At 35.9% G+C, this 66,212-nt stretch overlaps 2 protein-coding genes, 1 long non-coding RNA gene and 1 pseudogene across 3 annotated transcripts; all 4 read right to left on the bottom strand.

The window, feature by feature from the left end:
* Positions 1 to 2,142: 2,142 nt before the first annotated feature.
* On the bottom strand, positions 2,143 to 3,275 carry LOC147537672 (protein EXORDIUM-like 2). Its single transcript, XM_086643604.1, has one exon. The coding sequence runs from the start codon at positions 3,208 to 3,210 to the stop codon at positions 2,293 to 2,295; it is 918 nt and encodes a 305-aa protein (XP_086499730.1). The 5' UTR covers positions 3,211 to 3,275; the 3' UTR covers positions 2,143 to 2,292.
* A 22,977-nt stretch (positions 3,276 to 26,252) lies between these two features.
* On the bottom strand, positions 26,253 to 28,197 carry LOC147537673 (uncharacterized protein At3g28850-like; annotated as a pseudogene).
* A 1,131-nt stretch (positions 28,198 to 29,328) lies between these two features.
* On the bottom strand, positions 29,329 to 37,219 carry LOC147537674 (uncharacterized). The gene is made up of 4 exons (XR_015225465.1): positions 36,991 to 37,219; positions 34,535 to 34,830; positions 32,032 to 32,092; positions 29,329 to 31,070 (listed from the first exon to the last, which is right to left on the bottom strand). It is a non-coding gene; the product is annotated as an uncharacterized LOC147537674 (long non-coding RNA).
* Positions 37,220 to 40,300: 3,081 nt separating this feature from the next.
* LOC147537675 (7-deoxyloganetin glucosyltransferase-like) lies at positions 40,301 to 42,213 on the bottom strand. The gene is made up of 2 exons (XM_086641342.1): positions 41,525 to 42,213; positions 40,301 to 41,431 (listed from the first exon to the last, which is right to left on the bottom strand). The coding sequence occupies exons 1-2, from the start codon at positions 42,036 to 42,038 to the stop codon at positions 40,494 to 40,496; spliced, it is 1,452 nt and encodes a 483-aa protein (XP_086497468.1). The 5' UTR covers positions 42,039 to 42,213; the 3' UTR covers positions 40,301 to 40,493.
* Positions 42,214 to 66,212: the final 23,999 nt, after the last annotated feature.

Genomic DNA, 66,212 nt, shown 5'->3' on the forward strand with positions numbered 1-66,212 from the left:
TACACTCGTTTTATATATATAAAAAGGAGTGATGGGAGTGATTAGCCCGTGGGCGAACTTGCGGCAAAAAAAAAAAAACAAGGAGCTAGTCCTTGTCCCTAAATCCGGCGAGAGGAACCCTCCCCTTCGCCTGGACATTGAAGAGTCAGGATTCCCTTCGTACCCCTCGCACCCCCTAGAATTGTCCATGCATGTATCTTAGGGCAGTGACACAAGGAATGCTAAAGTGATCTTCTTGGCATACCTTGCAATAGGATCTCGCGATCCGACGGTATGGCCGTATAGATCATGGGCGCCACTCACATGACTGCTGGAGATCCTACGTTCCAGATTCGGGGCCTAGCCACAAATAATTGTTGGCTTCGCCAACAATCAAAAGTTTATTTGTTAAACATACAATAGGGTGGCTTGTGTCTGATCTCAACCTATATATATACCAAACGAATTCCGTAAACAAAAAAACAACAACATTATTAGCATTTCCCAACAATTCATAACAGAAGCATTAGAGTTCTAAGCTAGAAATTATTTTGTTAAAAGTTTGTATTACGTACTTACAGGTCATTAAAGTTTCCAAAGCTAAATTTAGCATCTAATCTCTAAAATGTAACGTCATTTATCCTAGGAAACAAACACAAGATTTGTTTGTACAATTAATAGGGTGTAAAGTATCTTTAAGGGCTGAGATTACTTGACTTGGAGATTCTTTGGTCATTATTCTTTTAGGTGTCGTTTGGCAAAAATTTTGCTTATAAATCAAACCGTTAGTTTGGTAATGTAATTTACTTTCTATTTTGTTTTTCTTTTTCTGATACTTGATTAATTGAATTAATTTTGAACTTTCAAGATTATTCTTTTGGAAGAGGTGGTGGTGTATTGGTGGTAGTGGCGGTGGTGGAGACTTGGAGGTATGGTGATGGAAGCGGGGTGGTGGTGGTAGAGATATGGTGGTGGCGGTGGTGGTGGTAGAGATATGGTGGTGGCGGTGGTTGTATTGGTGGAGGTATGATGGTGGTTGCGGTGGGGGGTCGTGGTGGAGGTATGTGGATGGTGGTAGTGGTGGTGGATGTACGAAGATGGTGTTGGTTGCGGTATGGTGTCGGTGGTGGTGGATGTACGATGGAGGTATGTGATAGCAGTGGTGGATGTATAACAGTGGTCAGTGGTGGTTAGATGTATACTGGTGGTGTATGAAATATCTCCACAGGTTATTTTTAAGTATGTTTATCAAAAAAAAAAAGTTATTTCGAAGTAATGATGCACAAGAATTAGTAAATCATGAACTCAAGAGGAAGCCAACAATATACTTCATTTTTTAAACAAAATTGTTAAATCAGGATAAGATTTCAATTTTTTTTCTCATAAGCACATCTTGTAGAAGCATATTCCAATAATGAGTGTGCAGCACTAGCCCAATAAATAATTACATGAGAAAGTATAAACTCGGAATAAAGTAGAGGACGTCTAAGGGCACACCAATCATAGAAATGATACAAAATACTAAAGGAAGGCTTTTTCCCCTTAAAAATGTGTTTCTCATGTGAACTTTGAAATATAAATTCCCTCTTACTTACTCCTCTTAAACCTTATGGGCCCATGATAGCTTTTCAGTTGTTTCCTATCAATAAGCATTAGTACACCTAACACTGTTTTCAAACCCACATCCTATGTATTTAAAACAAGAGATAAATTTTCTTGCAACAAAAAAAGCAAGAGATAAATTTGTAGTCAATTTTTTCTTCTCCGGTAAACATCAAATATAACGGATGAAAACTTTTTAATAAATTCAGGTAAAATGATGAGACGAATAAATGAAAATGGTTCAAAAAAAAACAACACATTTCCAACAATTACCACCAAACATTTAATTTTGATCATTCAATTTAATTTAAATCTCTCCCTCTACTCCATCTTCTTTCTCCTAAAAAACTAGAATACCAAATCCACCATTTTGGGAAGAGAGAGATTGGGACGGGGCGGGGGCGGAAACCTAATCTTTCATAAAGAAATAAAAGCAATATAAATAAGATTAAAATTAGCAAAGCAAGGACGTAATCGGTCAACATCTATAACTAAATTAGAATTCAAGTCTCCTTGAATTCCATAAGGTGTATTTACCAAATCTTTAGTTAATTCCAAAACTTTTGAGAGAGAAAACTTTCATACATATATTTATTGAACTTTTTTTAACTTCCATTCATACACATTTACAAGAAAATAAAAACAAATTTACAAAAAAAAAAACAAAAACGAAAAATAACTTCATGATTAAACATCTTCTATACACCTTCATCATACAAGTGTTGAACACGTGGAAGTTTTTGGGTCCCACATAGCAGGAAGCAGATATTTACGACCACTTGATCCAAAGGCATTAAAGCTAGCACCCGTTGTTTTATCTACCAATACTTTCCCAGCATAACCTGGATAAGCTCCTTTCCCATAAATACCAGTACAAGCCGAAACCGCTTCTAAAGGCGCCTCTGCTGGCCCTTGGTAATAACCATTTTTAAACGGATTCGTAACGGTTCCGGCTAAAAGCGTGGCTAGATTAATAATCATTCCGTCAACTCCGACGTCATTGTTAGGAGCAACCAAGGGTGGCCCTTGTGGTCCATAAATCGGTTGATGAAACGGCCAAGCGCATTGACCCGGACACTGAGTCTCCGAGTTACCAACCCAAATATAGGGAATTTTACCACCGTTAGATGATGAACCATGGGACCCACAACTACTCCTACAAAACCCATCAACGGCTACATCCTTTGAAGTAAAAACAACATTAATTGATCTCCCTTTATTAATTTTTGAAGCTAAATCAACGATTTGAGAAGTTTTGAGTGATTTTCCTAAAGAGTATTTTGAATCAAAGATTTGGGTACCTAGGATAAGTTTTGAAGGCCCTGTTTTATACTTTTCTGTTGTTTTCCACCAAGATGAAACAGAAGGGTTTAATGGATGAGTTTGGGTTTTAGAAGAAAAACTCAAGGAGTTGATGAAATCAATGAGTATTGACCGTTGGATTGGTGAGAAATTACCATACCATATTAGATTGACGGTATAGCTTCCTTTTAGAAGAGCACCATTATGGTACTTTAGAACAAGTGGTTGTTCTTTTACTAGAGCTGTGAGTTTTCTTGTAGTTGCTGTGGTTGGGTTGAACAGTAATAGAAGTGAAACTAGAAGGGTAAAATAGGAAATAGAAGCCATTGAAAAGAGGTAAGAGAGAGAGATAGAGAGGTTTCTTGGGGTTTTGGGTGTTGATGAGAAGAGAAATGATAGGGTTTAGGGTTTTATAGTAGAGAGAAAGAAGAGAGAGAAAGCATAAGTGAAGGATGGGTAACAGCTGTTGGAATGAGTCCAAGGAAGTGACACGTGGGAGATGGTGATTGGATGAAGTAAGAGTGGGGACCATTGACAGGCTGTCTTTTGGGAGTGTTAAACTGGTGACGTGTTTAGGAAGATAGTTAGAAATCAGATATTGATGTGAGTGCAAAGGAAAAGTCTTGAACAATTATTTCTAATTTGGTAGAAAGAAATAATGTTATGGGGGTACCACACGCAACATAGTATATTGAGTACTAATTTTAATACGGTAAGAGAAAAATGATATCCACGAATCCTCAAAAAATTGGGAACATTGAATTTGGAAAGGCCTCCTGTTAATTAAGACAATCTAATTTATATGGATGGTTCTAAAACCAAACTTCAAACTCATTCTTAAAGTACAATACAATAAAACTTACTCTTATCAGTACCATCGAAAGATTGGGAACAAGTTGCCCATCTAGTTTAACAAGTTCGTAGGTTTAGACACTTAAACAACTAGTATAAAGATAATCTTAGTAGTATACATTTTAATTGCATAAACTAAATTATACTGTTCTAATCTTTGTTTTATCATTGAGTTTTGAGTCTACCTCGTTGTCATTTGATTATTGTCTCACATTATACTTGGTTATCTAGTCCATAACCTCAAAATATGAGGCATATGATGTGTATTTCAACTAGCCTATATGGCTGGGAGGAGACACAATTTGAAACATATATAAAGTGGAATAAAAACTATTGATGACGGGCTTGATGGAAAAAAAAAATTGATTGATGTATGCGTTCAATTATCGGGTAACTTTAGATGTTCATGATAAGTCCAAACTTGTTAGGATCATGACACTCAAGAGTACAAGAAAGAACGAAAAACGAGAGAAAATAGTGAGTCAGACTAACTGTTTTACTCAAGTAAATTTTGGAGGGAAATTGCGAGAAAAATAGATGCTCGCAACACTTTCATAGTTTTAAATTACATTATTTTATTTATAATAACTTACGCTGTTACACGACATAACTACATCATAAATATATTACCTCATATACTAAATAAACTCTATAATTACTATCCCAAATTATCTTCCACTTTAAAATGTCTTGAGACGATCCCGTGAATAATAAGGGCTAATTTGGTTTCTATACAAGTGTCAATAGTCCACATTTATGTCTCAAAAACAGTACAACTTATTATTGCAGTCTTCAAGTTTATGACTTAAAAACAGTAGAGCTTATTATTGTAGGTTAGATATGGAGATGGGAGAAGAAAAGGGCAAAAAAGAAGAGGGAGGGTCCTACAAAAATGATAGAGTTCCATAAGTGATGATGTAAGATAAGATTGGTGGGACGAGAGAGAGGAGGAGGGGGGTTGAGAGTTCGATGATAGTGGCAGCTGTACTTTATTACTATTATAAACGTTTTATTCCCGCATGATCATGCACTACTAATTTACTAGTATATAATTTTTGTTCTTGGTGCACCAAAAACCAAACCTTGTTCCTTTGTTCCAATCCAAAAACAAAAAGAATCACAAAGATCTATTTGGGTATGGTGCCCAATTATTGTGCCCGAAGGTTCACTCACCAAATTAACCATTAAAATGATATTGAAATTGCATTTACAACACTAACCAAATTAACCATTAAAATGATATTGAAATTGCATTTACAACACATTAGTGGGGGTATAATCGGGTAGTTGTTTACCGGACATTTGAATTGAAAATGTTTATCGCAATAGCAGACTATCTTTATTCTCGATAAAGATTTAGTATTCGACATTGCAACTGTTGAAATTTGAACTTTTATTGGGTGATACTCGATATATATATATATATACGATTTTAATGAGCAAATAAATGATTTTCTTGTAAATACCGTAATCTTAATGATTTATTGCATGCAAATTAGGTTTGATTACTGAATTAATATTTTCAAATGCGACATTGCTAATTGTTTGTAAAATAATATTGTTTTTACTTTTACTTTACTCTTTCAACACTAATTGATAATTGTATCGTACTTTGTTCCCTCTACTTTATTGTTTGATTTAGTCGAGAATTTGATAAGTAAATATAAATTTTGTCGGTATATTATTTAATCATAAATTTTATTATCAGATGCCAGACATGTCTGTAGTAGTTTTCAACTGTAAATTCAAGGTGGTAAGTTCAATTACCAATTACAGTGGGGGCTTCATTCAATTACAAATTATCGTTGATGAGATAAGTCAAAACAGGAAATTGGGCCGAAGACCCAATTTTAAACGTTTTTAAGTTAAAAAAGACATGATATATTTTTTTTTTATAAACAACCCAAAGTTTGTATATTTTTTGTTAGAACCCCAAATATTTATATTTTGTTTGGTTAAAAGCTCAATAGTTTTTACAAATGTCTTTACAAGGTGTTGCAAAGTTGTCGCAAGGTACTGCAAAATTGTCACAAGATGTTGCAAATTAAAAAGTACTTAGAGAGTTGCAGACTAAAAACCATTGATACCCAAACAAAAACTTTATACGAAAGTTTGACCAATTTTTCCAAGTAAAACCCAAAAGTATTAAATTACAAAATTTGCAGTAATGTCTCATATATAGTGGAGTAACATTTCTTGTACATATGAAAATTACATTTATATATTGCTTATCAATTAGCCTCTAATATTTCATCAAAAAAAGTTAGCATCTAATTACATAATTATTTTCTTTTAGTTTTTTTTGTTGAACTAATTAGTTTTTTAGTTGAGCGAAGCCTTCTTCCTTCTCTAGGTAGTTGTGAATTGTATTGAAAAAAAATCTTGAAGATGTTCATTTGGTGTTCAGTGAATACATCCAACGAGTAGTCGTATTTTATGTAGTTTGCAATTCTAAATATATTGAAGAACCACAACCGATAGGAATTTAAGATTTTTAGTAAGTTTGGTTCTAGATAGTGAAATATTTGAATTGTACTAACACGTTGAAATCTCAACTTCAAAACACTTACAATGGTGTCGGGTATCCTTATTCAACATTGAAGTCACAAAATAATCTCTATGTCAGAGTATATTTTGTACTAGATTAATTTGATGTGAAATTCACCTTAGCCATCTCCAATGTTAAACTCAATAAAATTCGTCAACAACTGATAGTTAAGTTGGTAAGGCATGTACTCCAAAATCCTGGAAGTCCCAGGTCCGATTCTTAAACAGAGATGAAATTCATGGTATATAAAACTTGGATTGTTTAAGGCTTTAGGCCCATTTCTTTTTCTTTAAAGTTTCAATTCAGCGGTTATCGGACATATCACATCTCTGATGTATCAATGTCTTCCAAATGACTATCATAGTGAATTACAAAAATAAAAAAAATAATAATAAAAAAAAAAACTCTAAGAATCATAGGTGCCAATTAAAATTCTCTTTTCTAAGTGGCAAATTAGAGACACCAAAACTTTTGTGTATGCAAGACTCCAACAGAAAGTAGTTCAACAAAAAAGAAAAAAAAGACTCCAACAGAAATCTCTAAAATAACTTTATTTCATAAAATGTCACTCCTAACTTTAATGGCAAAAAAATAGTTAAAAAAGACTTTTTTCGTTGGTCTACATAGTTTGATTAGCAAAGATTTATAAAAACTCAAAAATATCACTTTTGAAAGTCTCTATAGTCAACAATTGGTTGCCCAAGTAATCCAATGTGTGGACATAAACTCCAAAATCCTGGAAGTCCCATGTTCAATTGCCAGAGGAGGTGGTTTCCATGGTATTAAACTTGAGTTATTAAGGTATCAATAATGATGTTGGGCTATAGGCCCGTTCTTTATAAGAGTTTGAATTCGACAGTATCGTGCTTATCACATCTTTGATGTATCAATGTCAATGTAATGACTATCGTAGGTCGTAATCAATTTTCAAAAAATAAAAATAAAAAATAAAAAAGAAAGTCTCTATGATACATAATCTGACATCAAGACGGAGTGTTTAACAAAATGTCATGTTCGAGAAAGTTTTTAATAAAAATTCTAGATATTTTAAACGAACACTTTAAATCTTAGTTTGAATGTCGCAGTGATTATGCATTTATGCTCCTAGCGAGAGAATAATACATGTCTCATTCCATGGTAGAACAAGATAACGCTAGTATTATTTTGAAAAAGAAATTAAATAGTGGAGTTCAATCATGAATTTGGCAACACACACGGGCAAAAATTCGGGCAAACATGTGAAGGGGATAATATAGGAGTCTGTAGGGCAACGACAGAAGTTGGTGGGACGGGAGCAGGGACTAGGAGGCGGTGGTGGAGGTTTGTATTGGGGGGGCCAACCAAGTAAAGTTGGCCGGTTCGAACGAAACGCGACAATTCCGAAACTCAAAATTCAAGAACACGCAAATCCAAAGAGGACGGTGGTGGTAACTGGTGACGGGTGAGTGTTGCCGCACGTGTGAAAAAAATGAGGGAAGTGAAAAGTCAAATCATAAAAGTAGTCAAAAAAATTGGGTGAAGACGAAGGAGGGCCGGAAGGTGGTGGCTTAAAGTCAAATCACTCTTTTATCTCGTCACACGTGTTACATTAATTATGAGGGCGTGTTTGTTGCGACACCACCCAATTATTTGAGTCTATGGACTTCAATTGTTTGGTGTGAGAGGTAGGAAAGGGATCCCCTTTCCCTACATAGTGACATTTTGTTTTCCGTACCCATCCGCTTAGAAATATCACTTCCATGTAATATCATACAAGTCTTTAAAATCATATTATATGTTCTCTAGTATTTGGTAAAGTGGTTCGACACTCTCTCTTAAATTGTTAAGATCTCGATATCGAATTTTGATAGAAGAAATTTATCACTAAGATTTATCCTATATAATTTAAATAATAAATAAATTAGATGTAGGTAGATGAGCGTACATGCTCCATAAGACGGTCCTAAGATTCTTTACATGGTATTTAGGGTCAAATATGTCTTAATTGGAGGTTATGTGCTTATCTAAATTCATGTTGTATTTCATATTAGTCATGACTCATGATGTATCAACGACATTCAACTGTAATGACTTTTGGAGTCCAATCTCAAAAAAAAAAAATTCTATAAGAACTTTGTTTTATTTTTCTTCATAACTTTATCCTTACTCTACTAGTTTATTTTAAGTTCTATGCATTATTTTCATTTATAAAGTAAGTTTGTTCTAACTTTATTCTCAAACGTTTTGGTTGCATGAGAGAGACTTTCTTAAAGTTAAATCATACATAAAACATTCAGAAATTTTATAGCCTATCAGGTGAAAGTTGTAAGTTCTTTTTCCCGTACTAAAGTGAGACATCGATTCTATTGATATATACAAAGGAGTTGTGCCTCTATATTACCATATCCCGTTTAGTCATTAGTTCTTCAACCAACATAGTTGGTGCTCTTGGATAATCACATCTAGACCGGTCCTTTCCACCAACACTATAAACGAAGATTAATGTGGTTAACAACCACTTATAGCAAAGGATCCCACTTAGGAAAAGGATTTAAGTTGAATAAGAAATTAACTACTCCCTCAGTCCCAAAAAGAATGACCTAATTTCTATTTTGGTTTGTCCCATTTTAGTGTCCTATTTCTAAAAATAAAAAAAGAAATTTTTCGCTATTTCCAATAATACCCACTACTATAAATTTAATGACAACTTTATTTAAAGGTAAGTTCAACTTTTTCATTGTAAATTATAATAGTTAACGAGGATACAATTGGAAAAACCATGTTATTTTTGAAAGTCAAACACCAATTAATTATGTTCCCTTAATAAGTTGGGTTTTCAAAATAGGTCATTCTTTTTAGGACAGAGGGAGTAATAATTATCTTATTATCTTAACTATGGATTTGAACCACATTATTGGCACTACTTTGAACGGATCACTTCATGACATGTCATGGGGTCATGGTTTTGGTCCCAAGTCTTAAAAGGCAAGCAGACAAAATTTCATTGTTGTTATATTATAGATATCAGCCAATGAATTTCTTGGTTAATAAATGCCCCTTGTTTGTGATCAAACTAGGAAATGCATCTTTCTCATTAATATAGACGACTGAGGAATTGGATTATATGGAAATATCGACAAGGGCTTCGTCTATGAGCGCCTGCCTTTTTATTTTTGTTGTCGGCCCGTTTTCTTGTTGGCGCCCTGTAGGATTCCCTTTTTCTTCCCATTAACCCCCTAGCTCCCTTTGACTCTCCTCTCGAGAATGAGCTGAAGTAAAAAGGTTAATCAAATTCGGGGCAGAGTGGGTATTAGGTAAAATCCGCCCGCCCGGTTGCAGTGTTATATATATAAAATAAATTATAGATATATTTTGAAACTTTTTATATGATATCATCAATCAAACAATTTTATATTATATAACTATTTGTACTGTTTGTGGTTGATAAACTCAAAACTAGTACAAAATTTTGTTAAGAGCGAAATATTACTTTCATTAAAATAAATTTTTGAAAACGAAACACAATAACTTTTTGTTTAAATCCGATCCGACCATTTTCCTATTAAATGGGGCAGGGCCCTGGTAAAGCTACTTTTAGTCGAGGCAGATATGATAATTAAACCCACCCCAATTAGTTATTAGGATGAGTATAGTAAAATTTGTCTACCAATAGGACGAAATCCCGTCCAAAACCCGCCCTCTGGACATCCCTAACTATAGCGGTTCAAAAAAGTTCATTTTCTCTGTTTTCAACTTCCTCACATTTCTTCCTCCTCTTCTTCTTCCCTCGATTTCTTGTTCAAAATTCTTCCTCTTAGCTTCTGATTTTTTTCCTTCCGTTTTGTCACTATTGCGTTATTGTCACAAAGGTAGTGAAGAAAGGAGTGCAGTGACCTCAATTTCTTTTTTAAGGTAAAATCTTACAAATCTTTTTTTTTTTAATGGTTGATCCCTTTAATGTGTTTTTGGTAGTGCTTTAGATGACTTGTTTATTTATTTTGAGTAGTTATGTAGTATTTAATGACATTTTTTTTACTATCAACAGACTGAATCGAGTCCGATCAATTTTCGTTAGGTTTCAGACTCGTTTCAATACGTTTTCCCTTGGAGGGGTCAGTCCGTCGCAAATCAGAGTGACGAGTTCGAAGTTCATGCCTTTCTTTCATACTGGCGAGTCCGAAGTTCATGCTTTTATCTCGGACTGAAGAGTCTGAAGTTCATGCATTTCTCTCGGACTGGTCTAGTCCGATAACTATTACAAAGGACAATCAGTGCGGTTTAAGGGAGCTTCAGACTAGCTCTTTTCGTGATCTATCAGATGGTCTTATCCGTACTTCTCGAAATTTATGATTCGAGCTTATGTTAACCTTTTACTTTCATAATTATTATTGGTAGATCTTTCCTTTTTCCCTAGGTTATATTTGAGTCATGGCCAAATGTGCGCATCCTACAGGAAGTGAGTGGGCTCGCAGAGTTCAAAGTCAAATGGCGGGAGACGAAAATGAAATAACTCGGTTCCCAGCGAAGGATTAGTTGCTACACTATCATTAAACCTTCTTGTTAGGATAAAGAGGATCCGTTGGGCCAAAGTTAGCTAGAAAATGCATCATGAAAACATCTCAACAGAAGAACGAGATCGTTTAATCCTGCAGATCTATCAGATCCTTATTAAGGAGGTCGGTCACATCAATCCTTGTTAAAAGGCTCCAAAAACACTTTGAATTCCAGATGGAATGAATCGTTAAGTTTAGTGATGAATTACAATTAAGAATTTAGCATCTATTTTTTTTATGGTTAATTTACTTATTATTTTAATTTTTAATTTTTTGTAGGAGAGACTGGCTATGAAACTAGAAATACATGTTTCTGTTGTTCTTACTGGATCTCTTTTCTACCCAATAATATAAACCGCAAAGAAATATCAAGTGTGGGACTTAGATAGGTAGTGTCATGAAGTTCAAAAAATGGTTTAAAGCACCAGAGTGGCTCACATTACCAAATACTCATATCAAAAGTTGGACCGAATTTTACATTTGACTTTTGCGGGAATGTGGTACAACGACACAATTATTTTCCACATTCGTTTGGAGAGGTGCCGATCACACTAGAAGACATGAATCATATATGTGGTCTTCCAATTGAAGGTCGTGTTAGCAGAGGAGGATGAAGAAGAAAACATAGTATTGGTGACCTACTTTTTAAATCTGATGTTGCCAAAGAAGAAAATGGGTACTTCAAAAAGCATTCGGTTGAAATGCTTGAGAGAATAACTTAACGGTTCTAAAAACTATGACAACGAAGAAAGAAAGGAAGTCTTGCACACGAGGACTCCTAATGGGTCTCTTAGGATCCACACTTTTGGCTGATAATAAAAGTGGTTCTAAGGTTACAATTATATTCCTACAGTACTTAAGGTACCTGGATGAGACTCCAAATTCTCTTGGGGGACTGCAGTGCGCCCCCTTCTTAATAGGTAACTTGGGTCTTTCTCGACAAATGGGGTTCAACTGGCTATGTGTCTAACACTCTTGCAGGTAATAGTTTATCTATTTATTCATTTTATATTCATTTGTTTAGTTTGGTTAAAGATATTTATGTCTTCTTTTACTTTGCATTAGTAGGCTTGGATATATTATGACCTTAGCCTAGGATTATCTATTCTAAATCAGTCATATGTGCCTACGCCTAACATTCCCCGTATGCAGAAATTGGATTAACATATTATGAAAGAAACCCAAGATAGTGTGCATTACCAAAACTCCTGGAGCAATTAGATGATCTAACGGAAAGAGATGTAAGTATCTTTTTTCCAAGTTCGTTTATTTTTAACTAATCTTGTCCATCTCTTTACATTTATTATTTAGGTAATTTGTCCATACCGGCCTATGGATTCAAAAGATAACATAGTAGCACCCGAGTACTCGTTCTACGTCGGATGTATTATAGTGAATGACATTTCAGAGTCCTATGATCAAGATAGGGTTTTAAGGCAACTAAGGTCGGTTCGGATAATTCCTAAAGAGTCGATAAGTCCTAAGAAGATGGATGATACGTGAACGACATCTCATGTGATATGTGAAGATCACTATAAATCTCAGGAGTAAGATTAATTGATATCTGAGTCCATAGATGGTGAATTATGTCTATAGAAAATACCTGAATTAATATTGTCTCTTTAAATCTATCATCTCGTGCGCATACGACAACCCATAAACCGATCGGAGATCACATACACAATTATTGACCTTAATGTCAATATCATTTTGCACGATCGACCTCATCCACCACGTGGTCTAATGCAGAATGTGAGACATAACCTCTAAGATCTCTCATAAACTTGTTTTCGTGAAACCCCTTCACCTTTGTACGACTATGATTAAGTGAAACTTTAATCTCGAGAATTTCTTTCTCATTCATGGCATGTATGGATTTCCAACATGTAACATAGTTACCTTCAGAGTTGTCTGAATTTCTCTTCAACTTTGCATGAGCCCCCTCAACACGATTGATTGTATTATTGCCCATATACATTTCCTCATTCGTCCATGCCATGACAAATCTCACTTTAAGTATTAACCAAGTCGTCTGCACATTAGTTACAAGATTGGTTGTGTTTTTACTTTGTATACATTAAATAACAAAAAATACAAAATGTGAATTTTGATATTAGTTATTTAATTGTGGTGTTTTAAGAATAAATTTGATGACATAATGTTTATGAATTGGTGCTTGTTTTTCTACCCAATTTGTAATTTTTTTAACTTGAAATGTCTAAATTTTTCAAAATTTTATTGGACAAACCACATGAACAAGACACTCGTAAAAAATGAAGAGTAATAATGAAGTTCAGTTGATTGACGAACATGACGAAACCACTACAAGTATCTTGGAAACGCGACCAACCAGTTGGAGAAAACTCGCAAAAGTTGTCTTCTTTAGTTGGTAACATTGGCAGAGATTTCGTGAGAGTAATTTTTTTTTGCTATCCACAAGATTACTCAGTATTTTTTCATCTCAGAGGACAACATATAGTGGGTGCTTGATAAATTAAATGCAGCATGAAGAGATAACAAGTATGAACTTGTGCTTGCATCGATCACCCTGTCGAGCCAACCACCGATTAATTACGGATTACAATTGTCAATCAACATTAGAACTCAAGACCTTGATCCACTAGGTTGTCCTATATCACATTGACAACCCCGTGTTTGCATCGACCCAATGTCGAGCCAACCAATCTTAATTCAATCTATTAACAGAACTCAAGACCATGACCCACTAAGTTATCCAATATCACATCAATAACTAGTGTTTGCAATCGACCTATATGTGAGCTAACCATTCTTTGTTCCGACTAGCCTATGCTTTCTAGGGTAACAACCTTAAGCAATACAACACACACATATTCATAAAATTTATGCTCTAATTCATAGACCTATTATGTCATACACCAAGCAAATAAGGAATGATAAATATCAGTCTTAATGTCGCTCTAACTCATTACGATGAGTTTACTATACATGTCTTGAACATTAATTGTCAACATCATGCACACTAATACAAACAATTCTTAGCATCTAGGCTACTGTCTGAGTGTATTTATATAACCCTAATAGTCTAGGTTGCTGTCTAGGTGTACTCCATTAATATAACTCTAATGGTCTAGGGTTATTATATTATTGTTGAAAAATAGTTTATAATCATAGTAGATGTCTATTGTATCACTAATTGGGTCTAAGTTGATGATAACCTAGCAGACATTGATACTTTAAAGTTATTATAGTTTTAACTGTTCAAAACTAGGTTTGAAATTGAAGAGGGCTATGTAAACCCTAGGGAAGAAGAAACCTACTTGATTTGTAGCACAAATAAGGAGAAATCCAACCAACAACGATGCCTATTTTATGCTCCTTCTTCCTCTTTGTTCCTTTTTCTGGGGTTTAGTACTATGACGAAATTCTAAAGATACCTCCTCATACATGGGTTGTTACAGGAATACCATTTTTTTCATTTGTTGTTGAGAATCTAGGAGTTTCCTTAAAAAAGTTATCTTAAACTTTTTTAATCATGAAACAATACGACGAGTGAAGTTTATAGAGGGCTTCTGAGACCAAATTGCTTTTGAAGTTGCCATAGAAGTTTCCTTTTTCTTTCTGGGGTTTAGATTGGAGAAGAGGGAACAAGAACGGGGTGAATAACACCTATAGCTATGTGGAACTGGGCTGCCAATAAATTGGTTGGTCCAAATGGTTGACCACCAGTCAAATGGTTGAGGGAGGTGTTGTGAGCTAGGGGTGAACATCGGTTGGATAACCGATTTTTTGAGCCTATCCATAGTCCAATCCAAATGGTTCAGTTATTCTAATTTTCGATCCGAACCAATCCGTTCATGGTTTGGTTCGGTAAGCATGAACGTCTTGGTTCGGTTAAATAACCAAACCAAAGATCAAAAATTTTCCAAGAACAAACTTTCGAATTTTTAACTTTAAAACTATCTACAATTATACTTAGAACGTGCTAAAAGATAGTATTATCTCACAAACCCTTAAGTCTACATGTACGTGATTAATTCGACATAGTTTATCAACATTCGAGGAAGAGAAAAAAATGATAAACAATTGAATCATATATTCTCACATATATAATGTATCGAAAGTAATAAAAAATGGTTTGGTTCGGTTTCTTCGGTTATCCGTCAAACAAATCCACAGACCGAATGAAACGACTCAGTTTTTATATTTTAGTATCAAAACCAATCTGGATAACCATTTGATCGGTGTCCAAACCGTCCAAATCTGTTTTGATCGGATTGGTTTGGTCGGTTCAGATACTAAATGTACACCTCTATTGTGAGCTAAGTTGTGGCGCTTTTAGCAGTCCCTTAATAACAGTTTCTACGTGGAAGGGTTATGGGCGTACCCGATTTTTCCAAAGCACGCCCACAAATAAAAGCACACCACCTAGAATAAAATTTATCAAGGACACACACAACGAGGGCACATACTCATCACTAAAATAACAAAAACATATTATGGGGAAACATGGGTCCATATGTTTTTTTTCTTCATTTTCATCTCCATTTCCTATCGTCCTCCTCTAATTCTCTTCTTCATATGTCATTTTCATCTCATTCTTCATCTTAATTTTCATCTTCGTCTTTCTTTCGATTTTTCCGGGTGTGTATGTAATAAATGATACGGTCATAAGTAATTTCTCAAGTTAAAGTTCAGTAGACTTTCTTCAGCAAACTAATAGGCACTTCCAAAATTTGCTAAAGGCGCAAAGGACCTCTACTGTTGTCCAACCTCTTTGACCCAGGCCTTTTAAAGGCATCCCCTAACTTACAAGCTCCTCCTAAGATCTCGACTTCTAGTAATATTCCACCAAGAAAGCTCAGTCTCACCTAAAGCTGAAACAACAATAATATCATGAAGGTCGGTGTTACGGGAAAATAAGGAAATTTTCCCGGGTTTGAAGTTTTGGGTGAAAAAAAAAAATTAGACTTTTTTATTTTCCCAAACAACCAAATCTTTTTCAGCTTCTTCTTCCGTTCACCTACCACCACCATCTCCGGCGACTTCAATCTTCTCCGACGACTTCCACCATCTCCGGTTACATTTTTTTTCTCCTGCTTTCCATCTCCGGCGAAGGGGATGAGTCCCTTCGCCGGAGCTCGTCTGGTTTTCTTCAAACCAGACGGAATCTGTAACCAGACGAGCTCCGAGGAAGGGGCTCCTCCCCTTCGCGAGAGATGGAGAGAAGAAAGAGAAAATAAGAAATGAAAGAGAAACAGAAGAGTGAGAGAGAGAGATAAAGGGGAGAGAAATAGAGGAGAGATAGAGAGAAATGAGAGAGAGAAGATGATGATGTCGCTGACCGTCGCTGGCAATACCTGACCGGCGATGTTAAGGTGTGTTTGGTTTCATTTTTTTTGTTTTCCACTGTCTTCCTCATAAATATTTATGCTTTCCCCAAAGCGGTGGCGTATCATGAAATGTCCTAGTGTCGGTAGAGTCGAGGGTTGTCTGTTGGGAGAAGAGGCACTTTTACATCTTTCAGGCTTTAGGGCCGAGATTTTAGAGTAGAAGCGCTTATAATAAAAAGGTAGGACCCTGTAGAACTTCCCATGGACAACACATTGATTAACATCTAGAGGCACCCAAATGGGGGATAGGCATCCTAATTCCAAATGTGCCCCACAAAATTTGTGAAGAGCATGCCAATACTCACTGGCTATTAGTAGCAGGAGTTTGTTGGACTTGGGTTTGTGGTCATTGGCTGGAACTCTCTATAAGCACCCATGTAACTAACCTGAGTATTTAAGGTTGAAATTCACCTTCGTTATCTCTACTTCCTTTTTCCCAACAAAAAGAATTCTTTACAAATGTCTTTTTCAAACCCCTCTACAAAGGTCTACAAACTATTAGAAGCCTCACATTTTTTATTTGCTAATTTAAGAGGAAAGGAAGATGAAGCTAATTAAAGAGCGTTCGCCTATTCTCTATGATCCATTACTGGATTCCTTGTCACCATCGTTACTAATGTCTTTTATCTGTATGATGTTGCCAACAATCTTTGACCATTTCGTTGTACAAACTGGCAACAAGGATCTACAGTCAATTGAAGTTGGATCGAAGATTGAAGAATTCTGGTTATTTTAAAAACCCATTAATAAGATGTACCATCAATTTCTTCAATTTAACCATAGATACTGAACATCTAGTTTGATTACTTCTCTCTCTAATTGATTGTTAAGATGGTAAAGGATATATAGTGAGATTACTTTTCTTAGTCGTCATTGCTTCCGAGGAGAATTTGAAAATAAATAAGGATTGTTTCTCTCTATAGATTGTTTCGTCAACATGTCTACACCCTCAGAAAATTTCGGATTTGGTCGACTAATTGGGGTCTTACCGAGAAAAATGTTGAAGAAAAGGGGCTAACTAGAACTGATGATGACCATTATGAAAGTGCAAGTGAACAAGAAATGCAATTCGTCTCTTCGCCATAACAATTTCAGTTCGAAAAGTTATCTCAACTCTCTAATCACAAGAATACTGATAGGCCTAAAATAGGTCTATTCCCGCAAGTATACGGGGTCAAGTTATAGTATGTTAGTAAATTCGTGAATCGTCCCACGGAATAGGTAGGTAACTTCGGATATTGAATGCAGGTTTAACCCAATAATCAAGATGTCAATAGCTAACTTAGACTAAAACACACACCCACCCCTCTCATAAATTTGATAATTGATTTGCAAGAAATAAGAAAATAAATAAAACGAACTAAACTATCTAAGTGAGAGGTAAGAGGATATCTAAGGTTATAAAATCCCCCGCATAATTTCACTTTATAAAACAAACACTTAATTACTTAAATCTCTTTTGTATATACTCGGGATCCAATATAATGAACTATGTGGATTCCGGATGATGTTCTAGATAAAATAATTTTATAATTACTAATTCTAATTGTCTTCCTTATAGAGATTCAGATTGCTTAACTATTATTCATCATCTAAAAAGCATACTCCATCTAACAACTTAACGAAAGTATGAAATATCTAATTACGAGTCATGAGTAATGGAAAGAAAATCCAATCCATATAGATAAACAATCAATAGACATTAAAGCACATCAAGGGATTTAATTAATCAAGAACAAGTATTACAAAGATCCAACATGGGTTCATCTACAACCTTAGATTGCTAAGTTAACTATACATGGAATCTAGAGTAACATTCATTGACATTGTAAAATAAATGAAAATACTAAGAAATTAATGGAAAGAAATCACCAAGAATGTTCAAAATCCACATACTCATGTATCTCCATTTTGTCCAAGATGTGCTCCATTTGTGCTCAAGAATTTTACACCAAGAAATCCAAGTAATGGCTATTTTATTGCCACCCAAATAAGAAAGAGAAGGAAGAAATTAGATGTAGAAAGAAGAGATAAAAGGGGATAAAGATGATAGAAGAATATGGAAGGAAGAAGGAGAAAAATATTAATGGAAGAATAATATTGGTAAAGAAGAAGTAGTAGTGGTAGTGGTAGAGAAAGATGGATTTTTAGGGTTAGAACTAGAAGAAGAGGGGAAAGTATGAGATTAGAAATTAGAGAAGAGGGAATAGGTTGGAGAAAGAAATAGATAAGAGGAGGTGAGAGGGTTTTTAAGTCTAGGTTTTAATGGAGGAGCAAGTGCTATTAAATAGAGTTAGGGTTTTTGTTAAGGTTAAAATGGTAGAAGGTTGGAAATGGAGGGCTACTTTGGGAATTCTAGGGGCTTAAAAGTAGAAACCCTAAACTCATTTTATAAGTTGCGACGGCTGTGTTGTGAGCTGGAAAATTTCGGAAGATTCTCTGCATCCCGGCTACTGATTTGAAGTGCAGCATCATGTTCTCACCGTTGGATAAGAAAAGCCGGGATCTGAGCGGTGATAGGAGCTGGACACGTCGTCGGGAGTACCAGAAGCAAGCCTGGGGTGCGCTATACTGGATCATAGCACGACAGAGAAATTCAGTTCGTTGATCTGATGCGCGCGGAAGCCAACAGATGAGATTAAAACGTCGGGAGTACGGAACTAAGTAGGAACAGGTTATCCCGGATCATCTTCTTGAGGGCCCATTTCGATGCTCAGCGTGAAAACGGTAATTGGATGCTCCAACCTCCGTACCAAGACACGTGTCTGTCGGTATATAAGGCGCCAGAATTCTTCCCGACAGTGTCCCGAAATTTGACCAAATGTGCACCAAATGTTGACCTGACTTTGACTTTGCATTTTTCACTCATCCGGACTCCGAATTGACTTCCATTTTCTCCTACGGACTCGTCTCGACCTCTACTTTTCAAACACGCACCGACCTTGGCCAAATTACCAGAATGTCCTAGACTTGAAATGATCAAAATACCCTTCATGCATCTTTTCCTCGTTTTTAACCGTTTTTCACACCTAACTCTGCAAAAGACACCTAATCAAGAAAACCAACCATTTTATTATAATAAAGACTCGAAAAGAACTAACTCGACTAAATTAAACGACTCAGATGGGGCATTTTCATGACCCATCAAACATCCCCAAACTTAGATTTTGCTAGTCCTTGAGCAAAACAAAATAAAAGAAAAACCTAACTCACTTTCGGAGGAATCCCGGTTGCATTTAGCATATGCAACAAGCCGTTAAACCCCTAGTTTTCCCTAGTGGATGAGTGCGGTCTCGTGAGGGTTTCCATAGATGATACCTACAAACATCGATTTTCATAAAACAAAAGGGTCCAACATCCAAATCATAGATAAACATGGTTCATATAGTGAAGGGTTTAAGCATGGCAAAACATAATGAATCAAGTAAACAAGTTCATGTGAAAGCTAAAGATCTCTTCACTAATGATCTTACCCAAAAATGCAAAAGTCATACCATAATGAGCACATCTATGTTCTGAAGTCACAAAACCTTGATTCCCAAGTTAGTGCATTTCGCCTCGACTTCGGCCTCACGGACATATACTCCAAAAATGAAATCGCTCAAGAACGGTTTGCTCGTATGTGTGAGTGTGATCACTTAACTTGAACTCAACACATAAAAAGGGGTGAGGACAACATTTTGAAACAAATGATCTTCGAAAAGGAATTAGACACTAAATAGAGTGGGGAAGCTCACTCGCCCTTCTCACCCATTCTACCCTCTAAAAATGCCTTCTAAAGTTTCGCGGATACTAGAGATGGATGACGATGGTGGATTGCCGAGAATTTTGACCTCTTCATTATGGTAGAACCTCTTAAGCATCTCAACATTTGTTTCTTGCTTCAAATACTTATTCATGATAAAAAAACAACAACACATATATACAATCACATCACTCACACAAAAGAGCTAACACATGCTCAAACATACACAAAAATCACTTCATTTCACTTTTTTTCTTTTTTTCATATCACTTTTTTTTCATTTTTTTTTAATTTTTTTTTATTCTTTTTTTATTCTTTTTTTTCTTTTCATAACACAAATACAATTAACCAAAATAAAATACTACACACATAACTCTATTCTTGCAATCAACTTTTCATTTCGTACTTACTTTTGACATTCTTCATTCTTTTATCTCATGTCTTCATTCTCGGGATATAAGATGATGGATGGTGACGGAGTATCCGCTTTCCTCTAGTTGGCATTCTCATTGGGTTTCATGGACTACAAGGGCAAGGTTAATTCGCTATCCTAATGTCGCTCCTAGTGGCTAAGGAAGTTGAGCACACGAGATCAAATGAACTCTTTTATAGGTTACGAGGTTGAGTAGCTCTTCATTCTACTCGGAGTTAGCGCGGAAGAGTACACTCGAATGACAATTTAGGCTTTGAGCTCTCACATGGGTTAAGTCTCCACTAATGACTACTCTAGCTCTCTTAGAAATGTTTCTTCTTCACTAAGATGTCACTCACATGGCACAACACAAACACTAAAAGACTCGACTTTCATGCAAAGGCTATTAGCAATCACAAAACTCATCAACTCGACATATATGCATCAAAATTCTTAAAACTATCACTAGAATCACATGCAAATCTACTCAAAATGTTCAAAATTTTCAAATTTTGGCTAATTTGAATCATTTTGTCTTTGAAACCCATGGTCATGCATTGGTTATGGTTATATCCCGCATCCCCAAAATTAAAACTAACATTGTCCTTAATGTTCTAAGCATACACTCACCAACAGATAAAGAGACACGTCAATCTAAAGAGAAGAGTGGAGAGATATTACCATAACCGAAGGAGATAAAAGATGATACTACCAAGGCTCATGTATAAAGAGGTTCCAAGTTGATGTCAAGCTCGCGCCATCCCCAAACTTGGAACGAACCACGCCTTAGAAGTAAAACATATAAGAATTGCTCCTAAAATATCAACAAATATCATGAGAATGAATCACATAAAAGACATGACCACATACAAATCTACCACTAACGTGGGTATACACGATTGCATTGAGCTATGCAATTAGCCTTTGATTCTCTTCATTTCACACAAGAACACGAGTTATGTCTCGTGGAGGGTTCCCAGAGATGATACCCACAAACATCAAGACCCATCTTAATCGGCCTAACGATCATAAAGCAAAAGACGAAAGATTTGGGGGTCAACCCACAGAAAGCTATATACAAATGATAATCGTCTCACAACTATGTACAAACTATAAAGTGCAAGTAAGACGATTGAAGAAAATAAGCCATCCCCAAACTTAGTGGATGCACGGTCTACTAAGTAAGCATAAATGCTAGGGGCGACGACTAAGAAGTCGTCAAAAGGATCGACATACAAATGAAGGGCTAAGAGGTCAATCGAAGGCAAAAAGTCATTTGCAAGCTTAGCAGATAGAACATCCACTAAGTCCATAGACATTCTAGGAAAGACGACTGAAATGTCCCAAAAGGGATCAACGACCGAGTCTGAGATCACGTGAAAGGTTGAACTGGACTCTAAGGGTAAGGCAATAGGCTCAGGGACCAAGTCAAGGTCCATGGTTTCCTTAGGTAAATGGTCTGACACAACATGTCTCTAGATACTATGTCATCGATGTCCTCAAAGGCATCTAAAGCCTCATAGTCAGCTATAACATCATGTCTGGCATCTAAGACTGACTCCCTACAAGTGTCGAAAATCGAAAAGTTCAAAATAGTGTCATCCCCAAACTTGTTCATAGAGCCATCATCCTGAATCTCAAAGTCTAATGTAGTCTTATCATGATGAGATGACACATGGTGAGGAAACGAGACAACAAGGTTATCAGTTTGTTCAAGCTCTTGGGTCCTCTAAGTTGATTCGTCGACATTTAACTTAGTACTAGGGTTAGACGTATTACCCTCGCCCGCCATCGGACCTAGTACCCTCTTGAGTTTGGGGTGGTGAAACCCCTTCCTCGTCGGCTAATAACTGTGAAGCAATCGTCTCTAATTGATGATTTAGAGACTCAAACCTTTAATGTTACTCTTGTTGCATTTAAGTCTGCGTTTGTTGTAACTCTTGCTGCATTTGAGTCTGCATCTGTTGAAATCAATTTTGTGTCTCTTTAAGTTGTAACATCATTTCAGTCAGACGACTCACAAACTCTAATTGAGAACTATCTTCAAGAGTTTCTTTATGATAAGGCTCACAAGTGTAACGAGACGAAGACTCTTGTTGATAATTCCCACCATACACGCTAGGATGATACCTACCTCTAAAATCATTTGTCTCAGAAAAGTGTGAAATGTAAGGTCTCTCATACATATTTGATGTCGGACCATATCTATCACTAATCTGATCGTCTCTACACATCCATCGCTATTCTCCTAGGGTCATACGAGATCGGTCAGGCTCAAATGGTCTATTCCCCTCACTAATCGGAGCATCCCTACACATCCTTTGGTATTCACCTAAGGTCGTATCAGGTCTGTTAGTGCGGGGAATCCTCGAAATAAGCTCATCATCATCAACATCGAATGGCCAACCGTTATAAGAACGGGCCATGATCTAACAATATTCAAAGATGGTAACACATAATCACAAAATGGGAACTAACAATTATAGAACTAAACAATCGCACAAAAGTAAGAAGGAAGAGATAAAATGCGATACTATCGACTTTTCGCTTTACTTCCGATTACTTCCTTTCCTTCGATCCTATGTCTCTTCTGGCTATTTCCTTGAAATGGTACCTAAAAGAAAATACAATTAAGAAAATAGAAAAACAAATAAAGCAAAAATGTCTAAGTAAGAAATTAACACTAAACTAATGAACAAACAAGCAAACGATATCCAAACTACTAAACCTATCCCCGGCAGCGGCGCGAAAAACTTGATAGGCCTAAAATAGGTCTATTTCCGCAAGTATACGGGGTCAAGTTATAGTATGTTAGTAAATTCGTGAATCGTCCCACGGAATAGGTAGGTAACTTCGGATATTGAATGCGGGTTTAACCCAATAATCAAGATGTCAATAGCTAACTTAGACTAAAACACACACCCACCCCACTCATAAATTTGATAATTGATTTGCAAGAAATAAGAAAATAAATAAAACGAACTAAACTATCTAAGTGAGAGGTAAGAGGATATCTAAGGTTATAAAATCCCCCGCATAATTTCACTTTATAAAACAAACACTTAATTACTTAAATCTCTTTTGTATATACTCGGGATCCAATATAATGAACTATTTGGATTCCGGATGATGTTCTAGATAAAATAATTTTATAATTACTAATTCTAATTGTCTTCCTTATAGAGATTCAGATTGCTTAACTATTATTCATCATCTAAAAAGCATACTCCATCTAACAACTTAACGAAAGTATGAAATATCTAATTACGAGTCATGAGTAATGGAAAGAAAATCCAATCCATATAGATAAACAATCAATAGACATTAAAGCACATCAAGGGATTTAATTAATCAAGAACAAGTATTACAAAGATCCAACATGGGTTCATCTACAACCTTAGATTGCTAAGTTAACTATACATGGAATCTAGAGTAACATTCATTGACATTGTAAAATAAATGAAAATACTAAGAAATTAATGGAAAGAAATCACCAAGAATGTTCAAAATCCATATACTCATGTATCTCCATTTTGTCCAAGATTTGCTCCATTTGTGCTCAAGAATTTTACTCCAAGAAATCCAAGTAATGACTATTTTATTGCCACCCAAATAAGAAACAGAAGGAAGAAATTAGATGTAGAAAGAAGTTGGAAAGAAGAGATAAAAGGGGATAAAGATAACAGAAGAATATGGAAGGAAGAAGGAGAAAAATATTAATGGAAGAATAATAGTGGTAAAGAAGAAGTAGTAGTGGTAGTGGTAGAGAAAGATGGATTTTTAGGGTTAGAACTAGAAGAAGAGGGGAGAGTATGAGATTAGAAATTAGAGAAGAGGGAATAGGTTGGAGAAAGAAATAGATAAGAAGAAGTGAGAGGGTTTTCAAGTCTAGGTTTTAATGGAGGAGCAAGTGCTATTAAATAGAGTTAGGGTTTTTGTTAAGGTTAAAATGGTAGAAGGTTGGAAATGGAGGGCTACTTTGGGAATTCTAGGGGCTTAAAAGTAGAAACCCTAAACTCATTTTATAAGTTGCAGCGGCTATGTTGTGAGCTGGAAAATTTCGGAAGATTCTCTACATCCCGGCTACTGATTTGAAGTGCAGCATCATGTTCTCACCGTTGGATAAGAAAAGTCGGGATCTGAGCGGTGATAGGAGCTGGACACGTCGTCGGGAGTACCAGAAGCAAGGCTGGGGTGCGCTATACTAGATCATAGCGCGGCAGAGAAATTCAGTTCGTTGATCTGATGCGCGGGGAAGCCAACAGATGAGATTAAAACGTTGTTTCGGGGGGTACGGAACTAAGTAGGAACGGGTTGTACCAGATCATCTTCTTGAGGGCCCACTTCGATGCTCAGCTTGAATACGGTAATTGGATGCTCCAACCTCCGTACCAAGACACGTGTCTGTCGGTATACCGGGCGCCATAATTCTTCCCGACAGTGTCCCGAAATTTGACCAAATGTGCACCAAATGTTGACCTGACTTTGACTTTGCATTTTTCACTCATCCGGACTCCGAATTGACTTCCGTTTTCTCCTACGGACTCGTCTCGACCTCTACTTTTCAACCACGCACCGACCTTGACCAAATTACTAGACTGTCCTTGACACCAAATGACCAAAATACCCTTCATGCATATTTTCCTCGTTTTTAACCGTTTTTCACACCTAACTTTGCAAAAGACACCTAATCAAGAAAACCAACCATTTTATTATATTAAAGACTCGAAATGAACTAACTCGACTAAATTAAACGACTCAGATGGGGCATTTTCATGACCCATCAAATACCTTAGTTAGACCTTTAGATGTATCTAGGTATAATATAGATTACGACTTTTAGGGTCTTCTCATCTGCGATCTTTAAGATCTTTTCATTTTACGACCTTTAGGGTTTTTTCTTTTAGTTTTTATAATATTGTACTCCTTTACCCTTCATGTTGTCCTTTACTTTTGTACGTTTCATGTTGTAATTTACTTTAGTAAATCCATGTTGTACTCAAAGGAGTCAAAAGTCTCAAAACCATATAATGTATTGGATTGAATCCTATATGAATGAAGTTCTGGTTTTATCTTAAAAAAAAATAAAAAAAAATAAATGAAGACCTTAATCTTCTTCTTCTTCCCTCCACCCTGAAAGATTGCAGAGAGAAATAAAGCTTGTAAACTTGAAAGAAAGACAGAGAGTTGTGATTCAAATATTAATAAATCAAACGAGATGTTGATCATGACTTTAGTTTTGTTATTTTTCTCTCTAATCTTCGGATTTGTCTTCAAATTTGTCACCGCATAAAGTACTTTTTAACAATCATTTGATTCATTTCCCGTAGTCTCTCTCTCTCACCGCATAAAGTACTTTTTAACAATCATTTGATTCATTGCCCGTAGTCTCTCTCTCTAGAATTATCATTTCGTCGAATTCATTTCTTCTTTCTCAATTTCTTTCTCTATTTATAAAAGGGGATTTCAGCATCTAAAAGACATCCCAAACGAGAAGATCAACATAGGTTTGTTAAAATTACTCCAACAATAATGATATAAGTTCAAAATTTAATTTTTGCTAGAAATTGCAATTTAATAGGTGATTCTTTTGGAGGAGCCAGCTGTGAAGTTAACGGTGTTTACCAAGTGCTAGGTGCTTCTAAAGGCACTGGGCCAAAAGGCTGTTAGCATCCAAAATTTTTATTGACCGGGGTCAATGGTCATTGACCCGAGTTCTCTATAAGCACCTGTTATTAATGTGGGTGACGTTCACCTTCGTTTGCTTCTTCCATCTTCTTTTTTAAGTACACAATTTTATTACCTAAAATTGAAATCCAGAAAAAAAAATCTACAACCGTCTATCACTCAAATTACACCACTTCTTCCATGTTTTATATGAAAGTTCTTCACTGTATAACAAACAACAAAACACATACATTTGAAAACCTAGTTGATCACAGAGAAGCTTCTCTTCATCTCTTATAGTAACAACAAACATGACATCTTATAATACCATTTTCATTACAATCAGGACATCTATGAAAACCACCTCCATTTTCTTCTCCCTCTTCTTCTTCCTCTTCTTTCTCCTCATCACTATCTTCTTCATCTCGTAAGAAATCTTACAACTACCTGAACAAGTCTCGCAAGGCACAAACCTCACATTCCCACAAGCTTCACAAACACCATCATCAAAATCACAACCTTTTAACAACTTCTCTAGCTCCACCAATATATTCCCCCTTTTACGAAAACTCTCGGTAACCCACCCTATATATTCAACTCCTATTAACACTTTTAGCTCCTCTCGAAAACCACTATGCGTCGATATATCTCTTTCGTCAATCTTAACTCCAAATCCCTTTAATATAACCCTAGCTTGACAACAATCTTCATATGCTTTTCTCACTCCTCTTAAACTTGTGAAGTAAATTACTACATTGTTCTCACCATTTGGTGGACATGTTTTTGGTGTTGCCTTCTTCAAGAACAAACAAGCATCGCCAAGTTTCTCATATTTTGGTGATTCAAGATTAATTTGGCTTGTAGGGGATAGTCCTTCGGTCGGTTTTCTCAATGTGAAAATGCTTTCTCGATCAAAATCTTCGAGACCTCCATTCAAACTCGATATTGTTTCATCTTCAACAACTTGAACCCACACTGTTTTGAGTGAACCAGAGTCATTTTCTTGCAGATTTAGCTTGGGTGATTCATTGTCTTCTAAATTTGAGACTAATTGACGGTTTTCTTGTAATCCTTGTATCGGTTGATGATCTCGAGTGGTGGAATTGGGAACCCCATGAAGCTTCGATTTAGATTATCGGGTACTCAGTTTGCTTAGAGAGAGAAACTTTGAAAGTGGGATTTCTTATTGGTTTTGTGAGAGATGGATAGAGGGGTTAGGGTTAACTAAGAAGGGACCGGTGCCTACATAGTTTGTTGGTGCTAATAGAGAAAGGAGTGGTTGGGCCTGGTGCTAACAGAGATGGATGCTAACAGCTTTTTAGCTCGGTGCCTTTAGAAGCACCCCAACATTTAAGTTTTTTGGGCCGCCTGTTAAATGCCATGCCTGCTAATAGCGTTATCGGCTGGTGCTTTTAGCCATAGCCATTTAAAAGGAGTCTGTAGAATTTTGTTTGGGATGTTATAAAGGCACAAAGTTTTTAGCATTAGCATGCGCACTCAAATCATCAGAGTCCACAAAAAATAGGGAGATTTATTTGTTTATAGGGACACCATGGTGAAATACAATGAAAAGGACAAAGAGAATCCACACAAAATCACAGAAAATTCTTGATTTCTTTTTTATATCCACTTTTAAGAGTCAACACATTTAATATAGTTTGGATATATCATGAACAAATACCAGAATTCAATAAATCATCTAACCAGTGGCAGACCCAAAAACTTTTGGTTATAGGGGAACACTTTAGTTATAATAAATGGTGAAAAATAAAATATCGTGGTTGATGGTTGGTTGTCAAATTACATTACCAATCTTTGTCAAGATTAAATAAATCTTTTTTTTTTTGTTTGGAAACTGTTAACTTCATTGATGTGGCAAAGTCAAAAGGAATTACATGAAGAAGTTAAAGTAAAACACAAACACTGTCACAAGTGAGTGCCTACAAGGAGGGAAGTGAAATGTAACCCACCATCTTCAGGACCAAATTATGGGCTTCAACGTTAGCCTCTCTCGGACAGAACTGGAGTGCTTCTGGGATACCACTCCTTAATAGATTTTTTCCTCCTGAACAACGGTTTAATTCCCCAGCTTTAGTACTCCTAGCCATTGGGTTTGATATCAAAGAATCACTGATAATCTTGCTTAAAATGAAGAGATGGTCCACGTTAGTATCAGTTGCCTCCATTTCTATTAGTGGAATTGTCATGTTCTCCTTTGACCAGTCAACTCCATTGTCTCCGCAAGTGGGTCTTGTGAATTTGCACGTACTAGATTAGTGGAGGTAGTGGGTAGTACACGACATACCTGGGTTGTAACCGCTCCTGCCACGATGTCAGTTTGAGTGGGTGATCGGTTTCCTCTTTCCGACCGCGCCGACGCCTCCTCCGACTGATTTCCGTCATCCATCAACATATCCGATTGATGGGATTTCGATTTTGCCCTGTTATCCATCTCCCAAACTAGTACAACTTTGAACTCATTTGGATATTTAGGAAGAAATTTAACCATGACGGTCTCCCTTTGTGTTTCTGTAAGCTTTTGCTCTAGGAGTTCCATCATTTTCAGCCTAGAAGGAGAGAACTCTAGGAGTTCCATCATTTTCACCCTTAGTTGAACATGATGAGTTTGGACTTGAACTTGAACAAAGAACTTGTAAGTAAGGATTTTGACCATACTACAATGACTATAGTTTACCGATTGGCCTTCTTGAGATAAACTTTGGGTTGTGACTGGTTGCGGTTCATCGATTGATAGAGTTGTGAGTTGTTGAAGAAATTCCAATAGTTGTCCATGACCAAACACTCGATCCTGAAGAAACACGAAAACAACAAAAAAGATCCTAAAGATCAACAAAAACAGGCCCTGAAGACCAACAAAGAAAATAATCTTTATTTAGAACGAAGAAAGGGAATCCGGCGAATGGAGGACCCTTCGCCGGAGAAGCAATGAAGATCCTTGGAAGGTTTACTTAGGAAAGCGGTTATGCAGAGATTACATAAATTATTGAGTCATAGGTAAATTGTCCAAAATTTATGTGGTGTTCAAATTAGTAACCCGTATATGTTATGAGGACATTCTCACCGAAGTGCATGGGACTAACATGTTAATTATTTTAATAATAATCTCAATATAGATAATTAGTCATACTATTTAAATTACATAAGAAAAATATGTATAAAAAGTCCCTTCGCTAGTTAAAGATCTCGTAATTTATGTTAGTTAAAGAAGTTAAGGAGAGATAAAAGTTAGAGATAGAAGATGCATTAAGAAAGTCAAAGACAAAAATAGAACATAAAATTATATGGAGAGAAAGAAATACTCCCAAGATGGCATGTTGATTAAAAAAGTATAAGCGGAAAAAAATTAAGGGCAAAATATTAAAGCAAAGTATTTAAAAAAATAAAATAAAGTAAAACCAACTAGTGGGGAGTTTTGAACCCCTGTCAACCAAGTCTAGAATACCATAGTTCAAAAAAAAAAAAAAAGAGTCTAGAATACCATTGTTCAACCAAGTGGTCAAGCCCTATTTTGTGTCAAACTCACGTGTTTGACTATATTTGACAACAATATATCATCACAAACACTTTAACTTTGTGCACTCTAGAAGAGAATACACGTAACTCTGGGTCCGTGTCCCCACGGGTCCTTATGAAGGGCCGCCCCTGCCTCTAACTACCATCATCATAGGCCCTAAAGACAAGAGAAAGATCCTTAAGGAGTTAAGGCTATATGAAAGCCCATTTCTACTTCACTTTATTTATACCCCACTTAACATGAGTTAATAGTGATGGATTCCACCCCAACCATGAATTGGACTCGTAACTTCGAGAGTTTTTGGATTAGATACTCAAGCAAATAGTTAAACTGTTTGATGACGTAATCTTAGAAAGAAGATATTAGCAATCAAACCTTCCAAAATACTTAAATATTCTTTGTAATTAAGATTAGTATCTTCCTATCTTCGTAATTATACTTTCCATTCCTGTAATTCTTAATTATGTTATTTTCGCTTATTGTAAAGTCTATAAATTTAGTTTCAATGACCAGTAAAGAATACCGTTTGTTTGTTATGGAGTTATTACTTTCACATGGTATCACGAGCATAAGGGCTTATTTTATTTCTCGATATCATTTGGATTTCTTATCGTCAATAAGCTTTTCTTTCAACACAATTGGGAGGTAATAGGGTCTGAGCTGATATCTTATATTCAATCCATCTTTAATTCAGGTACTATTGATCCTTCCCTCAACTTAACAACTGTCGCCTTAATTCCGAAGGTAAGAAATCCGAGTATGGCCACTGAGTTCAGGCCTATTGCCTTATGCAATTCGGTGTATAAACTCATCACAAAACTGATAGCCAATAGAATTCGACCGTACTTAGAGGAATGCATAATGTGGACACAAAATGCATTTGTACCAAATCGACAAATTATGGACAATATTGTAATAACCCAGGAACTATTACATTCTATGAGCAAATCTACTACAAAAAAAGGGGCCTTTTCTCTTAAAATGGACATGGCTAAGGCCTATGACCGAGTGAGTTGGGATTTTCTGGAAAAAGTCCTTAAAGCCACTGGATTCCGAGGAACGATACTTAGCCTCATTTTATCGTGCATTAATTCGGCTAGTTTTAAAATTCAAATAAATGGTAGGCTTGAAGGGGATTTTAAGGCATCTAGAGGGCTTCGTCAGGGATGCCCTCTCTCCCCTTATCTATTTATCCTAACCTCCCAGTCACTCTCGCTCTTAATTTCTCATTATGTAAATCAAGGGTTATACACTGGCTACAAAATCAATCGATCGAGCCCAAGCATTTCTCACTTGCTCTTTGCCGATGATCTGATTTTGTTTGGAGAAGCAACAAATAATAATCTTAATACAATATTACTTTTAATGGAAATTTATGAAAGCTTCTCAGGACAGCAGGTCAACTTCTCGAAGTCATCCATTTTCTTTAGCAAAGGAGTTCCCATAGCAATCAAGACGGAATTCACCAACAAACTCAATGCTCCGGCAATGACAAATGAGGCAAAATATTTGGGAGCTCTTATCCTCAAGAAAGGTAACAGAATCCAAAGTCATACATGGTTAGTAGACAAATTTAAAAACTCTTTGACAGGTTGGAAAAATAAGATAGTGTCACAGGCTGGTCGTACTGTTCTAATTAAATCTGTTTTAGCATCATTTTGTACGTATCCATGTAGCTATCAAGTGTTACCAGTTAATATTATAAACCAACTAGAAAAAATAGAAAAGGACTTTTGGTGGGGCCAAAACCAGGGAGAAAAAAAATTTCACTTTATCAGGTGGGATATCATTACTAGCCCGAAGAACAAGGGTGGATTGGGAATTAGATCAATTCAAGAGGTAAATGAATCGATCATTGCTAAGATGACTTGGAGATTACTTACTCAACCGAATTCCACATGGGTGCAACTACTCAAATCAAAATATGTTACTACAGATGATTTTTGGGAGGAAACTAATGTGCAATCTAAGTCATCCTTCTGGAGGGCTATTATGAAGACCAAAAATGTTATGAAACAAAATGTGATGTGGAAAATTGGTGATGGGACTTCTATCAAAATTAAGTCCGATCCTTGGATTCCTGATATTACAAACCACAAGCCTATCATTATCAGTGATCTCCCACCAAACATATGTTGGGTGGCTGATCTAATTATGCAGGAAACCAGAAGTTGGAATGAAGAAATCATCACAAGTCATTTTGACGAGGCAACAAAAGAGGCAATCCTAAATATTCCTATACCTCTTCACTATCAACAAGATAAATTGATTTGGAAGCCGACTCCGACAGGAAAATTTACTCCCAAATCATACTATAAGGTTATAAAATCAAATCCAATTCTATCGGATCAAGCTCACAATTTCCCATGGAATAAGTTTTGGAAGAAGACTAATATGATACCACAGGTGCAGAACTTTATATGGAAACTTATACATGATGGTATACCAACCTTAGGTAAAATAGGAACATTCCTTCAACACTTACCTCAGTATTGTATAATGTGTGAAGAAGAAGAGGTAGAAACAGTAGACCATCTCTTTGGTAGCTGCAAAAAATACAAAGATCTGATTAATATTACTGGATTAATGGACTCTCATCAACAAACTTTGGAACCAGTAAACTATTTGAAGCAGATCTTAACACAAAATGAGAATAATGATGAAGTATGGAATGGTATTACTCAGCTTATGTGGGAGTGGTGGAAACAACGAAATGATCTTCATTTCAACAACAAAAAGCCGGACCTACCAAGATGTTGGTGGACCACGAAGCAAAACTTAAGGTATAATCTTACTCCATCTATTAACTTAACTTCAAATGAAACTTTGCAGCAAACTCAGTGGTGTCCTCCTCCGATGGGATCGGTTAAAATCAACTTTGATGGTGCGTTCACATATGAAAAAGCTTCATGTGCGGCTATAGCAAGGGATTCGGCAGGTTGCATGTTGGGATCAAGAAGGAAACGCTTAAACCCTAAATCGGCCATGGATAGCGAGTTGAAGGGATTTAGAGAAGGAATGGAGCTTGCGGCGGAATTAGGGCTGGATTCGTTTTATATAGAGGGTGATGCAAAGGTCCTCTTAGAGTTAATCTCGTCCGTTGATTCGGAGGTGCCCTGGAGACTTGAATATGATATTAACGAGCTGAGGCAACTCACGTGTCAAGTGGATGCGCATCTGTGCTACTGCCCGAGATCTTGCAATTCAGAGGCACATAATCTAGCGGCTTCCGCGTTACTCCTTGACTTTTAAGTTATTGAGTTTTAACCCCTACATTGTTAAATTCGTTACAAGTTAACTTTTATTCGTATTCTGTTTCGGACAGAGTACTTTAGGAACAAAACCTTGTAACCTTGATGATTAATGTTATTTGTATTTCAAAAAAAAAAAACAAAAAAAAAAATAAGCTTTTCTTAATCTGCACTCGAAGGTCAGTCTTTTTAGTTTTATTATCGTTTTTTTCAATTTTGATCAAATCTGGACTACTATATGATCATACTTACTCTGTTTCAGACGACTATAGCCTTTAGTTTATTTTTCCTGACCAAATTTCGTCTGTAGGCACCACCAAGAGTTTTAACTCTTTTGGACTCAACTTATTAAGCCAGTTTTCAGACGTGTATATGACCTAATTTTGTCTATAAGCAGCACGGAGATGTTTACCTCTCTTAGGCTCAACACATTTACCCAACCCAGTATCATCCTCAGTCCTCACCCAGGTCTGAAATCGCACATCACAGAGCTTCGTCTTTGCCATTAAGGTTTCCCTACCGCTGATAAACTATGCCGCCACTTCCGCTGCCCATATTTGTTCCAACAATCGAGAGACCTCTAGTCGTTTTTGGCGCCTGTCTCTCTTGATTTCCTTATTCCGCCGAGACCCAAAGCTCTCCATTAGTTTTGACAAAACCGAGAGCTCTCCCTTGATTCCGACGACCCTTTCTTTCTTAGATTCACGACCGACTATAAACCTATTTTCGATCTTGTCCCATCGCACTTTCTAACTCAGACATCACCAGAGTCGTATCTCCAAACCTTTTCGAAATTCTTTTCTCACTTGTCAAAGTTCCATTTTCCCGGCTACATAGTTGGCTGCATTACACATTATTCGTGACGATTCTTAAATTATCTTTGTTTTCTGCAACACTAAGCGTATTGTTGCAAACATCCTTTTCACCATTTATTCCCACAGTTTCTGACCACTATAGAACCATCAATTATACACATTGCACCATTTCTTTTCTTGCCATTTCTTAAGTCAATTACTGACGCACTTCTATTCCTTGCACGTCTCTAATGAATCTCATGTTGACTACACTTATGACATCAATTTTGTTTTTTTATTTTTATATTTGTGTCAAATTTGAACACCTTCTTTCAGACAATGGATCACTAGTGGACATTTACCATGACAGTTTCATTCTGGTTGTTACTTATCATCTAATTTTTTGGCATTACGACAATTATTTCCTTGTCGACTTTAGACACGATAACATACTTTTGTTACTATTTTACCCACTTTTGACCTTTCTGGTTGGCCATCACTTTGGGAAAATAAGAAAAATTTTCGGGGTACAAAATTTTAAGATCAATTGTAAATTTTAATAAATTTTCCGGGATACAAAATTTTAAGGGGAAACAAATCATCTTCTTCTTTCTACTCATCTCCTTCCACTACCTCTAGCCACGAACACCTCTATTTTTATATATTTTCTCTTCTTTCATGTCTTTCCTTGTATTTTCATTGTTACATCAAATTTTGCTACCAAGCCATCAGAGTCCAGTCTACATATTTCTCTATTTTCGTCTAGGAATGGGGTTTAGGTTCTAGAAAAGAAACCACTATCTAAAAGATTAGCCCAAGCATCCTCTACTTATAAGCCTAGCATCATCTAGTTGTAATCCAAATCTACTATAACATTTGTGCTCAAAGGAGTAGTAATCAACGGATTATTAGAAGAAGATTATTCTAGGACGGGTAATTTTACCTTGAGCAATAATCTCAGTTGTTCCTTTCCAATGAGTGGTTCAGAGATCATCAATTGCTTCACCAACAGATTCAAGTGATTTTTGTGCAACAACTGTTCCAACTTTAGATTTTATAAGGATATCTTTAACAACTATTGTAGCATCTCTCATCAAAAAAAAAAACAACTATGGTAGCAAGTTCACGAGATCCATGTAACGCCCCAAATCCTAAATCTCAAGCCGCCTTGAAATCGAAGATTTGAGACCTTCAAACTGGATCCACGAGCGACGCCTACCATGAGTGCACAAACAATACCTGAAAAATGAAATAGCTGGGTTAAAACCTAACTGCAGTAGATTTCCTCAAACCTAAGTCTCGGGTAGGCAAGCTCAATCCCCAATCAAGGAAGTATTTCATTCATATTCATTATTAGCGTTATCTGAAATTTAACGTGACAACTAACATAATACAACGAGATTTACCACACGCATGTAGAAATTAGTAACTTATGTTCTTGGTTATTAGGCTTTCAACGTCCTCGTATTCTAATCCAATATTAACTCTCGTGATAATAATCTTTCTCCTTTTCAATAGATATAAACAGATCACACTATTCACCAAGCTAGACCTTTATAAAACCCTAACTTGACAATTAAGTCGACAAAACATTATGCCAAAAGACACAATCATCCAACTCTCGTCGAATGATATGACAAGTTAGTGTCCACGTTGTATGGGAGTGTGGTCCACAAGATCATCCATTGTGTTAGCGCCGACCCCATACGCTCCATACCTCGATCACATCCGGTAGAGAGGGTCGAACCAACCACATAAACTCATACAACCCTCCATCACATCACACACATAATAGCATCATACAACAAACATAAGTCGAATGAGAGTGTGGCCCACAAGGTCATCCATTGTGTTAGCGCCCCATACGCTCCATACCTACATCACTTCCGGTAGAGAGGGTCGAACCAACCACATAAACTCATACAACCCTCCATCACATCACACACATAATAGCATCATACAACAAACATAAGTCGAATGAGAGTGTGGCCCACAAGGTCATCCATTGTGTTAGCGCCGACCCTATACGCTCCATACCTACATCACCTCCGGTAGAGAGGGTCGAACCAACCACATAAACTCATACAACCCTCCATCACATCACACACATAATAGCATCATACAACAAACGTAAGTTGAATGAGAGTGTGGCCCACAAGGTCATCCATTGTGTTAGCGCCGACCCCATACGCTCCATACCTACATCACCTCCGGTAGAGAGGGTCGAATCAACCACATAAACTCATTCAACCCTCCATCACATCATAGCATCATACAACAAACATAAGTCGAATGAGAGTATGGCCCACAAGGTCATCCATTGTGTTAGCGCCGACCCCATACGCTCCATACCTACATCACTTCCGGTAGAGAGGGTCGAACCAACCACATAAACTCATTCAACCCTCCATCACATCCATCGCATCACACACATAATAGCATCATACAATCATAATAGCATCACACCACAAATATTGGCTCTAATAAAGAATTACAAACAAGTTCACCAAACCATTCAAGCCAACAACACATGACAAATCAAAATGGATGATACTCATAATAGATCTCCACGTGGATCACAACTTTAAACAAACAAATAACAATAACATTAACAAATATAGACTCACCAATATAAGGTATCATATACCTAGGAAATACATTGCTTAAAGAATAGAAACCATGTGAATTATCTCAATCAATTCGTTCATTGGAGATTGTAGCGACACCTAGTACAAAAACCATTATAACTCCTCACTCGGAACTTCAATTAACTCACTGTTTGAACCACTAGAAAGTAGACAAACAAACCTTTCCAATCATATAAGATACACATCGAGATTCATTACCAATCAATACCAGATCTAATTTTAATCTACACCGAAATACAGTAGGGACTGCTGTGACACCTCGTACGAAAACTATTATAACTCCTCGCTCGGAACTCCAATTAACTATCCGTTTGAACCAATAGAAAGTAGACAAACAGACCTTTCCAACCATATAAGATACACACCGAGATTCATTATCAATCAGTACCAGATTTACTTTTAATCTAGACAAAAATACAATAGGGACTGCTCTGACACCTCGTACGAAAACTATCGTAACTTTTCGCTCGGAACTCCAATTAACTCATCGTTTGAACCAATAGAAACTAGACAAACAGACCTTTCCAACCATATAAGATAGACACCTAGATTCATTACCAATCAATCCAGATCTAATTTTGAAGTTAGATCAAAACATTGTCCTATATAGATATTTTATGGAATTCAAGATAGAACTAATATCTAAATCATTCAATCATTCTTTATAGAACTTTATGTGATTAACAATACTAAACCTATCATGGAATCAATTGAAAAAGCCTACAAAAGAATTAGGAGATAAGAAATCTACCTCTTTTGCCTTAGATGACATCAAGACCACAATCATGCCTCTTTCTCTCTCTAGAGAACTCCATCTCTACCTCTTTTCTTCTTTATCCATTCTTCATTCACTAAGAGTGGCTTGTTGAAGATATACTAACCATAACATAAACAATACATAGATTTCTTCAACTTATTCATCAAAATCTTCTCCAAAGAATACCATTTCTCTTTCTCTCTCTAAGTTTTGTTCTAGATCTACAAAAAGAGCTCTAGACCCCTTTTTATATAATTAACTCAAGCAGCCCTAGTTTTTCTTCTAACCCACTTCTATTTTTATGATGCTCAAGCCCACACTAACTTACTCTTCATATTAGGCCCAACCCCAAATTGACATAGAGTTTTTGTTATTTCCACCTAATTTGATATATATATAGAGAATAGGGGTGTTACAATCCACCAGTTTGTTTCTTTAATCGGGTGAAGGGGTGCCCCCAAACTAGTGTCGATTTCCTTTGCCAAAACAACTAGATTAAGAGAAGAGGAGGGGAGAGACTGAGGGAGTCAAGGAAGAGAGATTGGAAAAAGAAACTAAAGGTTGCCAGCAATGGTCGTTTATCGGCGACCAATAACCGGAGTGGAAAAAAATGGAAATGGGAGAAACAAAAAGAAAAAGCAAAAAAAGAAATATTATGTCAATATTATTTCCCCAGAAAAGTTTAGAAATAAATTGGTCAACAAAAGTTGACCATCTTTTATCAAAGTCTTTGCACCTAAATTTTTTTTTCTTATTTTCTCAAAGTGTCGGCCTTTTGGTTTTACCAACCACAATTCTCTTTTAAAAAATACTGCTACATAGTTTCATCACACAATTCTTAAAATTTATTTTCTCAAGTCTTTCAACAAATTTTTCCAACCCCTGCCTGATTTATATTCCTCCTCTCTCATTGAGAAAGATACTTTTTTTCGAGTACAAATATTGATGACCCTAGCCCTACGACTACAACTCTTCGTTTAGAAACTATTCTTTCGATCAATCCTACTTTGTGGATTATTGACAGTGGTGCTTCCGACCACATATGTTTTTCTTTAAAGAATTTCAATTAATATGAACTCGTTCCTCTATCGTTTTATGTTCAAATCCCAGACGGAAGCACATTTTGGGTTAAACATAAGACTAAGGTGGTTTTTCATGTCTCCTTACATAATTTTTACCACATTCCAACTTTTTAATTCAATCTCATTTTTGTACGATAATTATGCAAATCTTTACAATGTCTTGCGACATTCTCATCTTCTCAATGTGTCTTTACAAACATCTTGACGATTCGTTAGATTTGACATGCTGATGAGGTTGGTGACCTGTACATTTTACGCCATATATAAATTTACAACACTTACTCTACATAAGCCGCTTAACATTTGGCACTGTCAACTGGGACATCGTAGTTTGGATCATCTCAAACACTTATTAGCATTTTTATTTTACTCGCTTCGGCTCCTCGCATGACTGCACAATTTGTCTTACGAGAAAACAATCGAAATTGCCTTTTCATAAAAGTACTTCTGTTAGTTCATGCTGACATTTAGGGACCCTTTCCCGTTCCTTCAATCACAAATAAGCGATACTTTCCCACCTCGGTTGATGATTTTCCACATACCTTTTGGCGTGTTTTATGCAGTCCAAGTCCGAGACTAAGAAATATTTCGAATATTTTTTTTTTTAAATTTTACAATTAAACAATATCAAAATACTATACAATCCATATCTTCTGATTCGTCGACAACATCCACCTGCCCTGTTCAGATTTTAAGTTCCGACAATGGAGCTGAATTTCTCATTATGATTTACAATCTTGGTTTCATTGTAATGGTATTATCCATCAGTGCAGTTGAACTAATACTCCACAACAAAATGGAATTGTTAAACGTAAAATAAGATACTTGTTGGATGTCGCTTGTGCGTTGCATTTCAAGCTAACTTCCCCCTCAGTTATTGAGGTGAGTGTTAAAAAACGAAAAATCACTTAATTGATTAGATGTGAACTCCGATTTTATTTCGTAAGTCACATTATGAGGTTTTATATGACACTCCACCAGACTACTCGACCCTCCGTGTTTTCGGGTGTTTGTGCTTTACTCATATGCGAGCGCAAAGATTCTTTGTCGGGTACCCTTATGGAAAAAAGGGTTACACCATTTATGACCTAGAGACTAAAACCCTTTATGACTCTGGAAATATCACTTTTTTTGAAAATAAATTTCCTTTTGAGCCGGTTACAACTGTTCATCTGACTCGGAAAGTTTTACTCCTCTGAGTATTTTGGATGACCTTGTGCTTCCCTCCACACTTTTCTGTCTCCGCCACGATCCGATATCTTTCCACCTCCACTTTTGGTTGAGTCCTCGCCTTCGCCTTCGGTTGTTCTCCTCGTTTGCTTTTATAGAGTCCTCGCCTCCTGCTTTTGTTGAGCATATGACTCCCTTTGATTCCAGCAAAGATTTATCTTCACCATCTGTTGTAGAGGTGCCTATAGATTCTTCTGATATTGCATCTTCTCCAGACTTTCCTGCTTCCGCATCTCCCCTGTCTTCTACCACTAGTGCTACATCACCACTTGACTCTCCCGCCGAGCTACCTAATAATCCTACACGGTCCAGTCGTGTTACGAGTCCGCCTATTTATCTGGCTGACTATATTCTTTCTAGTTCAGAGACTCCCTCTTCGTGTGCTCCTTATCCACTGGTTGAATACATCAACTTCGACTGTTTTAGCTCTTCTCATAAGACTTTTCTCACTTCTTTTATTACTACGCTAGAACCCAAATCTTACAAAATCGCCTCTGTTTCTCCGGAATGGCGTGAGGCAATGATTAAAGAAAATCCGTCTTTGAGACGAATAATACTTGGTCTCTGACTTCCTTGCCACCTTGCAAGAACCCCACTGGCTGCAAGGGGGGTTTACAAAATTAAATATCGATCAGATGGATCCATCGAACGTTATAAGGCACACCTCGTCGCCAAAGGGTATGCCTAGGTTGAAGGTGTCATCTATCATGATACTTTTACCCTAGTTGCCAATTGGTATCTATTTGTGTCCTCTTATCCTCAGAGAGACTGCCAAGGTGTCAACTATCATGATACTTTTACCCTCATTGCCAAATTGGTATCGATCAAATGTAAACTAGAGTTTGTCGTTTGAACACATTATTTTATGGTTTGAAACAAACTTCTAGCCCTAAATCCTTTTAGTCTGTAACATGTAGATTTTACTAATCAATTTTAACATTTTGAAAAAAAAATGAATGTAAATAGTACATAAGATTGGAGAAGCAACAAAATAAAGAAACCCTTACAGCACACATTTATTACTTGGGCAATAAATAAACAATGAATTCCTCAACAACACAATAATCGTTACCAAATTCCACTTCAATTATTTATGATATCATAAAGCACAACAACCAACAAATAGCAAGTAACTTAAACAATGAATTTATTCACTTCTCCAGATCACAATTTTTTTTTTTTTTTTTACTTTTCACCAATTTTTAATAAGTAATTAATCAATCTATCTAGGTTCAAGTAAGAAGACCCTCCTGGTTTGATAGCTAAATGGGCTTTCTCTTTCCACTCCAAAGCCTTCTTCCTTCTCTCTTTCCCTATATTCTCCTCAAGCAAGTCTTTCACACACTTCTCAACTTCTTCTCTCTTCACGTCGTTATCAACTTCCGACCCGATAGCCCATTCAGTACACGCGTATCGACAATTTGTTGTTTGTTCGGCTCCAAATGGCCAACAAATCATAGGGACACCTTCGGAAATGCTTTCGATCGATGAATTCCATCCTGTATGAGTTAAAAATCCTCCAACAGAAGGGTGAGCAAGTACTTGCTCTTGTTGACACCAATTAGCTAACATACACCTTCCTTTAGTTTCCTCAATGAATTCATTAGGTAATTCGGCTTTATCGCCCGAAACTAAGTCCGGTCGGATTATCCATAAAAATGGATGCTTACTATTAGCAAGTCCCCAAGCAAACTCTCTTAATTGTTTAGTTGACATAACTGCAATACTTCCAAAATTAACATAAATAACAGAATTTGGTTCCCATTGATCCAACCACTTTAAACAACCCGGATCTTCTTTCCATAAGCTTGACCCGGTTGATTTCAAATCAGTTTGGGGTATTTCGCGAGTAAGTAACTGTAAAGGACCTATTGGAAAAACCTCAGGAAACTTGGTTCTAATAGCTTCCAAAACTTTTGGTTCTAAATCCTCAAAAGTATGAAGAATTAGACCCTTAGCTTTCAAAGCATTTGTGGTTTGTTCAATATTGTAATTAAGCATAATGTCATTTGGATCCGTTACACGAATGAACGTAGGGATATCTCTAAGCCGAATTATGCCTTCCATACCCGGAATCCAATCGATCGGAGTATCCAAGTATCCATTTTTGAGATAGCTTTCATCTGTTCACAAATTGCAAAACAATAAGACTTTGAACCGAAAAAAACTGGTTCTAACCATAAAAATAAAGAAAAGCTAGGCTACAAATGAAATACCTTTAAGAGGAAAATAGCCTTTCTGGACTAATTCTGGATAATACACATATCCAAGAAACCCACAAGCACTAATAGTAAAGAAAACAACTTCAGGAATGTCTAGCTTTTCAGCAGCTTTGAGAGTGAAGCTCATGACTCCATCAGATACAATACAACTAACATTCGGAACATCTGGTGACTCGTTGAGTCTTAATATAAGATCTTCGAATGGAAGAACACAGTTTTTCCGAACCGAGTTACAGAGTAGTTCTATACTTTGTGTAGAATTCGGATCTGATTCGGGTAGACCATCGGGTATAGTTTCGAACCGGAAATCATCGGCGATGTTAACCGAATCAGTTCCTCTGGATCGAAGTAGACGTTTATGATTGAATTCAGTGTTAACAAAGGTAACGTGAAAGCCTCTAAAGTGAAAGAGTTTTGCTAGTTGAAGTAATGGATTAATGTGTCCTTGAGAAGGGAAAGGAACAAAAACAGCATGAGGTTTGTCTTTGGCAGGTCCTTGAGAGCCCATTTTAGTTGTTGAACTTTAACTTGTAAATTTTTTAAATAGTTAAACTTGGGGATTTTTAATAGACTTGCCATCTATATATATAGAAGCCGCAGAGTTACATATGGGCTATAGACCATTGACTTGGTTTAGCCCTTAGTACAATGTGCATTTGTAAACATAAAAAACATATTGACCTGTAAAGAATAATGGTGTGCGTTAATAAATAATAGGGTTATTTCCCTAATGGCCCCCAACTTTGTGACCAGCTTCCCGCCTGACCCCCTACTTTATGAGAAATACCCATATGACCCCCTTCCGTTATAACACCGTCACTCTCTCTCCTCCATCATGTTTTCTCTCTTTGCCAACTCAAGCCACATCATCTGTTACGCCACCTCATCACCTTCTCCGGCAGAGATCGCCGGCCGGCGACCTTCAAACAAAAAATATATATTTTTTTTCTCTCTTCATCTCTCTCTCTCTAAAACTACTCCGGCGAAGGGAGACCTTGGTCTGTTCATTGAAGAACGGACCACTCCGGCGAAGGGCCTTCGCCCCTTCGCTGGAGTAGTTTTAGAGAGAGAGAGAGGAAGAGAGAAATTTTTTTATTTTTTTTAGTTTGAAGGTCGCCGATCAGAAATTTGGCCGGCCGGCGACCTCTGTCGGAGAAGGTGATGAGGTGGCGTAACAGATGATGTGGCGTGAGTTGGCAGAGAGAGAAAACATGATGGAGGAGAGAGAGTGACGGTATTATAACAGAAGGGGGCCATATGGGTATTTCTCGTAAATTAGGGGGTCAGGCGGGAAGCTGGTCACAAAGTTGGGGGGAAATAGCATAAGGGTGCTACTAAAAGCACTTGACTTTTGTGGTACAAGCAGGTGGCTCTACTAACACCGAGGTCATTTTCAAAAAAAAAATTTGACCTCTCGGTATTTGTAGCAAACACTCATTCACCTAACGGAAAAAGTAACCGCGTTAGATGGGCAATTACCCTTTTGAACAAAACCACAGCCAACGATTGCATCTTTTTCTGCGTCCAACATCTTCTTCCTCCTTTTTTTTTTCTTACAGACCACGAGTAAGACCCTTCTGTTTCTCAGTTTTTACTGGGCTTAATATCGCTCAAGACCTTGTTATTTCAAGAAAGATGACTAAATGACTTGAAACACCATTTGAAGAAGAAGAAAATAATGATGTTCCTCTGGTTATCAATCGATAAGTCGATTTCTCTCTGTCTTGGCTTGATTTAGACAAAGTTTCCCTTCTCTAATTTATAAAGAGATAGACTATTAAAGAATAATGATTTATCAATATTCCTTCTTTCGGATTAACCGAGATAGATGTTAATGTAGTCGAGGCGAGAATAAATTCTCTTTCCTTAAGACATTTTACACCCCCGTAACAGTACCAAACGTTAGGGTGTATGCCTTCGAGATACAACGACTTTCCTTTCAGAGTTTTAAGATGGTACTTCTATATTTTGAAAACGGACGAACCTTTGTAAGTATTATGAGCTCTTGGAGAAATGCGGATGATCTTCTAGACGCTTCGGAAATTCAAACTTCACTCGAAACTCCTTTCTTCATTTTTCTAGATATTCTAGGCAAACCAGAACCTCTAGAAATACTTCCCAATCAGATATTCTAGGCAAACCAGAACCTCTAATTGTTAGAAGGGAAGAGAAGAAGAGAATGAATTGAATTGATGAGAAATGAAGTGGGTTTGGTTGGTTTATATAGGAATCGAATGGGTGCATTTGCCTTTTGGGATCAAAAGACATATATCTTCAATTCACGGACTAAAACTGAATTTAAGGGTCGGTTGCATTATGGGACGTCAGATTTCACTTGAAACCACAGAGTGAACGCCATCCGTTAGATGGAGAGTGCGCTTGCCCAAGGGATTCCCAACAGAGGAGAAATCCGACCGTTAGATGATGATCTGGTGGGATCCCGCACTTAGCCCTACACGGGATTAACGCCCAGCGTTGGATCTTGCAGATCGAACGCTCCTAGACCTGTCCTAACGCAATCCCGAGAGATTTTGTGCGCGTCCGTTAGATGCGCTCGGGTAGAACGCCAGCCGTCCAGATCTGGATGTGCTAGCTTCGACCAAATGGCCCCCATTCTGACTTGTCCTCTTTGATACTTTAGTCCCAATTTCAACCGATCTTCGTCCAAACTTTAAACTTGAATTTCTCATTCATCGGGAATCGGGTTTGAGTGATTCTTGGCTCTAAATTGAAGAGCTCGACGAGACGAACGCAATGATGCATTCTGTTTCTGAGTTTAACGAGTCGGGTCGAGCCAAAATCGGCTCCGATTTCAACAAATAAAAGTCAAAAAGCCCTCAAGTCTGAACCATTCGGACTGGATCAGTCTGACTGCTTGTGATATGAAATGGACCATCCAGTCTGAATGTTTGAGGTATGTCTTGCACTTCTCCATCTCTCTTCTTCAAAACCCTTACATTTTAAGAATTAAAAGCCAAGAATCAGTACAACTAAAACCAGCACTATGAAAACCTTACAAACTAATAGTAAAAATTCAAAAAGTTAAACAAAAAGAAAACAAAATCCATAAACGAGAACGACAACCCCTTCGAGAACCCTCAAGAACTCTCATATAATCCCATCTAAATTGGCAGATCAACCCCATGATGTCAAAAAGTGGTTTTCTAGGTAATCTTCATGATGATCGAGATCTACGGTCAAATGGTGAATTCTCCTCAAGTGGTTGATGAAACTCCAATGAAATAGAGTCTGCAGAAAAAAAAATCGATCTAACGCTCAAGTCAGTGAGATGTTTTTTGCAGTCGAAGGAAAGGATTCAAAGTCAGAGTTTAGGATGAGACCTTTTATCCCTTTCTGGGAAAATCTGGTATGCTTATATTGGTTTAGATGAGCTGCAACAATGGACGGCCAAGATGATGCGGTGGTAAGGCCTTGATCTTGATGATAGCCACAAGACGATGAACCTTTGGAGGATAATATCTGATGAGTGCGTATCTTCTGACACATATAAATCCTTTGACATATAACTGATGATCCAAATATTGGGCATCACTTCCCCGAGTCAATAATGAAGTGATGACAATGCGCTCAATTTGTCGGATATGACAAATGGTGAAGATCATCAAGCCCAGTCGTTTTACGGATTGTAATGTTTAGTTAGAAACCAACTATGATCTGTAGCTCACTCGTGGCTAACGTCGATCGGGTCCTACGATTACACAAAAAAGTGTTCACTCGATTGGAAGAGGAAATGGGATAAAAGCGTGGATTCGAGCTGACAAAGAAGTAGAGGATCCAGTTGGGAACCAGGCCAAGGTAGCAAAATGGACAGGCTAAGGTGTCGCCGGGCGCATGGCCCAGGCCATGCATATAGTCGACCTTATGAGGCAGAGCCACAAGCCATGGGTCGGTCAACTGACTTTCATTAATAATGAGACTCTTGGCCGGCCACATATATGGGAAATCCTCGATGGGATTAATATCCATCTGGGAATCCCACTTAGAATGATGTTTTTTTTATGGTTTTGTTAAAACCTAATACAATTACGACTCTGACTTTGGAAGTTTCTATAAAAGGGATTCAATTATTCATAAATAAGTGTGGAAAACTCTCAACAATTTTATGTCTCTTTGGCTAATTAAGGAGAAGATAGAAAAGCGAATAATTTCGAAGCTACCTATCTAGTCTAAGAAGAAAGAGTTTTTCATCTACGCCGCTGAAGAAGAATAGAAAAGGATTTGGATTTGGTTCTAGATAACCTAAAGAGTGGAGATCAAGTCGGTTGCTCAGGTGCTTCACGTAGAGGAATTGCACAAGTTTGGAGCTTTAAATCTTTGGGAGAAAGCAATCGATTTAGTCCTTGTAAAAGCGAATTAAGGTATTTATCTTGCTCTTTTAGTTCATTATTAGTTATGGCATGAGACTCGGACAACCTAGTGTTAGGTATATGATACCTGCGATTCAACTTCGAATATTAGGCGAGTTAAGGTGCAAAATCAGGTTAAAATAACTTGAGTAACAAAAGTAAAATAGAAGTAATCTCAACAAATAAAAAGTAACATAGAAGTTAGGAAATAAGAAAGAAGGTGGCCAATATTTGTACAAACAAAAATTTTATATGGACAAAATTTTTATAGAGGGGGCACAATTTTTACTACATTTTAACTAATACCCCTAAAGGATTTATTTTTTTGAGATAATTATCTCCCTTTTCTATAAGTCCCTTCCATAAACCTTAGAATTAGTTACAAATTCTTTTGAGAGAGAAAGGGTGAGAAAACCATTGGTAAAGATGGTAAAATTGAGCAAATCAAAGAAACCCATGACTGAAGACCATTAACAAAGAGAGAGAGAAGGAGATAATTTTTTATTATAACCTAAAATTTCAACATACTAGGTTCTTTCTTAATCAACATATTTTACTACATTTATAATGGAAATTTTGTCAAAATCCCACAAAAGTAAGTCAGCCAGAAGAGACTTTGCCACCAGATCTTGGACAAGTAAAGTGGCTACAGAATTAGGGGATTTTATCTTCTTCTATTGCAAGCTTTCTTCCATTTTTAAGGGCTTGAAACATAAAATAGTGGTTGAGTGGAAGAAGTTAGAACATAGATTCTGTTCAGTTATATGTTTGATGTTGGTTTTGATTGATATTGTGAGACGTAGAGGTGGTTAAGGTTTTAGTTTAATTGTTGTAATTGTGAGAAGAAGAAGACAAAGAAGAAGATGAAGACGTAGAAGAAAGAGGGAATGAGCGTTGGGCCCAAAACTGGGCCCAAAACTAAAACCCAGACCACAATTGGCCAAAAATGTAAATGAGGTCCAATGGGTCAGAGAGCCACGAGAAATTACCGTCGCCCCCATCGATCTGCTTCAAATTTACGATAGATGCCACTGAAAATTTGGGCGTGAAAAAGTGAAATTTTCTAAAAAAGCGGGATTTCGAGGGGACGTGCGTCAGGCGAACTGACCTTTGTTTTATCAAATTTACGAAAACTGCCACTCGAATTTACAAAATATGCCACTGAAATTTGTCCGGGAACGCGAAATTTTCAGAAAAATTTGGAAGGTCCGTATTTTACTTTCTCTCTCTACTCCGAATTTTACTTTCTCTCTCTACTGTTTTACTTTCTCTCTCTAATTCTCTTTCCAGATTTATTTCTCTTTATTTATTTAACCAAATCCTAATTTCTCTCCTAATTTAACCAATTTCTAACTAATTTAGATTTTCTCTCTCTAATTCCTATTATCCATCCAATCTCAACAAATTCCTCTCTTTTCAAAATTTTCTCTTCAATCTAAACAAATATTTTCAGATTGGTTCAAAATTATTTCTTTTTTTTTCTAGATTTGTTTCTTATCTCAAATTTCGAATTTTTCAAGATTGGTTCAAATTTCGAATTTTTCTCTCTAACTTTCCAGATTTATTAATTTAACCAATTCCTAATTTCTCTCAAATTTTAACCAATTTCTAACTAATTTCGAATTTCTTTCTAACTAATTTCTCTCAATTTTTTTTCCAGATTGGTTCTTGTTTACGGAAATTGTTTAATTTACTGAGGATTTCTTGTGTACTAGACACTTTTGTGTTGGGAAATTTTCTGGTTTACCAGAAACTGTTTAATTTACTGGGGATTTCTTGTGTACTAGACACTTTAGTGTTGGGAAATTTTCTGGTTTACCGGAAACTGTTTAATTTACTAGGGATTTCTTGTGTACTAGACGCTTTAGTGTTGGGAAATTTTCTGGTTTACCGGAAACTGTTTAATTTACTGGGGATTTCTTGTGTACTAGACACTTTAGTGTTGGGAAATTTTCTGGTTTACCGGAAACTGTTTAATTTACGAAAAATTTTCTTGTGTACTAGACACTTTAGTGTTGGGAAATTTTCTGGTTTACCGGAAACTGTTTAATTTACTGGGGATTTCTTGTGTACTAGACACTTTTGTGTTGGGAAATTTTCTGGTTTACCGGAAACTGTTTAATTTACTGGGGATTTCTTGTGTACTAGACACTTTTGTGTTGGGAAATTTTCTGGTTTACCGGAAACTGTTTAATTTACGGAAAATTTTCTTGTGTACTAGACACTTTTGTATTGGAAAGTTTCTTGTTTACCGAGAATTGTTTTATTTACAAAGAATTTTCTTGTGTACTAGACACTTTTGTACTCGAAATTGACTTGTTCACCGGGAATTGTTTTATTTACTAGGAATTTTGTTGGGTTATGTAATAGACACCGAATTTCTCTCTAGATTTTTCTTATTTTCCCTCTCTCTAAATTTTATTCCTTTTTCATATTTTCTCTTCAGATTTTTCTTTTCCCATATTTCCTATTTTTATTCGTTTTATTTCTGTTTAAACATGTTTTCTCTCTCCAATCTTACTACTTTCTTTTTCTCAAAAAGATAGAGATGATGGCAAGAATATAATCGATTTCAAAATATTTATATATAGATAGATAATTTATATATCTTCTTCTGTTTCTCTAAAAAATTTAGAGAGAAAAAGAAAAAAAATATTCCAGATTTCAAAAATCTTTCCAAAATCTGGGCGGGGGGCTTAATTACTTTAGATGGAATCTTTCAAAAATCTGGGCTGGAGTTTTAATTTTCGCCAAAACTTAATCCCAAATTTTCAAAATTTGAACGAAATAAGAAAGAATCAGCGTTTTTGAGAAGGTTTTAGAGAGAGAGAAAAAAACAGAGTATTTTCAGGATTTAGATATATTTAGAGAGAAAGATGTTGTTTTTCGATAATCTAGAGAGAGAAAGAGTCAGTTAAGAGAAGGTTTAGAGATATTTAGGTGAGATTTTGCGGGATTTAGAGAGATGTATAAATAGAACAAGAGGATAGAAGAAAGATAAGATCTTCCAAAAATCTGGGCGGGAGACTTAATTTTCGGCAAAAACTGCTCCAAAATTTCCAAATTTTGAATCCAAAAACTGGTTTTGAAAAGGTTTTAGGGAGAGAAACAAAAAAAGAGAAATTAAATGCTCCCTTACCATCAGTCACTGTACGCGTCAGGAAGGAAACAGCAAGAACCAGCTTTCCATGGGAGGGGCAAAACAGGTATAAAAAATTAAAAAAACCTGAAAACTCTTAGCTGTCCTGACATTTGGACTTAAAACGCATTTCGGTCCTTGTTTGGGTTGTAAGCGTATTGAAGGCTGAAAATTTGGACCATTCCCTCATTTTCTGTAGAAGAAACTCATGCTCTCCAACTCCATTGTCTTGGTGGAATTAACAATAAGATACTAAAAAAATATACTTATGTTGTTAAAATAGACATTCTCTAAAGGGTGAACATTGTCAGAGACTTTCAGCCAAATCTGGAAAGTCATTAAGGATTTGGCTTTAGATTATAAGAAGATCGATGCATGCATGTCCAAATGATTGTATGTTATTTCGAAAAAAATTCAGATCTAGAAAAGTACATAATGTGTAATACTTCTCGATATGTAAAGGAAAGTGATATTACTCATAAAAGAACTCTTGGAATGATTCTCCGGTCATTCGGTTGGAACCTAGGTTGAACCGCATGCATATGTCATGTTAGGTTAATCCCACATTGGTTGTGGAAGGGGCAGAGCTGTGTTAATAAGTGTGGGAGAAGGCTTACCTCTTGAGCTAGCTTTTGGGGTGAGAGAAGCCCAAAACCACCCAACACTGGTATCAGAGCCAGGATAATAACAAGTCTCGACCCAATAACTATTAAAGTTAAGAGACAATGTGTGAGGGGGAGATTGTTAGGTTAATCCCACATTGGTTGTGGAAGGGGCAGGGGTGTGTTAATTAGTGTGGGAGAAGTCTTACCTCTTCAGCTAGCTTTTGGGGTGAGAGAGACCCAAAACCACCCAACATGTCATTTAACGTTGTACTAGACATGAGATGACATGAAGAAGGGCACTACACAAAAGATGGGGTGTTGGAGCAAGTATTGAACATCAACATGGAGGCACATTAGGCTAGGATTTGGATCTACTTCAGTGTGATTTCTTCCCCATTTCCTCTCTTGTATTTCCATTTTGTAATTTCAATAACTATATCTCTAGTATCCATGTGTAGCTAATTCATCTACGTAGGGTTTTGATGATACCCGTATTGGATCTTTTTGAGAGATGTTTTAATTAATTGAATTTTTTGAATGTGCTTACATGTCTATAGTTATCTCTCTATATGGACTTGATTTTTTTTTCATTATTCATGCTTCATACTTTGATATTTTATGCTTATGTTACATTGTTTGATGAAGTATGCTTATTAGTTTACGAATAATAGTTTAGAAATCATAATCTTTATAAAGAAGGTGACTAGAATTTCATGATTGATATAAAATTGTTTTACCGAAAATTTCTTCAGGGATGTAAATAGTTCATTATATTAAATTCCGAGTTAAAACAAACGAGATTTAGTTAATTAATTGCTTATTTTAGAAAGTGAATTTATGCGGTAGATTCCAAAATCCTAGACTTCTTCTCACCTTGATATGTTCCTCTTTAATTTTTTATTTTAAATGAACCTCTTTCTTAAAATTGATATTTCTTTTGAATTGAAAACTTATCTCCATGACTGTGTCCACAGGTTTATCTAGATTCTTTACCACCGTAGTCGATTAGTTGCCCTTTCCTGAGATTGAATTTATGGCGCCTTGATTATGTTTCGAATATAAACAATAAATTCCATTTCTTGCTTTCATTATCATTGATTTTTTTTCCTTCAAAATCCCCGCTTAAGCTAGACCCGTTGTCCGTGCTGTTGTTTTTTGCTTTACTAATTGATGTGAATTAAAATCACAACATTGATGTTTCTCTTGTGGCCTTGTGGGGAACTCCACTAGGGGTATTAGTTTGTCTTCCTTGTAACTGAATCCTTTTCCATGCACAGAAATGAACTTGGTTTAGGTTACTCACAAGGGACATTCTTCTGGTTCTCTTCAATGGCGTTCCTCTCAAGTGTCCAAAGATAAGTTTTTTTTATCCTTGGTTGAGAACTTCAGTAATTTAGGGAGAACACTGGCTCACTCCATCATGGTATGTTGTTGTCAAAGCTCCATATTGTGGTGACGATGTTAAGCTCGCTATAGTGCGTATGGGTTCTTTTAATTTAACCTACCAAATATGTAACCGCACTCGTCTTGTTAATGGATACAAACTTTTATTTGTTTAATGTGGTTGCCTTAATTTTCGTATGTCTTCATTTATTTCTTTGCTTTAGTTTTAATTTGGTCTTGTACCAAGTTTTTTTAAAGCTGACCACTCTCCACTCCTGCTTTTAATGAACTTTCTGAGTTGCCTAGCTCTTCTTATGTACTTATGTCCTAAACTCGAGACTTTAGAATTGAAAATATTGAAGGATGTGAAGACAAATCTTCTAATGGTAATTCTAGCTCAACACTGTCTCGAAGAATCCTGTTCTGATCAAAGGACACTATAATGACGTTCGCCGGGTCTGCTCGGTTCTATTATTGCGCCAAAATATTTCTAAGGCAAAACAATAAAAGTTAGTGAAAACAAACATGAAGAAGATTACACTTTTACACCTTAGGATTCCTTGATTTTGACTGTGGTCGAGAGTTGCCTATTCAAATGTGGCAGAGGATAATATGCATTAACCAAAAATATTATTTTTTCGTTAATGGATTTGTCAAATACAAAAGATAATATGCATAACATTTTAATTCTTGCAAACAACAAATTAAAAAATGCATTAGTCTAAATGTTAATGTCGAAAACATAACAAAAAAAATGTAGAAACCACTTCTTTCTTCACAAGACAAATAAAAAAATGTTGTAGCCAAAATGTTGCTAAGATTTGTTCAGAAATTTTCAAAACAAAAAAAATGTCTACCACCCTTTGGTACAGTGGTTGGACATCCCTCTTAAGACCATGAGGCCTGGGATAAAGTCTCGGTGAAAGCAGTTTATCAATAAGATTTATCTTATGCAGGGGCGGAGTCAAGAATTGAAGTAGGGACGGGATTCACATTTTTTTTTTTAATTTCTATACAATACCTATTGACTTTAATAGCTATAAAAATTCATGCGCCTGAAAAATATCATGTAAAAAACGAATTATCTAAACGATCACAATCATAATACTAGCTCACGTTTATATTTAGAAAAAGTTACTCAAACAACTAACAAGAGTATAAACTTTTTGCCCCAAACTACACAATTAATGCATCATTAGATCCATACTACCATCTCTTGTATAAAATAGATATAATTTGTGTTCAGTACTGAATATTAATAATTATCTTAGTATAAAAGAATAAAATTCAATTATTTTGGTATGAGATTTTGATAGGAAAAGTTAAAACACACAAGGACTGAACCTCAAAATAGTTGAAAGAATTTTATTGATTTTATAGTGGTTGGTGTTAAAAAATTTGTTAAAACATTGAACAACAAAAAAAAAGTAATTAGTTAAAAAGAGAATCCAAGGACTCAAACCCACGTCCTAATGGATAGGACTCGTAAGCTTTACAATACGGGCTACCAATCACTTTCGATCAAGATGCTCAACATTACATAGAAGTTACATGTTAAATTCACGATTATATAATAATCGGAGATATGGACATGAATTAAAGACACGATAATTTAACGTGGTTCGGTCGAATACTCAAGACCTATATCCACGGAGAAATAACTCTTTATTAATAATTCACCACATACAATTGTATGTGGGTTTGATCGGTTACATTGGTCAGACATAACTCGATAAGTTTGATTCCTAGAACCCTCTCCTATTTATAGATGACTTAGGGTTTAGGATTTCCTAGTTTCTGATTACTAAACTAGGAAATAACACAAAATTTATCTAATATTACCATTAGATAGTTACAAGAGATATTCTGAATATAAGAAACTAAATCTTCACATATCTTCAATATATCTTCAAATATCTTCAATATTCTGAATTCTTCTTGATCGTCGGATCTCGTCTTCTCGATCCGTCACGTACATACACGCATATTATTTCTGCAACTTATCTTGACCGTCGGATCTCCTATTTTCGATCCTCCTTATGTAACGTATCCTATTACCCCCCCGCAAGTTGGAGCACGTAAATTTTGAAGTGTCCGACTTGGAGAGAGAAAAAGGAAATACTTCTTGATTCGCCGTATTCGTCTTCTTGCAACTCTTGGATTGTGGATGCGTTGGAAGATGATTGAACGATGATTAAGTCACAACCAAAAGTTGGTATGTCAAAAAATTGAGCGAAAATCAATGACAACGAAATCACATGTATTTTTCTCATGTATGTAAAGTTGGTCATTGTATGAAGAAAATGTCAACAACTAAAAGGTTGTGATGATCAATATCTTTTCGTATAAAAACGTCAAGTGTGAACTTTAGGAGTGACAACAAAATAATGTTGTTTTGTTTAAAATCGACAAGAAATCATTGTCGGAATACCAAAAAATATTGGAAAGTAACAACCAAAATGATGGTCGACATGAAATTCATTGCCAAAAAAGGCAAGATCGCGAATATAATTCCGAAAAAAATAGAGATATTCAATTCGTGAAAGAGATACTCTATTCGTTGAAGATATACTCTATTAGGTGAAAAGAATTTCCAAAAATTGAACTTGGAAATAAATAAAGATTATCATAGGCAAAGTATGATGTTGAAAATATTACGGGTGAATCCGTGATTAAAAATTAAAATAGAGATATTCTATTTGTCGTAGAAAAAATCCAACATATATTGGTAAGAAAGACAAGTTATCATACCGAATGTATGGTTTTGAAAATGTCACGGATGAATCCGGAAGAGAAATAGATGAAAGTAATCTATTTAATGTCACATATCGAACTAGAAAAGGTGACAAAAGAATTGCGTCACAGATGGATATAAGTGACAGTGGGAAATTGTGTCACAACTATGAATAGTTGGATATAAGCGACAGTAAAGAAATGTCTGTCACAAAAAATTCCGACAGTTGAAACTGTGGCAAAAGAATTTGTCACAAAACAGTGGGTAAGATGAGCTGTCCCAAATATAAATTTGGGGAAATTTTGAAATTTCTAAATTAGCGTTTTCCAAAATTGGGAAATTTCCCAAAATTTGGGTTTCCTAAATCGGAAGTTAATTGAAAAATACACAAGATAGATCATCTGTGATGTGGATGAGACTCCAAATCGATGATTGGTAGACCATAGCTATCCAATTCGGCCAAAAATCGACCGTCGATTGTTTAGTCTTTAGAGAGAGAAAGGGTTGTTCATCGGTCTAAAACCGAGAAGTGGAAGGTCAATTTCTCACCAAACCGAGAAGAAATCGGTGGTGGTGTGTCCAAATCGAGTGAATTTATCGATTGGAAATGGGAAGGTCGCCGGAAAATCAACAAATCAAACCCTAGGGTTTGTATCGCAGGGAAGACGCTCGGGTAAAAGGAATTCGCAAGTGACGTCATCATGAACTCAGCATGACGTCAGTGTGCGTAAAAACACGGGTCAATGGTCACTGACTCGGTCAACAAAGTCGAGAGATACATAAACTTTCGTGATCTCCGATTGTTGGTAAGCTAGGGTTCCGGTCAGATGGTAATCCGGTCACCGTCGAGAAGCGTTAAAGAAGATATTCCGGTCACCAAAGTCCTAAAAGAGATCTAGGAGCTCTAGGTTTCGTCTAGAAGTGTCGGCGAATATGGGAAATGGCCGTTGAAGGCTTAATCGTTGCAGCCGACAGGAAAATTCTAGAGAGAGAGAGTGATTTGAACCAAAGGAGATCACTGGATTTTTCACAAAATTGAAAGGGAAAACGGTTTGTGAAGGTTTAGGATGGTCCAAGACGTGGGAAGTGTTCGTCTGGTGTAGAAAAGATGCCGGAAACCTAATCGGTTGAAAGCCCTAGATTCTTGTTGTCGGAGAAGACGACCTAAGTCTAGGTCAACGTCTGCTGACCTTAGTCAGCGTGTGAAGGGATTGTCGGGTCAAAGTGAGTGGACTCGGTTTATTGACCTGGGGCTGTTTGGTCGCGGGTTAGGGGTAAACCGGGTTTTCTTTGTTCCGGAACGGACAATCTGGTTAGTTGTAAGTGAAACAGATCCATGATTTTGGTTCCGAAACTTTTATTTTTAATTTCAGACCTATTTTAGGTCTAAAAATTCGAAAAAAATTGAAAAAAATCCGAAAAAATTGGAAAGAAATATAGAATCATACATTTGTTGGAGAGGAATTGCTTCTTTGATGAACTTTAATAATCATTGATAATCTCCGGTCTCCTATTCTTAGTAAAAAAAACTTTTATTTCTCTTGATTTTCTCGTCATAATCACAAGACTACTCTTGGAAAACAAATCGTATACACGATTGAAATATAATATAATCACAACTAAAAGAAAAGTTAGAAATTTACGGAAGCATTAATCAGGATCAATTAACCTGCTCATGATACCATGTTAAATTCACGATTATATAATAATCGGAGATATGGACATGAATTAAAGACACGATAATTTAACGTGGTTCGGTCGAATACTCAAGACCTACATCCACGGAGAAATAACTCTTTATTAATAATTCACCACATACAATTGTATGTGGGTTTGATCGGTTACATTGGTCAGACATAACTCGATAAGTTTGATTCCTAGAACCCTCTCCTATTTATAGATGACTTAGGATTTAGGGTTTCCTAGTTTCTGATTACTAAACTAGGAAATAACACAAAATTTATCTAATATTACCATTAGATAGTTACAAGAGATATTCTGAATTTAAGAAACTAAATCTTCACATATCTTCAATATATCTTCACATATCTTCAATATTCTGAATTTTTCTTGATCGTCGGATCTCGTCTTCTCGATCCGTCACGTACATACACGCATATTATTTCTGCAATTTATCTTGACCGCCGGATCTCCTATTTTCGATCCTCCTTATGTAACGTATCCTATTATTACAGGTGGTAAGACTCGGGCTGCAGCCCGACCAAACCCACCTGTAGCTCCGCTTCTGATCCTATGTAATTTAGGCAATAAATAAAACTCCCTCGAATAGTCCTAAGGGTCTTTATATGACCTTTCGGACCCAAGATGTCTTAATATGACGGTTATAGTGTTCACCCAAATTCATGATGTATTGCACATTATATTCATGGTGTATCAATGCCATCCAAATGTAATGACTCTTGTTGTCCAATATAAAAAAGAAATTTTCGAAAATATTTTTCACGTTCATTTGAACGAAAATTTCATTTCGTGGATGAAGTTGTACTTTTTTAGTGTTTTTCAAATATTGTTCAATTTTGATCTTAATTTCTTATTATCTTCCACATTTTGCGTTTTTCTATTATCCTTCTTTCATTAAAACTAGAGACCAAAAAGTTATGGGTTAATTCCGTTTTGGCCCCCGATTTGTGACCAACTGGCCGTTTTGGCCCCCATAAGTGTCCGGCAGTTCGTTTTGGCCCCAAAAAATTCCTAAATGGCCCCAAATTTTTTCAACCTCCCAATTTTACCCCCATGACATTTCTGTAATTATCTTTTTTTTCTTTTTCTTTGTCCACCTCATCTAACAATCACCACATCACCTGTCCACCTCACCCTTCTTCTCCGACGAAAGGTTGCCGGCCGGAATAAAAAATTCCGGCCGGCCACCTTTACTCAAAAAAAAAAAAAAAAAAAAAAAATTTTTTTCTTCATCTTCTTCATTTCTCTCTCTTCTTCATCTCCTTCTTTCTCTCTCTTCTTCATCTCCTTCTTTCTCTCTCTTCTTCTTCTTTATCTCTCTTCTTCTTCTTTCTCTCTTCTTCTTCTTTCTCTCTTCTTCCTCTTTCTCTCTAACCCCTCTCTCTTCTCTCTCTATAACTCCGGCGAAGGGGAGTCTGGTTCTACAACCAGACCTTGAAGGTCTGGTTCTCCGGCGAAGGGGCTCCGCACCTTCGCCGGAGTTATAGAGAGAGAAGAGAGAGGGGTTAGAGAGAAAGAGGAAGAAGAGAGAAAGAAGAAGAAGAGAGATAAAGAAGAAGAAGAGAGAGAAAGAAGGAGAAGAAGAAGAGAGAGAAAGAAGGAGATGAAGAAGAGAGAGAAATGAAGAAGATGAAGAAAAAAAAATTTTTTTTTTTTTTTTTTTGGGTAAAGGTGGCCGGCCGGAATTTTTTATTCCGGCCGGCAACCTTTCGCCGGAGAAGAAGGGTGAGGTGGACAGGTGATGTGGTGATTGTTAGATGAGGTGGACAAAGAAAAAGAAAAAAAAAATAATTACAGAAATGCCATAGGGGTAAAATTGGGAGGTTGAAAAAATTTGGAGCCATTTAGGAATTTTTTGGGGCCAAAACGAACTGCCGGACACTTATGGGGGCCAAAACGGCCAGTTGGTCACAAATCAGGGGCCAAAACGAAATTAACCCAAAAGTTATTTGTCGCAAAATAGGGAGCTAGATGGAAAATAACGGTATATCGTATGGGGTGAATGATTTACACAAATACCAACTCACGAACACCTCAAGAAAAAAAAATGTCACGAACATCACGTGAAGAAAAGAAACACGTGATACTTCGTAATGAAAACACGTCCACATGTTCGAATTAAATGTCTTTAATTCCCCATGGGACCCACAAATGATTGGGAAGCTACCCACCCCATCATCAGTTGTAAATAGCATTATGATGAGTGGGGCCCGCTGTCTTTAATAGGATTTGTAAGCAGGTGTTACAATTGAAACGGGTCCGTGAGCAAAAAAAAAAAAAAAAAAAAAGTTAAATTTGATTTAAGGTCCAAAATTTAATATCAAATAGATAAAAATGTTGTAAATTTGTCGGTCTATTTGCTTCAATGTGTATCGATATTTGCATGCAACTTAATGGAAATAAAGGAAGGGAAGAGATAGAGGTAATGAGCTATACCAAAACAAAGAGATGCTCTTGAACCAAACTATATTAGAAGAATTCTTTCCAAACCTTTTCCATACACTTTCTCATCTCTTAAAAACTTATACAAACAATACACCAAGTACATCTATTTATAGGGTGGGAGAAGTAATAGGAAGTTGACACATAACCCATGTGTTGTCACTTGCATGGTGTGTTGTCACCACCAAGATGACACTTTACATATGGAGTTGTAGAATGGTGACACATAACCTCATGTGTTGTCACTTGCATGATGTGGTGTCACTTAACCACAAACACTTGTCATATGGAGCTACCATAAGGTGACACTTCTCATATGGAGCTACCATAAGGTGACACCACATCAAGGTGGTATTGTAGAAATGGTGGATTGCTATAGATATAAGTTGGATAAGAAAAATGTATATTAAAGGCACCCAAATCCCTTGCATCACCAATGATTTTTTGGGCAACCACATCCCTTATAACAAAAAAATCTAATTTTTTCAAATTTGAATATTTATATTTGACTCCTACAAATATACAATTATATTACTAACATTTTGATTGTTTTGTGAATGTATAGATATATGTAGGAATACGTTTGTTTTGTACGCAACACAAATCAAATTGCGTGAATTTCAATAGTAAAATGTACCGAATTATTTACGTGTTGTTTAATGCAATAGGATAACGATGTCATACAAAAATGATTTTTTTGGTGAATTCTCGGAAATAGTATATACAAAAGTGATTTGATGGTACATTTTAAAATTTGTAATTTTTTAAACTTTTGGCCTATTTTGTGTTAACAGTGGATTTATTGTGCTATTAGGGTCCATACTTTGGACTCTCCACCAATAATTCCTAATTGAAACATCAACTACAAAAATAATTGTTTTCTTACAAGGACGTTACTTTTACATGGGAATAGTTTAACACCAACAGAATGGACTCTTAAATCTTTCTAAAAGTTAAGTTATTCAATGACAATTTTTTTTTGTTGAACTAGCTTACAATAATTAGATAAAAACGTTATTACAATATTTGTCAGCTAAGATACAAGGTACATTCTTCCATACTTTGCTAAGATTCTTTTTCCTCGCCCATTTTGCTAGTTTGTCTGCATTTGTATTCAGTTCTCTCCTGGTGTAATTGAATTTGATCATCTGCAATTCTTTTCTGCATTCCTGGATTTGCTTTATGTGGATGATAGATTGCCATTGTATTGCATGTTGTTTGTCTTTCAGGTGTTTGATAAGGTTGATGTTGTCACTTTCTATGATGATGGAAGTATGATTCGTTTCTTTAGCCCATTCAATACCGAGTAAGATTGCCATGACTTCACTCTCTTCGCTGTTTCTAGCTCTAGAAGATTTTACCTGTGCGCCGATAAATTTCGATTCTTCATTATGAGCAATTAAGCTGATTCCCATATTAGATATTATATTAGTAAAATATGCATCGACATTGATCTTAATAAAATTATTTTGAGGGGGTTGCCATTTCTCATCTATGTTTGGAAGATTTTTCTGGAAGAGATTTTTCCTGGTTTTTTGGTGATTCTCGGGTAATTTGCAATCATATTGATGATCTTATGAAGATCATTGATTTCATGCTGAAAGCAGTGATCACATCTAACTTTCCATAAAATCCATAGAATCGTAGAGAAGTGAATATTCTCGTTTGTGTAGCAAAGATGAGCATTTAATTCCCAAGAGAAAATCCAGTCCGAGATGGACGAAATATCCTCACAGATGATGTTAAAATGGAACCAGATGTTTTTAGCTAGCGCGCAGTGTAACAGCGCATGCTCCATAGATTCGATGGTATTGCAGTTCGGGCAAGTAGTGTTGTGGTCGATGTATTTACCAATTCTCTCTCTAACCGGTAGAGATTTGGTGCAGATTTCCATATAAAATTCTTGATTCTGGGGATGGTTGGAAGAGTCCATATGAATTTCTAGTTATGAGTGCTAGGATTTAAATTGACAGTGCTTGTGATTAAGTGTTGGTACATAGAGGCGACCGTGAATTTGCCCGTCTTGGTAAGCTTCCATTTTAGTTGGTCTTTTCCTTCACTGTTTAGCGGGATAGCTTTAATGAGTTCTTGGGTGTGGGGATCGAAATTCGCCCGGAGGACTTCTTCGTTCCAGTTGTTGTTTGTGATCAATTGTGCTACTTTTGTAAGAGCGGAGTTGTTACTATTGTGAACTGTACCATTTGTTTCTGGGATCCAATTGTCAGTCCAAATGTTGACGTCATTTCCGGACTTCACCTCCCACGTGGAAAGATCATCTATGAGATTGTAGTGTTTTCTTATTGTTTTCCAGTTCCACGAGTGGTGGTTTTTCGCTGACCCCGGAGTGTCGGATTTAGGGAAGTATTTAGCTTTGAGAAGTTTGGCCCAAATCGCTTCTGGTTCTGTTTTGAGACGCCAAGCCATTTTGGAGATTAAAGCTGTGTTATCTAACTCTGGCAAATGAATACCTAGTCCTCTGTGGCTTTTCGGGAGGCATATTGTTTTCAATATTTATAATTTTATACCTATAACTAATTATTTTTCTTTTTTTTCCTTCTTTCTAAATTTCACGTTAATAGATATATTTGGTTATTTTATTTTTATTTTAAACATTATAGTTGAAAAATTATATCATAATATAGATATTAATAGATATTAGAGTACATACGTAAAGTTTATTTTTGTAGATGAGGAAAACATGCAGCTTAAAACTCCACCAAATGTTAGGTCATCGTCCTTGAGGAACAACCCGCAAGAAAAAAAATGGGTGAAAGGCAAAAAAAAAGACATAAATTTTGTTACCTTCTACTAGAACAACTGAAAGAAAATTATAATTTACTAAGGTTATGTCCATTTTGGGCCCTTAGATAATATTAAATAGAAAATAAATTCATTGGGAGTAATTTACATGTCTAACCTCTCTTTTCTCTACTACTACCTAACCTATCACAGGTTAAATAAAATTACCTAGATTAGAAGATACAAATAGTCTTTTCAGTTTCATGAAAGTAATTCCCCAATAAGAAGTTTCAATTCCTACAAAAAGTTGTTTTTTTAAGGAATGTTTCCCCAATCTTTTGACTCAAAGAAATATGATCATAACTCTCTCTTCTCCAGTTTACCGAGAAAAAACCTAGAGAAATCGTAGAGAAAACTCATCCCCACTTTTTACTCTTCACTTGGAGAAAACCTAGAACAACATGATGCTCAATGGATTACATTTTTTCTTTTACAATATTCTCGTTTTTTTTTCAACATAGATTGTTGCACCGTGCATGGTTTTGTTGTTCTTGTTCTTAAAGCTAGGATATCAATCTTTTTCTTAAAAAATCTCATTATTATCCTGTTCAACTCTTTCTCTCTCTACAATCTTGTTTTCTCAAGAAAATTTGCATGAAAAATAATGATATATTTTTCAAACTTTTTATATATTCCCGTAGCATTTTCTTGATTCTAATAGCATACTTAAGTTTTGTAATTTTCAGAGTTACGTAGTAAATCATTTACGTTTTTTAATTTTGAATGAGCGAGTTTGTTTTGCAGTCGGCAACACCCACAAATTTCTTGTAACATTTCTTTGATTTTGTATAAATTGTTGAAATTTTACCAATATTTTCTAAACTCTGGCAAAAAATGACAATACAAACACAAAAGAAGAGGGTTGAACTAACTTGGTTGTTACTGGATGAATTGAAAGTTATTAGTTCTTGTAATGGATTATGTGGTAATGGATTCCTCTTAATTTTAATTACTCTAAGTTTTAGTACAAATATCGTGAAATACGTTAAAAATGTTGAGAGTTACTGGAAAATGCTAGAAGATATCACAGAAATGCTAGAATTACCATAACGATGTCGACAATATTTTTTTTTATTATCTTTGAGTATATCCATATAATGTTTGGCCTACATGAGTGAAGATAGATAAACATAACTCTTATATTATTACTCTATTTCGTATAAGAGACAATATAATTTTGTTCGCTAACATTTATTTCACGATTGGATAACATGTGCATTTACATAGTAAATAAACATTGAACGATACGAAAACATCAACGTAAAAGAATAAAAATGAAAAACATTGTGGGAAATCTATATACTTCTATTGTAGTTAAATTCAACTTATTTATGTTTGTAAAAATATGATAGATTTTCCAAAGTTTAGATTATGTTGGTAGAGTTACCAAAATTTGTGCAAAAATCAAAGAAATGCTACAAGAAAATTTATGAAAAACATTCTAACAACGTATATGCTGTAGAATCAATAAAATGCTACAACAATATTCGCAATGTCAGAAAAATATATGTCAATGTACATGCATATTTTAAACGAAAACAACATCGAATTTTTTATTCTAAGATATAATTGTCTTGTTAAAATCAGTAAAATACTTGAAAAAAGTTGAAAATTTTGTTAATCTAAACTAAGTAACTCAAAGAACATGTGATACCTTAGTATGTTGTTGGAATCAATTAAATGTTTGATAAGTAACTCTTGACCGACGTGGGTGAAAACTGGACCTCATGCATATGCCTTAGTTATTCACCATTTAAGGTAACATTCATCAGAATTTGCATTACTGAACTCCTTTTAATGATTGAATAGCTTGCCATAAAAATATAAAAGCATTACGTGTAATAAGAACAAAGAAAAATCTAGAAAAATGTTTAAAATGCTGATTCTCCTAATTTAAGTAATATAGTAGAATCAAAGAAATGCTAGAGAAATGTGAAAATTTGGATAACATAATGTAAGTAAGTCAGAAAACATATGGTACATTATTATTTTGTTGTTACGTCGATTCATCACCTAAGTTGTTTTAAAAACTTAGAAGTATTTTTTAGTGTAAGTATATAATTGTGTTTTTAAAATCAATAAAATGCTAGAATTTTTTATTAAATTCTGTTATATCTAAGAATGTTGTTAGAATCAATAAGATGCTAGATAAATAATCAAGCTTTTATTCACCTACTCTAACTAATTCGTAATATATGTCACGCTTATTATGCTAATAGAATCAATAAAATGTTAGAAAATACTGAAAATGTCAGCAGAATAAATATCAGTTTACATTATGTATTTTTTTTTGAGAACAAGATTGCAGTGATAAAAAATTCAACTTCTTTTCTTACGAAAAAATTGATAAAAAGTGCGACATTTAAGTATGTTGTTAGAATTAAATAAATATTTTAAGAAGATTCAAAATTTAATCAACATCAATATAATTTTCATAATGATTTTCAAGACAAAATAGTTTGTAGAGGTAAAAACTTTGTAAGAACATAGAAAGAGAGAAGGAAATCTCGTTTTTAGGACAAGAACGGCTAATTTGGTATGTTGGTCTTGGCAACTATAAATTTTGAAAATAAATTTTCACCATAAGTTTTCTCTCTTAAAATTTATGGAAAGAATATATTTATCAACTCAACTACAAGAAACCTTTTGTTTACTATAGGTTAAAATGTAATAATGAGAGAAAATAAATGACTTGAAACATAGGGTCCACTGGAAAATACACTTTTGAACTTTCCATATTATGTTTTATTTTGGTCTTATGGTGTTTATTGATTTGGGAGTGGATACATGACTAATTACCACCTCTATATTTGGACCTTAGACTCACAAATTCTTTTCTTAATTAGACTTCCTCCAAACTTAAACTCCATTTACTTCTATTATCCCCTTCGACATCTCATAGGTGGTCATCGGCGGCTGGCCGCGCAACCGCCAATGACCTTCAGGAGGTTTATTAGTTCTTCTTCCTTTTTCGTTCTTCTTGTTTTTCTTATTCTTCTCTCCAACCTCATCTCTTGTTCTTTAAATGTGGAGAAAAACTTTTTCTTTGCAAATCCGGAGAAGAATCCTCATTCAATTCAATAAACATCGATTCCTAAAACGAAATAATTTACAAGCATGAAATTTTCTAAAATGCAAGCATCCTCTTTCGATAAAATAAACATTGACATGCATTGTACTCTAGATCGGAGAAATAATGAAATTAATAACCAGATGAGTTTTGTTCGCGATTAACTAATTGCATATAAATCTAAAATCAATTAAATCAGACAAATCTATCTAAAACCATTACGAGACGAAGTTTCTTTAACAAAACAAACAATTATACTGATAATATGAACACAATAAGTTTCAGATTAATTTTCATCCAGAATAGATCAAATCGGTCGTTATAATCATAAAAAATAGATGAAGTAAAATATGAATCAGTCAATCAACTGGGATAAAGAGAGAAAAAGCAAAATGGGGAGAGATGGAAAGAGATACAAAAGGGAAGGCAACACTCTGGGCCCAAACACTACCGTCGTCACCCATGATAGCACCGACAATTAAATGTTGACCGTCGATATCACAGGGATGATGATCGTCAACGTAAGTTTCCCACGACATTTTTCACAACTTCTAACGAAACTTCTCTCTAACAGTTTTCCTTCTCTGTTAATTTTTAAGGGTTGTAGGGAAAAGAAAGATGGATATATAGACATATATGTATTTGGTTCAACCCGATTGAATAAGTGTCATTCATGTCATTTCTCTAGAAAAAGATATGGAAGTGCGAGGACGAGCCAACCCAACAATATGTTTTGTCCACAAAATGTAGAGCAAACTCATGGAAATTTAGTCGAGAAAGAGAGATAGAAGGAGGTTGGAGAGAGAAGAATTCAGAGAAGAAGAAAATAATAAGAGTTCTGAAAATAAAAACAAATAAAAAAATCTCACGAGGATCGTCGACGGTTAACTTGCCTACCATCGACGACCACTTCTTTGACATCAGAGAAGAGAGACGGAACAAATGATAAGAGGAAGGGTAGTTGGGATAACAAAAAAAAAAGTCAATTGTTAAAGATAACTGACGATTTAAAAAAAAAGGACCATTTTTGAATTTAGGAAAATTGGGATAGGGGGTGGGGGGAGGAAGCTGGTCACAAACTAAGGGGGCAAAAATGAAATAACCTATCACTCCTTCCGTCCCATTTGTTTGGGTGTAATTCATTTTGTGGATGTCCCAAAATGTTTGTCCACTTTGCTTATTTACCATTCATTTAACTATTACTATGTTGATTTTTCCAAAACTACCCTTAATTTTTAATACAATAAGAATTCTAATTGGTTCCACACTTCTACCAATGTTATTTTCAATGAATACTATACATTAAATATGGGTCGTTTGGCAAAATAATTTTAGTTGTCAACAATAAATAAGCTCTCCTTAATGACTTTAAAAGGCCTAACAAAATTGGACGAAGAGAGTAATTAATTATGATTTTTTTTTTTTTATGTTTTATGTGGGATGAATTGTTATGACGAAGAACAAGCAACTAAGAAAAGTAGTATAGAAAACAATGAGTCACACAGAACACAAGAGATTTACGTGGTTCGGTTTATTAGACCAACTCCACGACGAACAATGGCGCCATCATTTCCACTATGAATAACAAATTACAATTTGACAATATGATATGTCGTGGGTTTCAGTTTATATAGCCCATGAAAACCCAAATCCTACCATCTGTCTTTCTAAAACCGAAATATACATGGATACCCCTTACATTGATAACCGCCTTAACATACACTTTGCCTCGTAGACCATCAACCCAGATCAACCCCACTCTAAAGGTCAACCTTGCTTATAAGGTCAGCCCTGCTAAACGGGTCCAACCAATATAATTTCATATTCAAGAGACTTTCAACGATTCTTCACCTTGACTCGAATATACTACCATGATACTACCACCACCTCTCACTGTCATCGCAACTGCCCCGTAAGAGTCTGCCCTCCAAGGGGCCTTCAACAACTATAGATTCTAATCTTTTTCACTGTAATCTTTCCTTCTTCCATTACATCTTTGATAAAGTGATGCATGACATCAATGTGTTTAGTACTCTCGTGATACATTTGATTTTTGGTCAAATGAATCACGCTTTGTTCATCGCAGTAGACATTCGTTACCTCTTTCTCTAAACCCCAATAACCAACTAAAATCTCTTAGCCATATTGTTTTGTTCACTACCTCTGTTGTTGCCATCTATTCAGCCTCATTTCTAGACCATGTAACTAATAATTAAAGTATTTCTCTCCAATTTATGACACTTCCAGAAAGAGTGAATGTATAGCATGTCAATGATCTTCTTTTGTCAAGATTTCACGAAAAATCCAAATATCCAACTACTCACCCAGAAGTATCACCACTTTCGTGATAAACCATACCAACATCTGCAGTAGCACTCAAATAACGTAGTATCCATTTCACATCTTGTCAATGATCCCTCAGAGGTCTGCTCATGTATCTAA

This window comes from Eschscholzia californica, unplaced genomic scaffold (genome assembly GCF_041429995.1).
Source record: "Eschscholzia californica isolate CP2 unplaced genomic scaffold, dmEscCali1.0.p SCAF_5, whole genome shotgun sequence".
In the NCBI taxonomy this organism is placed as follows: domain Eukaryota; kingdom Viridiplantae; phylum Streptophyta; class Magnoliopsida; order Ranunculales; family Papaveraceae; genus Eschscholzia; species Eschscholzia californica.

Excerpts from the sequence above, each read along its gene's own strand:
- LOC147537675 (XM_086641342.1), bottom strand. The coding sequence starts at position 42,038 with ATGGGCTCTCAAGGACCTGCCAAAGACAAACCTCATGCTGTTTTTGTT. Across the intron at positions 41,432-41,524 it reads AGGCTATTTTCCTCTTAAAG|ATGAAAGCTATCTCAAAAAT; the intron begins GTATTTCATTTG and ends ATTTGTGAACAG.
- LOC147537672 (XM_086643604.1), bottom strand. The coding sequence starts at position 3,210 with ATGGCTTCTATTTCCTATTTTACCCTTCTAGTTTCACTTCTATTACTG.